This window comes from Gossypium raimondii, chromosome 13 (assembly GCF_025698545.1).
Source record: "Gossypium raimondii isolate GPD5lz chromosome 13, ASM2569854v1, whole genome shotgun sequence".
Lineage (NCBI taxonomy): Eukaryota > Viridiplantae > Streptophyta > Magnoliopsida > Malvales > Malvaceae > Gossypium > Gossypium raimondii.
Window position 1 is genome coordinate 33,484,862 of NC_068577.1, and position 72,089 is coordinate 33,556,950.

General features: G+C 33.9%; 2 protein-coding genes across 4 annotated transcripts; one reads left to right on the forward strand and one right to left on the reverse strand.

The window, feature by feature from the left end:
• Positions 1-29,416: 29,416 nt before the first annotated feature.
• Positions 29,417-30,038, reverse strand: LOC128036175 (protein MAINTENANCE OF MERISTEMS-like). The gene is made up of 3 exons (XM_052627070.1): positions 29,818-30,038; positions 29,655-29,739; positions 29,417-29,551 (listed from the first exon to the last, which is right to left on the reverse strand). The coding sequence occupies exons 1-3, from the start codon at positions 29,949-29,951 to the stop codon at positions 29,417-29,419; spliced, it is 354 nt and encodes a 117-aa protein (XP_052483030.1). The 5' UTR covers positions 29,952-30,038.
• A 13,966-nt stretch (positions 30,039-44,004) lies between these two features.
• On the forward strand, positions 44,005-51,913 carry LOC105783404 (uncharacterized). 3 transcript variants are annotated; one of them, XR_008192750.1, is made up of 4 exons: positions 44,005-44,150; positions 45,416-46,258; positions 46,441-48,216; positions 50,957-51,913. XR_008192750.1 is itself a non-coding variant. In XM_012608840.2 (3 exons), the coding sequence occupies exons 2-3, from the start codon at positions 45,416-45,418 to the stop codon at positions 47,542-47,544; spliced, it is 1,947 nt and encodes a 648-aa protein (XP_012464294.2). In that variant the 5' UTR covers positions 44,005-44,150; the 3' UTR covers positions 47,545-49,266. The 3 variants fall into 3 exon arrangements, 1 of the variants encoding a protein (XP_012464294.2); XR_008192749.1 differs by lacking the exon at positions 50,957-51,913 and adding an exon at positions 48,310-49,266; XM_012608840.2 differs by lacking the exon at positions 50,957-51,913 and having other exon boundaries at positions 46,441-49,266.
• The last annotated feature ends 20,176 nt before the right edge of the window (positions 51,914-72,089 follow it).

Consider the following 72,089-nt stretch of genomic DNA (forward strand, 5'->3'; position numbering starts at 1 on the left):
TAGCAGATCTTTTTACTAAGGCATTGCCAACTTCAACATTTGCAGACTACTACACAAGATTGGAATGCGTCAACTCAAAGATGTATTGTAATGTTTCCATCAGAGGGAGTCTAAAACAAGTTGTACTCTTTTCCTTTAACCAAGGTTTTGCCCTATTGGGTTTTCCTGGTAAAGGTTTTTAACCAGGTAACTTGTAATAGAAGATTGTGTACTCTTTTCCTTCATTAGGTTTTTTTATCCCACAGGGTTTTTCCTAATTAGGTTTTAACGAGGCACATTATCTACCAATGGACATCCAAGGGGGAGTGTTATGAATATCTTATTAAGTGGATGTCCATCATGGTAAAGATAAAGTTTTGATTTACTTTAAATTCTAGTAGTTATTAGAATTAGATCTCTACTTCTTTTATACTTCTTATGCCTATAAATAGAGATTCTGATGAAGCATTGTAATCATCCCTTTTTATCAACAAAGTACATTCTCTATTGCTTTCATATTTTCTTTGTTCTTTATTCTCTCCATCTTTCTTTATTTTATAACAAAAATCAATTTTTATAATTAATAAAAATTAAATGTGTGAGATAACATTATATATATTTACCCTAAATTTTCATACAATTATCACTTTGGTACCTAAGGAATTTTTGTATCAATTTGGTACCTAAAGTTGCCAACCGTGTATCACATTGCCCATCATTAACAATGTTAAAATTGTTTTCATTGTGTTGTGAAATATTATGTCAAAGGTAATAAAGTATGAAAGTAATAGTTCTTTATAGATGAATTTTTACTCATATTCAAATAACAAGTTATTTTATTTAATTACTAAATATTTTACTATTGGTTATTTCTCATTTTTATTTTCTTTACTTTAAAATATTATTTTATTATCTCAATTATTTTTCAAAATTAATGGAATTTTATATGAGTTACACTGATATTCATTTAATATAAAAATATATTATTTAATAAATTTAATAAAGAAACATGTAAACGTGACATGGAAACTAGTATATATAAAAGTACAAGTTTGGAGAAACATTTGAACTGATGAGAATACCCTTTATTTTTAAGCATATTACTAAATTGACATTTAAAAATATTTAGAATTTAATTTAAAATTATTAATTATAACTTAGTTATTGTTAAAGTTGTATATAAATTAAAATTTAAGTTTAGTTCTATAAATAACATGCATTGGTAGTATCTAAGAAAATCATGGATATAAAGAATGAAAGTTGTAAGTATTAATAAGTTAGAAGTATCTAAAAAAGAATGGAGTATAAAGTAAGGGTAAATTACCTATTTAATCACCCGAGTTCACTCACGTTCCTATTTTGGTCACCCATTTCAAAAATTTATTATTTTAGTCGCTCTTGATAGATAAGTTGTCAACTTTAGTTACTCTACCATTAAAATGAGTTTGATCACCAAACATAATGTTAACGTGGTGTGGTATAATAACAAAATTAGCCTTCAATGTTTATCAATTTTATTAATTTAATCCTGATTTTTTAAAAAATAACTCTTAATATTTACAAATTATACCAATTTGGCCATGATTCTAAAATTAAGAAAATTTAAATTTAAATTAAAATATATAAAAATTCAAAAATTATTAAAATTTATAAAATAATATAAAATACTCAAAAATATAAAATATATTTAAAATTGTTAAAATTTAATATATTTTCACACCTTCTTTCCCCAAAGTCTACACTTTTCTTTCTCATCTTTCTCAATCAACACCAGTTTTTTCCTCATTCCTAAAATATTTTCGGTGCTTATCATTTTGAGGTTATATAAGTTTGACTTTAATTTTTCATTGTAAAAATGGATTAATTTTTCATTTTCAATTTGAATTATTTATTCGAATTAAAATAATAACAAGGAGGATTTGTGAATTTTAGAATTTGAAAGGCAATTAATTAAATAATACTACTAAAGAGGAAATCAAATTCCATTGCAAACCACTTAAAATAAATACACACCAAGTGTTTGTTAAAATGATAAACAAATATTCTATTTTCCAAATCCAATTAATATAATAATAACACTATCTTTTTTATCCTGTAATCTAAAATCATCTCATCCCCATCATCTTTCCACTATTATTTATTGTTTTTACTTTTTACCTTTTCGCTCTGATTGTTTCCTCCGGTCATCGCCTATGCCACCTTTTTCGTCAACTTCTCATGCAATATCTTCGCATCTCTGCTTATCAGGCACAATTTGCAAAACCACAAGTAGAAAAACAAAGACACAAAATTCACACAATAAAAAATTAAAAAGGAAAAAGAAAAAGAAAAAAAAGAAAGAGCGAACCTTTCATGGCATTGCTCAAGGGTTAACGCCTATTTGTTATAATTTTTTGAGCATTTTATATTTTTATAAATTTTAATAATTTTTGAATTTTTATGGATTTTAATTTTTTTAATTTATATTTTCTAATTTTTAGAATCATGACCAGATTGGTATAATGTGTAAATATTAAAAGTTCAATTTGGTTTTTTTTTAAATTAAGATTAAATTAATAAAAGGATAAATTTATGTAATGACTTCTCTCTGTGAAAACGCTGGTTCTGAAAACAATCTAGTGGAAGAATTTATACCAAAAAAGGTTCGATTAAGAGATAAAGATGATAATACGCATAGGGGTGTGCATTCGGTTAACCGACCCGAAATAGCTATAACCGAATTAACCCACCTTCCAAAATTTTTAACCGTTAACCAAACCGAATTTTTTAAAAAAAAATTAACCTAACCGAAATTTTTTCAGTTAATTAGGTCGGTTAACCGAATTAACCGAAAATTTTATGGTTTTTATTTTTGGTTAAAAATTAACCGAATTACCCGAATTGAATCACTACATAATTAAAAATATTACGTAATTCTTTGAATCACTACATAATTAAAAACATTACATAATAGTATGAAAATTAACCAAAATAATAATAATAATAAAAATCACAAAGACCATGAGTTCTCTCTGTGAAAATACTGATTCTGAAAAATCCATCACTGAGGAGTTGATCCCTAAGAAAGTTCGGTTCAGAGAAGATGATGTTGATACTAACAATAATATGTTGATCAACTCACCCCCGAAAAAATCCATCTCGTGGAGGGATATGCTTGTAGGCCAATCCTCTAAGGATACTCTTATTGATCTGGAAGAAAACGATGATCTGGATATTTTGGATGGGGACATTCAAAAAACTTTTATGGATGGCGTACCTTCCATTTCCTTCTCGGATAGGATTCACAAAATCCTTATTCAAGGTATGGAAAACACAGTGATTTTAAAACTTCTTGGTCGTAACATTGGCTTTTCGGTTTTGCAGAATAAATTGTTCAACCTGTGGAGACCCTCAGCGCCTCTACATATGATGGATATTGAAAATGGTTACTTCTTGGTAAAATTCCAGAACAAGTTGGATTGTGAAAGGGCACTTGCTGAAGGACCTTTGATAATTTTTGGTCAATATTTGACGGTTCAGCCTTGGACGCTAGCCTTTGATCCTACACAAGCTTACCCTAGTGTTGTGATGGCATGGATTAGATTTCCTGGTTTACCTGGATATTTGTACAATCATAAAATCATCACTGAGATAGGGGAAATGGTTGGTAAAGTGGTTAAGTTGGATATGAACACAGATTACAGGACTAGGGGAATATTTGCTAGATTGGCTGTTTATGTTGACTTGGAAAAGCCATTGGTATCTCATATTCTAATCAATGGTCGTAAGCAGAATGTTGAATATGAATCTTTATCCACAATTTGTTTTCATTGTGGGAGATATGGGCATGTGGAAAACTCTTGTCCTTTTAAGAAATCTAAAATCCCTAGTGAAAAGGAGAACTCACCATCGGGAATGTCATCAGAGACTCAAAACACGACCAAGGTTAACGCGGAGAAGGATTACTGGAATTTCGGACCTTGGATGATCGTTGAGAAGAAATCAAGGTGGAAAATCAAAGATAACGTGCAAAATTCCTTGCAGAATCAACGGATTGGGAAAGATGGTTCCTGTTTTAGAACCCTTAATAATAAGGATATGCACAAAGATGATTTTGAGGGTTTTCTTCCGGATACCAGGCGTAATAAAGGGAAGGAAATTATGCATGGCAATTCGATGGAGAAAATTTCTGCTACTCCTAATAATGATCGAATATTTGGAGAAAGAAACCGTAATAATAAAAATATCTCAAAGGAGGTGGGTCTGATGGGAATTAGTGGCCATAATTTTAAAGGGAACAGCAGGATACTTTCGGAGCCCAGTAAGCCCAGCATAAGCCGAAAAGAAAAATTGTATAATTTAAAGAAGTCTGATAGCAGTTTGGGCTTAAGAACCATACCTGTTGGATAGGCCCGTGGAGGTTTGGAACGTTCTAACCCAGACTCGGCTGGCCACCATCCCCCCATTGCTGCTGGAAAAGGCAGTCGGACTTTTCCAACAGTTGAGCTACAAACAGTTCCAGGCGATGATACGGGTCTTGGTTTTGAAGGAGAAGGATCAAAAATCAGACCGATTTTGAGGAATCAAGGCGGACTGCAGTTTCTCTGGATGTTGGTAATCTTGACTCTGGTAGACATTCGACGGTTGTCTTTCATGAAAACACCCAAGCCAAGGAAATAAAAAATGCTCATCCTTCTCTTGTGCTTCCCGGTGGTTCGGGTAAATCTTTTAAAAATAAAGGTAGAGGTTTTATTAAAAAACAGAATAAACTTCTCCATGGAAGCAATGTTCACTTCAAAAATTCGGGAGTCCAGCGAATACCTTTGAAGGAATCGATGGAAGTCCTTGCGAGAGCATCTCGTCCTTTGCAAAATGTAATGTTGAGGTTGATTCTAGCTTCAAAACTGATGGGCAAAAAGAGGGGGTTAATGCTCTTGGGCAGTAAGGATATCCTTTTTATTCGTATTTGTTTTGTTATTTTGATTATTTGCTATTACGGATTTGGTGTATTTTTTTATATATTTTAGTTTTTATATTTTATTATGGTTTTAAATCTAAAACTTTTTTCATGGAATTGTCAAGGGAGCGCTAGCAGGAAATTTTTACGAGTCTTTCAGGAATACAGTGCTGAGCATAGACCTGATATTGTTTGTTTGGTGGAACCGAGAGTGAGTGGTAAAAAGGCTAATCTTATTATTGAAAATTTGGGGTTTAACTATTCACATCGGGTTGAAGCTGTTGGTTTTTCAGGTGGCATATGGGTTGGATGGAAAGAGTCTATTCAAATCCATATTGTTCGAAATCATCCTCAGTTTATTTTATTACGTGTTAATAGTTTTAATCTTAATAATTCTTTCTTTATTTCATTTGTTTATGGAAGTCCTGACAGGTCTAAACGGAAGACTCTTTGGGAAGATTTAAAATCAGCTAATCCTAACCTTAATTCTCCTTGGTTAATTATGGGGGATTTTAATGCAATTTTATCTCCTTCAGATATAAAGAGTCATGTTTCCGTTGGTAAGCGTTGTGATTTTTTTGGTAATTTTGTTGATTCCTGTGAGTTGCAGGATTTGGGATTCATTGGACCTACCTTTACTTGGCAAAGAGGCAATACTTTTGTCAGACTTGATCGGGCCTTAGCTAATGACAATTGGATGTCTGTTTTTCCATATTACTCTGTTCATCATCTCACTCGTATTAAGTCTGATCATAGGCCCCTCTTGTTATCTACTAGAACTGACTGTAGCTCCTTTCAGGGTAGACCTTTCAGGTTTTTAGCAGGATGGATGAAACATAGTGATTTCTCTAATCTTGTTAGAGAAAGGTGGAATTTCGCAGGTAATATGTTTGAATCTTTAAACAATTTTACTTTTTTTGCTAAAGAATGGAACAGGAATATCTATGGCTTTTTAGGTACTCATAAGAGAAATCTTATGAGATCGCTTAACAATATTCAAAAATCTTTGGAGCATTCTCCCTCAACATATTTAGTTTGAAAAGAATTAAAAATTCGGGACGAGTTGGAAAATGTTCTAGATCATGAAGACCTACTTTGGAGACAAAAGGCTCGTTGTGATTGGCTTCAATTGGGGGATCGTAATACAAAGTTTTTTCATAGCCGTACTTTGAGAAGAAGGAAATTCAACCGTATTTTTACCTTACGCATTGATAATGGGGAATGGTGTTCAGATCAAGACATCCTACAGGCTAAGGCGGTGGAATTCTTTGAAGGGCTTTATGGGGAGACTTCTTCTACCTTGAGAGATATTCCCACTGATGGGTTCCCTAGATTCAATTCTTTAGAAGTTAATTTTCTAGAGGCTTCTGTCACTAATGAGGAGATAAAAATGGCAATGTTTGACATGGCTCCGTTGAAAGCTCTTGGAAGTGATGGTTTCCATGCTCATTTTTTTCAAAGTCAGTGGGATATTCTTGGGAATGATGTTTGTCAATGGGTAAAAGATATTTTTGATGGACGACAGATAGATCCAGAATTGAATAATACGCTGATTGTGTTAATCCCTAAAAAAGAGAATCCTGAGGATTTTACCCATTTTAGGCCCATTAGTCTATGCTCTGTTCTTTACAAGCTGGTTATGAAAGTTATTGCCAATCGGTTTAAGGTGGTCTTTCCCAAGCTTATATCCCAAGAACAAGCTGGGTTCATAGCTGGGCGCAACATTTCTGATAACATCATTTTAGCTCAAGAGATCATACACTCTATGCGCTGTAATAGGAAAGGAAGGAAATGAATGGCTATTAAGTTAGATTTGGAGAAAGCTTATGACAGAATTAGCTGGGAATTTATTAGTGCTTCCTTGTTAGCTGCCAAAATCCCTGTCTACTTAAGGAAAGTTATCATGTCAGCTATTTCTTCATCTTCTATGCAAATTCTGTGGAATGGGGTGCCTACTCAGAAATTCAAACCTAAGAGAGGAATTCGTCAGGGTTGTCCTTTGTCGCCCTACTTATTTGTGCTTTGCATGGAATGGTTAGGTCACTTTATTAGGGCAGAAATAGAATCTGGAAAATGGGTTCCAATTCATCTTTCTCATGCAGGTCCTTCAATTTCTCATTTGTTCTTTGCGGATGATTTAGTGATCTTCTGTAAAGCTCATTTTGACCAAGCTCGATTACTGGATAACATTCTAAACCATTTCTGTGATATTTCAGGACACCGAATCAGTGTTAGGAAAAGTAACATTTTCTTTTCCAAAAATACTGAAACTGATGTTCGCAATCAAATTAACCAACTGTTTGGTTTCCAAGAAGTTCGAAATCTTGGTACATATTTAGGTGTCCCTCTTTTACATGACAGGATTACCAAAAGCACCCTGAGCTTTATAGTGGACAAAGTGAGGAAGAAACTACAGAGTTGGGATGCTAGGAAGTTGTCTATTGCAGGGAGAATTACGTTGGCACAATCGGTACTTCTCTCCATTCCTAATTACTTCATGCAATCCTTGATGATTCCGAAAGGTGTCAGCACTGACATTTAAAGGTTGGTCAGACAGTTTATTTGGGGTAGTTCTGATGGGCATCCTAAATTATCTCTAGTGGGTTGGAATTCTATTTGTCAACCGAAGACTCGGGGAGGTCTTGGATTCAGACATCTGGAAGATCAATGGATTTAATCTAGTGTCTAAAAGCAATGCACTTTGGGTTCGTGTTCTTCGTGCCAAATACGGTTGGAAAGATAATTTCCCAGATTCTATTAATAAAAGCCAATGTTCTCATTTATGGAGGGCTCTCTCTAAGACATGGTCGTTGCTTCGAGAAAAGCTTGCATGGTCTATTGGAGATGGTGCTAGTGCTCGTTGCTGGAAAGATCCTTGGATTCCAGGTATGGGCCCTTTAATCTCTTCAATTCCTTCTTATGTTAACCTTGACTTGGATTGTTGTGTTAGGGAGATGGTCAATTCTGATGGTTACTGGAACTTGGATCTGTTTCGTGTCTGGGTATCTTAAGATATTATTAATAGAATCATTAGTATTCCTCCTCCTCACCCTGACTCTGGGCCGGATAGGATTATATGGACCAAGTCAGCATCTGGAGTCTTCTCAGTTCGCAGTGCCTATTGGTATTTGAAAGAGAATTCTTGGAATTCCTAGGAGGATTATTGGAAGATAGTTTGGAAATATCCAGGTCCTCAAAGAGTAAGAGTTTTCTTTTGGCTTGCTTTCAAACAAAAACTTCTCACAAATTTGGAACGAGCTAGAAGGGGATTCAGTCATTGTGGTTCCTGTTCTATATGTGGTCACGAATTTGAGGATTTAGCTCATGTTCTCCGGGATTGCCCTCCTGCGAAAGAAGTGTGGCGACTTGTGATTCCAAATCAGCTAAAACAAAGGTTTTTCTCTGTTTCTCTTCAGGATTGGCTTATTCTTAACCTTTGTTTTCATGAAAGATTGTAGGATTATGGCCTCGTGTGGTCTTGCCTGTTTGGACTAGTTGCTTGGTGTATATGGAAGAACAGGAATCTATTTATCTTCCGACATATTTCTTGGACGGCATCGGAAGTGGTGAAAGTTTATAGCTGTTGGGGCCGTAACTACATCTCTCATGTTGGAGACAACATTAACAACAAGCAGAACTCTCCCTTAATGGTCAACCTTGATGATACTTGGGTGTTTTTACCCACTGATGGAGCTGTGACCAGAGATTCTGGTTATGCTGCAACAGGAGGCGTGGCTCGTGATCAGAATGGAAATTGGATAGTGGGATTTAACAGATTCCTAGGCGTGTGTTCTCCATTTGAAGCTGAAGTTTGGGCCATTTTGGACGGTATCCTTATTTTACTTAATAAGGGATACAAACAAATTATTATCATGACTGATAATCTTCAAGTTGCCCAGATCTTGAATGATATGGATTTGGAAGACTCAGGAATCACTGTACTCTGAAGGACTCTTCGCATCATGCATTCAGAAAGGGAGTGGAGGATTAAGCATATACCAAGAAATCAAAACTTGGTAGCGGATCGTCTTGCTAAACTCAGTTTGAGTTGGAAATCAAGCTTACAAGTTATGGATGAGGCTCCTAGGGACATTTTAGATTTACTCCAAGAGGATAAAATTAATGGTTGCTTTATGTAATTGATGTTTCATTTCACCAAGAAAAAAACATTACATAATTCTTGAAATTAACACATAGTTGAAATGTAAGTCTTTAATATTCTCCATTTATATCCATTTCTTCTCTCCAAAAAATCTCCATTTGCATTAAACCTAAAAAAAAAATGTGTAATTGGGTAGATACTTAAGAGTTAGACTTTAGTTTTATTTTTATTGGGTTGGCAATTGGGTAGACTTTAGTTTTAGTTTTATTGGGTTGGGTGATTGGGTAGACTTTAGTTTTAGTTTTATTGAGTTGGGTTGGATATTTTATTTATTAATTTTTTCAGTTAACCGAAAAAATTTAGTTAACCGACCAATTTCGAACCGAATTAACCGTTAACCAAAAAATTATAAAAAAATTAACCGACCCCCGACCGAAAAAATTTGGTTAACCGACCGATTAATCGAATTTGGTCAGTTTTACCCGAATTATGCACACCCCTAAATACACATAGTGATGTGATGATCGATTTGTCTATTAATCAACCAACCTTTTGGAAGGATAAGCTAGTAGGCCATTCTTCCAAGTCTGTCTACAAAGAATTGGACGAAAAGGAAGATTTTGATATTTTGGAAGGGGATATTCAGAAATCATTTGTGAATGGAGTTCCTTTTATCTCTTTCTCGGACAGGATTCATCAAATCCTCATTCAGGGTATGGATAATACAATAGTTTTAAAACTTTTGGGTCATAACATTGGTTTTTTGCTTTTGCATAATAAAATTCATAGTTTGTGGAAGCCTTCGGCACCTTTGCATATGATGGATATTGAAAATGGGTATTTCCTAGTCAAATTTCAGAACAAGTTAGATTGTGAGAAGGCTCTATCTGAAGGTCCTTGGACCATATTTGGTCAATACTTGACTGTACAACCTTGGACGATGGCATTTGACCCTTCCCAAGCTTATCTGAATGTGGTTATGGCATGGATCAGGTTCCCTAGTCTACTTGGATATCTGTATAAACATAAAATTTTGGCTGAGATAGGAGAAATGGTTGGAAAGGTTGTCAAGTTAGATATGAACATAGACAGTAGGATGGGAGGTTGTTTTGCTTGGTTGGCGGTCTATGTTACTTTGGAAAGGCCATTGGTTTCCCAAATTTTAATCAATGGGCGTCCACAAAGAGTGGAGTACGAATCTCTATAGACAATTTGCTTTCACTATGAGAGGTATGGTCATGTGAAGGATAATTGCTCCTTTAGGAGTGCTAGAATCAACGTGGAAAAGGAAACAGCTTCACCTGAAATGATACCGGAGAATCACAACTTGGGCGAGGATGGAAAAGTAGAGAAAGACGAAAATTACAGGTCGTAGATGACCGTAGAAAGGAAACCAAGGCAAAAATTCAGGGATAATGTGCAGCACTCTTATGGAAATTAGGAGAGGGAGAAGGAAGGTTCTCATTTTAGGGCCCTAAATAATAGGAATTTGAATCAAGAATTAACTAGAAGAGATATAGCAGATGATAGACACAATAAAAGGAAAGAAATTCTCATTGAAAATCAACAAAGTAAGGAAAGTTTCTATTACTATAACGGTCGGTTGGAAATGGATTCAAAGAATAAAGGAAAGTCTAGAGAGTTAGGCCCTAAAAATGGACTAGATTCGATTATTAAAGGATCTGATAAAGCTGGGCCGAGTGTGGGTCTAGCTTGGTTAATAAAAGTCGGGTAGGGAGTCTTATTCCAACTAAAGAAAGACCTAATAGTTTGGGCCTTGGTGGCTCTTCATCTGCTTAGGCTCGATCCTTGTTGGACCAATAAGGGTAAGGAAAGGTGGCCTAAAATCTGCTTGCTGGCACAACCAACAGCACTGGAAACCTGACAACAGCAGGAGATTCGTATGGCCAAGAAATTGGGGGTTCGCTCCTTAACAATGATAGGCCTTCGGTGAACCTTTTTGCACCTATTTCATCTATGGAATGACGCTCAACTGACGAACTGGTGGTGGAGCAGAGGAGCCTCGACTCCGACAAACACTCGGTGTTGGTCTTTCCAGAAAATTTAAAAAATGACAATACCTCTCCTTCTTTAAAGACTGATTTGATCTTGAATCTGGTGGTGTTTTCCGGTCAAGGAAGAGGTGTAAAATCTAGAGGCAGGTTATCACGAAAAAGTTAAATAAAGTGCATTCTAGTAGCAGCAACCGTTTCAAAACCAATGGTAGCCAACGTGTGTTGCTAAAAGATTCTATGGTTCAATTGGTTGAAACTATTTCAACTTTAACCAAGTACAAACCTGGTTTAGAAGGACCTTCCAGAGGTGAAGCGCAACAGAAGGGAGGTGAACTCCCTAGACAGTAAAGATGGGATTCTCTTCTATCTTCTGTTTATGTTCTTATATTATACTTAGTGTTTGATCTATTTTATTTTTTTAAGATTTTTATTTTATATTATTTTATAATTGACATGAATTCAAATTTGAAAATATTTACTTGGAACTGTCAAGGGTGTGCTAGTAGGAATTTTATTTGAGTTTTTCGAGAATACAATTTGGAGCACCATCCTGACATCGTTTGCTTATTAGAACCAAGAGTAAGTGGTAAATAAACAAATTATATTATTGATCAATTGGGTTTTAATGTTTCTCATCGGGTTGAGGCTATTGGATTTTCAAGTGGTATCTGGGTGGGTTGGAAAGATTCTGTACGGATTCAAATCCTTCAAAATCACCCTCAATTTATTCTTCTTCGTGTTAATGACCATGTTCCCAATAACTCATTTCTTATTTCCTTTGTTTATGGCAGTCCAGACAGGTCAAAACGGAAGCTCCTTTGGGATGGATTAATATCTGCAATGCCTCTTAAATCGATCCATTGGTTATTAATGGGAGATTTTAATGCCATATTATCACTAGAGGATAAGCGAAGCCCTTTTACCATGGGTAAGAAAAGTGATTTATTTGGTAATTTGGTTGATTCTTGTGAATTACAGAATTTGGGATATTGCGGTCCTTCTTTCACTTGGCAGAGAGGTGGTACTTTTGTCAGATTAGATTGAGCTTTAGCTAATGATGTATGGATGTCATCTTTTCCACAGTGTTTAGTCTCCCATCTCCCACGCATTAAATCTGACCATCGACCTCTTCTACTATCTACAAGACCGAACGTGAACTTGGTTAAATGAAGACCTTTCAAATTTTTAGCAAGATGGATGAAGCATAATAATTTTCCCACCTTTGTCAAAGAAGAGTGGAACTTTGCGGGCAATATAGTGGTTTCTTTGAATAATTTTACCTCATATATCAAAGATTGGACCAAGAACGTCTATGGTTTTTTGGGTTCCCGTAAGCGACACCTCATGAGATCGCTCAATTCATTTAGCTAAGTAAGAAATAGAAGTTCGGAATGAGTTGGAAAACGTGCTTAACCATGAAGATTTACTTTGTAGACAAAAAGCTCGGTGCCGTTGGCTTCAATTGAGGGATAGAAATACTAAATTTTTTTATAGTCACACAATTAAGAGAAGGAATTTTAACCATATTATAGCACTACGTATTGGAAATGGGGAGTGGTGCTCTAATCAGGAAATTTTGCAAATAGAAGCAATAGCCTTCTTTGAGAAACTTTATGGTGAAGTGCCTTAGGCCTTGGGGGACTTTCCCAATATTAGTTTTCCATGTCTAAACCCCTCAGAGATTGCTTTCTTAGAGGAGTTAATCACAAATGAATAGATTAAAAGGGCTTTATTTGACATGGCGCCTTTAAAAGCTCCCGGAAGTGATGGCTATCATGCTCATTTCTTCCAAAACCAGTGGGATATTCTTGGTAATGATATTTGCAATTGGGTTAAGGGAGTTTTTGCTGGGCAACCAATTGAGCAGGATTTTAATAATACTCTGATTATTTTAATCCCCAAAAAGGATTGTCTCGATAATTTCAGTTAGTTTCGTCCTATCAGTTTATGTTCTATTCTATATAAATTGTTGATGAAAGTGATTGCTAAACGATTTAAGTTGGTTTTCCCCAACCTTATTTCCCAAGAACAAGCTGGATTCATAGCTAGTCAGAACATATCCGATAATATCATTTTAGCACAAGAAGTCATACATTTTATGCGCTACAAGCGAAATGGGAAAAATTGGATGGCTATTAAGTTGGATTTGGAGAAAGCATATGAAAAAGTTAGTTAGGACTTTATATGTGCTTCTTTAACGGCTATTGGGATACCTGAATTCCTATAGAAAGTGATAATGCCAGCTAGAGGAATCCGCCAAGGGTGTCCTTTATCGCCTTATCTTTTTGTGTTGTGCATGGATTGGTTGGGGCATATTATTCGGTCGGATATTGATATTGGTAGGTGGGAACCTATTTAGCTTTCAAGAACAGGTCCAACAATCTCCCATCTGTTTTTTGCCGATGACTTGGTAATCTTTTGCAAAGCTTAATTTGATCAAGCGCGTTTATTGAAGAACATTCTAAATCGGTTTTGCGAGATTTAGGGTCACAGAATTAGTACTAGAAAAAGTAATATTTACTTTTCTAAAGGTATTAATAATGATGTTCGCAACCAGATTGTTCAAATATTCGGCTTTCAGGAGGTTCAAAATCTTGGCACTTATTGCTTCACAATTGGGATGTGAGGATGTTGTCCATAGCGGGAAAAATCACCTTGGCCCAATCAATACTACTTTCTATTCCTACTTACTTTATGCAGTCGATGTTGATACCTAAAGGAGTCTGTGCAGAAATTAGAAGATTGGTCAGATGGTTTATTTAGGGTTGTGCTGATGGTCACCCAAAAATGTTGTTAGTGGGTTGGGACTCTATATGCCAACCACAGTCTCGAGGTGGGATGGGGTTTCAGCACTTGAGTGATCAAAACATGTCTTTTCTTATGAAGATTGGATTCAATTTAGTCTCGAAGAGTAATGCCTTATGGGTTCACATCCTTCAATCTAAGTATGGATGGAAAGAGTAGATCCCAGAGACTATTAATAGGAGTCAGTGCTCACATTTATGGCGGTCTCTTTCTAAGATATGGTCGTTACTACGTGAAAACTTAGCTTGGGCTATTAGAGATGGCGCAAGTTTTCGTTGTTGGAATGATTCTTGGATCCCAAGTATGGGCCATTTACTCTAAAAAAATTCCATCTTCTACTACCTTGATTTGGATTGTTTTGTTAAGGAGTTGGTCAACTCTGATGGAAGCTAGAACTTGGATTTTTTTTCGTGTCTGGCTGTCTGAAGATGTGATTTATAGAATTATTAGTATCCCTCCTCCTCATCCAAACTCAGAAGCGGACAAGGTGATATGAGCTCGATCGATGCCAGATGCCTTTTCAGTTTGTAGTGCTTTCTGGACTTTAAAAGAAGACACTTGGAGTTTTCAAGAGGAGAATTAAAAGACTATTTGGAAAATATCAGGGTCCACAGAGAATGAGATTTTTTCTTTGGCTTGCTTTTAAGCAGAGTCTTCTTACTAATTCAGAGCATACAATGAGAGGGATTGGTCAAAGGAATTCTTGCACTATGTGTGAACATGAGTTTGATTGTCTGGCAGCGAAGGATGTATAGATGCATGTGCTTCCAAACCATTTAAAGCAAAGGTTCTTTTCTGACTCATTCCAAGTTTGGCTTTCATCTAACCTTTTTTGCAATGTGAGATTGTAGGATAGTGGAGTCACTTGGTCGTGCCTCTTTGGATTAATTGCTTGGCATATCTGGAAGAATAGGAATCTCTTTATCTTTCAGAATATTTCTTGGCCGGCAACTGAAGTGGCGAAAGTCTCTATTAGCTGGGCTCGCCAATTTGAATCATACTTTAGTGGATACAAAAGCAATGTTTCCAACTTGAACCCTGTTAATATTTTTGATAATACATGGGTACTTTAGTCCACTGATGATGCTGTGGCGAGAGAAACTGGTTATGCTGCAATAAGATGGAAATTGGATTGTGGAATTCAGTCACTATTTAGGTGTCTGTTCACCGTTTGAGGTCAAAGTTTGGGGTATCCTAGATGGGATCCTTATTTTACTTAATAAAGGATACAGAAGAACCATAATTCACACTGATAACCTTGAAGTAGTCCAAGCCTTGACTGATTTGGGATTGGAGGATCCAGGGATTACTGTGCTTAGAAGGACTTAACATATTATGAAGTCTGAAAGACAATGGAAGATCAATCACATACCAAGAGAGCAGAACTAGGTGGCAGATCGACTTGCTAAACTTAGCTTGAATTGGAAATCAACCTTATAGGTCTTTGATGAAGCACCCAATGAAATCTTAGAATTTTTACAAAAAGATAAAGTTAATGGTACTTTTATGTAATTGATGTAATTCATCTTTTCTTTTCACCAACAAAAAAATTTAACAAAAGGGTAAACATTGAGGGCTAATTTTGTTATTATACCACGCCATGTCAATATTTTGTTTGGTGATCAAACCCATTTTAACGGTAGTGTGACTAAAATTAACAACTTATTTAACGAGTGTGACTAAAATTGACAACTCATATAACAGCAATGACTAAAATAACAAATTTTTTGTAATGTTCTTTGAAGCGAATCATATTCGAACGATAATGTCAACGGAGAGATATGTAAGATCATTTTAATTAATGATTAGATAATATAATATAATTTTTTTGATAAGTTGTTTGTATTGAACGAAGCAAACAATCTTTTATACTTTCTTCTTTAGATTTTATTTATTTATTATTTTTAAAGTTGTAAACAAATGAGAGGAAGATTAGAAAGAAAAATTAAAAAGGATTCATAGTATAATATTTCAATAATTTTTATTCATTATTATTTAATGTGTTTATCAATTTAACGTAAATATTTTTCCTGTTTATCATAAATCATCATTATAATTGTTGCATTTTGTTTTTTTTACTTTAAATTTAATGTTATAATTTACTTTCTAATATAGTTCTAAAATTCTATATTATTTTCAAAAGTTTTATATATCAATTCAATGTTTAACTGATCTTTTAGATCAATATTGATTTTACATTGGAATTGGATTATTTCAAAGAACTAAATTTCAAGTAATGATGTTGAATGATGGTGTGATAAAATTCAAAGATAAATTATTTTGAAATAGCACATATTGTTATTTTTTACTTCGTATTATAATTTTGAACTTTCTATAAGATTCAATATTTTATTTTTTTACTAGGTATTTTATTTTATTGTTAATTTAGAATAATGATTTCAATTTTTTATTTATTTAAATATTATTTGTATTATATATGTTATATATTTATTCATTTTAATTTATAAAAAAATTGTGTATAATTTCGTGCAAGGAGGGATGGCAAGGCTAGGGGCCTAAAATGAAAAAATATATCATTTTGATTCCTTAAATTTTATAAAATTATATATTAGTAAATGGTAAAATTGCACTTCAATCCTAAAAATGATAAATTTTAATTTAATCCTTCAAAATTATAAAGATATAAGCTAATACAAAATTTAAAATTACATTTTAACTCTCATAAAATTATGTAACTCAATTTCGATCCCAAAAAATAATTTTTCACTTCACCCCTACATGCAAGGCATGTGAGAAAGAAAACTAGTTAGAAAATAAATGTTAATTAAAAAAGATGTATTAAGAAATTAAAGTGAAATAAATTATTAATGTGTTGGGTTGAACCCAAATTATGCAACAAACATGAACGAGAAACGAAAAAAATTGGACACAAATATTTAAGTGGAAAAACCCCTCCGAAAAGGATAAAAAAATCATGGACAAAGAAAAACTTGACTAAAACAGAAAGAATCGAAAGGGAAGTACAAGATGGAGGAAAAAAAACAAACCCCAAGCCCGAAATACAAATTTTTCTTGAAATTCCCACAAACTTTCTCTTAATTATGTTATTCAATCAATCTCTCTAAGATTGCTAAAATCCCTATTTATAGGCTAAAATTTGTGACTAATCTGATTAGAAATATCCTTGTAACCACCCCAACCCAGCCTAGACGTTAGGCCCGAATTTGGGAGATTACATTGGTAACCGAGATGGCCCAGTAAGCTATCGAAGTTTATAAAACTGTCATTTTAAAATATTTGTTTATTTCAGAAGAAAACTTAAACTATTTTCATAAAAGCTCGCGAGTTATCCAAAAACTGATTTAGATTAGCAATGTAACTATGTCTACTTCTCTTTAAAAAATAAACTTAGTTAAATTCCTATTTTTTCGTTACTTAAAATCTTAAATTAAATCTAGCAGCGGAAAAGTGATAATAGCTTGTATCTTTAATAAAAACCAAGTTCATACATAATTAATTAATATTTATATTTTGATGTCCTAAAATCGAATCAAATGAAATGCATGTTATATAAAACCAAAATCCAAGTCCTATGTCACAGTTTAATAATAAAGTAATGCAGTATTTGAATAACAATATCAAATAATAATCCTAAAGTACTTTAATAAAAATAAAACATTTCGAGCTGAGACCCTCCGAATGTCGTGCCCATGTCCTAACTTGGTGGATTATCTATAGAGATGGAAATAAAAAGGGTGTGAGCTATGATGCTCAGTGTGAGTTCCACCACAAAATAAATCATTGCAAACAACATATATCATATACTAAATAATAATAAGGCGTAAAAGTAATCATCATCAAATAATAATTCAAAGTATCGTTATTTCGGATCAATTCAAAACAATATCATTTCAGAATTCTCAATTTTGTACGTACATGCTGATGAGTGCAATGCAGTTTCAATTTAACAGAAAAGGTCCTACCCAACTCTATTACACTCTATAATAGGAGTTCCCTAGAACTTCTCTACCTTTACACCACGGTGTAGATGAACCACTAAACATTACAAATGAACTGCTAGTACGGTGTGGATAGACCACAAATTGGTACCGATAAAAGTTACTAAAACGATGTGGATAAACCACTATTCGGTGTAAATAAAAGTTGCTAATAGGATGTGGATTAACCACTAAACAGTGCAGACAAGCTACTAACACATCCTCCGTTCATATCATCCCACCCCATGCAATGCAACATGACATGTTGTAACAGATTAATACGATAGTAATAACATGCTTATAACAAGTATAAACAATAGCAATTATCATACTTATAACAGATCATTACAGTAACAATAAACTCGCTTAACATGAGTTCGGTTTAACAGTAACGGTAGGCATGTATGTCATGCAACCAGTAATCACAGTGGTATAGAAAATGTAAACAGATCATCAGAATTACAATATAGTAAACATGTAATAATTTCATATCATGCATATACAGTAATAATTCAATCAATTAGATAATGTATTCCAACATTATTCATATTATCAAGGACTCAATTTAATGAAATAAAGCACTAAAAATAGTTCAGGGATTATTCAAGGACTAAACTGATCAATTCATAAAATTCTACGCAAAACTGTAAACAGAGGTCACACGGTCGTGTGGCCAGGCTATGTGGGGTGCTATAGGCCATGTGGAAGGGTTACATGACTGTGTAACAGGTTGTGGTCGTGTGACAAATGCAAAAATAACTTACAAAGGAGACAAGGTCGTGTGGTAGGCCGTGTGGAAGGGTCTAAGCCATGTGGTTCACGAACTACACTAAGGTTTCTAGGGCACATGGTCGTGTGAGGGGTTGGTCCGATACGAGAAAGAAAATAATCAATAGTTCAAGGATGGAAACATACTACAATTATGAGAGAAAAGAGGTGGAAAAGGAAAGAGGAAGAAATAAATAGAGGATGAAGAGAAATTTTACTAGAATTGTGAAAAAGATTGTTATTCTAATCCAAATAGGAGTAGGAAGGACTAAATAGCTAGGGTTTGTAAATCTGTAGGGGTAAAAAGGTAATTTCCCCAAATTTTGGGTGAAATTAAAAGAAAAATGGGAGGGGAAAAGTGTGGTTCAAACTTGGGTATCCAAAGGGGAGAGTGGCGTGTTAACCATTAGGTTGCTGCCTATATCTTATTCAATTTTTACTCCAAATAATATTTGTTTTAATGTGATTTTATTCATAGGTTGCTAAAAATTAAAAAAAAGGGGGGGGAGGAACTAAGCTTGAACCTAAGGCCTTTAGGATAGGCCCTAAACACTTAACCATTTAGCCCATATTTTATTGTCTATTCATTACGATTAATCCCCTATATTTTAGGGCGTGACAATCCTAGAATTATTAGAGTTTTACTGGGAAAAAATAGCAGAGTTTAACTAGTAGAAGAAACCTAGTTGAGTGGGAAACAAGACCGCCACGTCGTGACATTGCTATCAACTCGTTGAAACGTCACTTGTCACATCGTTAGGACAAGTTCTTCTTGTCGGGATGTTGTGTATCGTGTCGTTAAGACGTATGCTCTTCATTGTCAGGATGTCGACTCTGTTTCGAACGAAATATGAGGCACACTTCATATAATGTAATAAGTTTTTCTCCATATTTTATAGAGAAAGGATTGAGATTAGTTTTGTTATCCAAAAATACGAATTTGGACATAAATTTTTTTTTGAAGGGAGCCTCAATCTCGGCTCAACCATGAAGAGGTGTAGGTAGCCCCCACTCTTTATTTATTTTTCTTGACATGTTTAACGCATATATGGAGATAGAGTTAAAATGTCGAAAAAAGATTGAATATACGTGTTGAATATAAAGATTTTGATTTGTTGTTGCTTGTTTATTGGTATGTTGTACTTTTCGTATTTTCTGAGTGACCCATCGACCCCACCATTGGGCTTTGTTTGTTGATAATTTGAAGATGATTGATAAAAGAATTGGACAAGACTGTAAGACATTGGGCATTATTTGGTGTTAATTGACAAAATCTAGCCCTTAAAACTAAGATTCATTACTCTCAACTCTGGCCCTGACTTGCACTTCCATACACTGATGACTCCATTCCTCTTAGCTTCTTTATTAGGCCTATCAATGAACCCAAAAGAAAATAGAATGGCCCAACTTTGGGTTCATAAAATAACTCAAATATGTAGTTTTTTTTAACAAATTTAATTTGATTATTAAAATAATAAGTAAAATGGTGTAAAAAGAAAAAAAATTTGGAACTTAAAGAATATAATTGTGTAAGAAGGGAATTTTTAAAAGAAAATAGTTGTAATACTTGTGGTAATGAATTCTTTTATTTATTAAGTACTTGTAGTAAAAGAATTAAATAGAATTTTGTATAGTTGTTAATATTAATAAAATTGTGGTTTTCATAATTAAAATTATGTATTTATTAAAAATAAAACGTGAATATAAAAAAGATAATATTTATTTTAGAATTCAAAGACAATAATAATTAATATAATATTAATTACCATAAATTCAAATTTAAATTTAAATAAATTGTTTAATACAATTAAATGTAATATCAAAATAATTAATATAATCAAAAAGGAAACATTTTAGACCTCAAAGAATTAATTTAGAACTCAATATCTTCGTATTGGCTTGTGTTCCTTCTTATATATACAGTAAAATCCTATAAAATAATATCAAAGTTATTATTTTATCGAGGTTATTAGTTTATCAATAAGTGAATAATTTATTAATTTATCGATGAATTAATATTTATTAATTTAGAGAATATTTCATACTTTATGCATGGGTTTTTTATCAAAATTCAATATGCATGTAGGTGCAGTGAATCAAAGTTAAATTGGTTTGTGTAACAAAAAAAAAGTTAATTAATTGGTTCATGTAACCAAAAATAACAAAGAGTTAATGTTTCAAAATCCAATACATATATATTCATTGGATAGATTAAAAATTTTATTATAAATAAACACATGTACGTATCAAAATATCGTAATTCATATAATCTTTTCCTCTATGGCTTTCCATTTGAAAGGTGTAAAAAAGTCTACATTGACAGATGAGATGAGAAAAGCATTATGTAAGTACAAAAATGAGCATCCCTCTTCAAGTAAAAAAGATTTGCAACAGTGGGTTCAACAAACATTTGATCTCTCTGTTAGCCAATCAACAATATCAAATACTTTTAAAAGGTCATTTGACTATTTGTCAAAAGAGATAAAGAATAGCAATGTTAAAAGGCACAAATTAGCCAAATATCCTGAATTAGAGAAAGTATTGTATGAGTGGTTTCTCCAATATCAAGAGAAAGTAAACATGACTGGAGAAATTATTTAAACTAAAGCAAAAGAGTTTCTGTAGAAAATGCATGGTGATGCAAATTCCGAATTCAACTTCTCAATTGGTTGGCTAGAACAGTTCAAGACAAGACATGAAATTAAGCCTTATAGAAGATTTGTTGAAAGCGGTTTAGTTGTTATGGAGAATATTAAAGATGTTTTACCTCAAACAAGAGCTAAATTGGAAATTTTTTATTGGAAGGATATCTATAATATGGATGAAACAGGCTTATTTTATTGTTTGCAGACAGATCATTAATTGGCTACAAAGCAATTATAAGGACGAAAAAAGGAGAATGAAAGACTTATTGTTGTGGTTTGTTGCAATGGGGATGGTTCAGATAAAGTACCTATTTGGGTTATTGGTAAGTTTGCTAATCTTAGATGCTTTAAACATATGAATATTGACAATCTTAATTATCATTATCGAGCCAACAAAAAAGCATGGATGACTGGATTACTTTTTCAAGATTTTGTTTGCTGGTTTGATGCTAAAATGACTGGTAGAAAGGTGCTGCTTATAGTAGACAATTGCTCAGCCCATCCCAAGGTTATTGAAGGCTTGAGAAACATTGAATTATTCTTTTTGCCTCCAAGTTCAACATAAAAAATTCAACTACGCGATGCTGGAATTATTAGAGTAGTTAAGATTTATTATCGGCGTCGCTTTTATTCTAGCATCTTGGAAAGTTACGAGAAAGGAGAAATAAATCCTGAAAAGATTAATATATTAGATGCAATCCATTTTATTAATGTTGCCTGGAATATTGATGTGAAGCCTACAACTATTGTAAATTGTTTCCAACATTGCAAAATTCGATCCGAGGAGGATATGCCTCTCGAACAAGAAATTGGTGATATTGAAGGCATTCATAGATTAAAATAAGTAATTTCTGATTTACACTATAGAAATGTCATGGATGTTAAGCAGATTTTGAATTATCCAAGTGAAAATGAATCTTTGATGGAATCACCTACGGATGAAGAAATTATTCAAGGAGTAATGGATGTGCTAGCTGATGAGGAGCAAGATCCAGATAACAGTAGTGTTTTGTCACATGTTTCTCCAAAAGAGGTTTTTCTAGTTGTGGATACCTTGAAGAATTATTTAATACAACACAAGAAGAATATACCACATTTGGTTTATGCCCTTCTAAAAGTTAAAAGATGAAATTGTATTTGATTCACATGTAAAGAAGAAGTAGTTAACTATAGATGCATATTTTAGCAAAGAATAAAATTGAAAAAATAAGAGTTTTCTAGAAAGCACTTTAGTTTTTATCTGCATATAAAATTTTCAATATATTTAATGAATTATTATTTTATATTTTCATTGGGCCCTTAAGGATTTTTCTAAAATTTATTATCTTATGCATTTAGCGAGATTATTATTTTATCCCTTGGCTCAAGTCGGGACCCAAAAAATTATTATTTAACCGAGATTATTAATTTATTGAATATTCATTTATTGAGGTTTTCTGTATATATTTGATGTGAGTGAAAAATTGTGTAATAACATTGATATATATAAAATATCAAAATAAAACTTTGGTTGGAGTAGTAAAAAAGATATTATAGATGTTAGCGGTATAGGTTCAAATTTTAACATTTGTAATTTTTATTAGTTTCTTTGAAAAAAAAGATAAAAGTACGCTCATAATAATATGACTTATTTAAAATATGTAAGGATATCTTAGTAATTTTATTGATTAAGTTGGTGTCTAGTGACTCGTAAACCAACCCAATCACACACTTAAAGAATTTATAATATATGTATACATATAAACACGAGTTTAGAGAAATTTTGAATTGATTAGAATATCCTTTATTTTTCATTTTATTATTAAATTGACATTAAAATAATAAATTATTAATATAATATTAATTATTATATGATAATAATAAGAGTAATATTAATTAACTATTAAAACATTGAATCTAATTAGATAAATTAAAATAATAAATCCTTTAGATAAATGATATATAGATATTACGTATACTATTAATTATTATATGATCATAACAAAAACTATTATTAATATAAAATAACAATAATTATAATTATTATATTAATAATTTTTATTATTAGTGTTACGCATATTACCATTTAATTAGATTTCGAATCTATATTAAATTATATTTATTTATAATTATTATTAATTAAATAGTGTTACCAATAAATAGATGAATTAGGGAGGCAATTTTATTCAAGTAACATTTAGAGACAAAATTAATTTTAGTATTATTTGATAAGTTTTCTTTCAATCACAAAAAGAAAAAGTTTAATTTTCATCATAATTTGATATGTTTAATTTAAATATTATTATTATTATTATTATTATTATTATTTTGATATATTGATATTAGCATTTCTTTTTCTTGTGAAGTTGAATGAAAGAACAAAAGCCAAAATAAAATAATAGAAATTAAACAAGGTTGACAAATAAGAATCCAGAGGATGATTCTAAATAGACTTATATTGATTTACTATATTGATTGCAACAAAATTTTTCGGGATTTGATTTTGAGATGATGGAGATTGAGAACCTTAAATGTTTTTGTAATATTATTTTTGTTTTTATTGTTTGAGAAAGTTGAATATTTTAGTTTGTCCTAATTTAATTTATTTTTAGGAAGCTGAATTTTTTAAATTTATTTCGCATAAATTTTTAGTATTATTTGATAGGTTTTGTTTTCATCATGAAAAAATAAATTTTCATTAATATTGAATATGTTTAATGTTTACTATATTATTATTATTTTAATATTATATTATATTTAATAATACTTTTATTATTTAATACATTAGCAATAGTTTTCATTATCAAAATATAACTTTCTTTTGAAATATTAAAATAAAAATCTATGAACAAAAGTAAAATATAGAGTCAAAAAGCTTAAAATTGGCATTTAGTTTTTATTTATTTTAATATTAAAAATTCTTATATTTATGAATTATGAACCTTTTGATTTTAATTACTGTTAAATTCTAAATTACAAGATAATTCATAGTTAACAACTCAAAAGATAAATATTATTATAGCATTTTTATTTTTGATATTATAAATTCTAACTTATCAAAATATAAAAATAAATAAGGATCCTAAATGTATCTTATTTATTTATTTTTTAATTAAATGTTTTACATTACTGTTTATTTTATTAATGTGTATGCAACAATTTTTTAAGGTAAAATCTATTATATTATTAAATTAACGGCTAATTTACCAAAAAAAGCCACTTTTTTAAAAAAATTACCAAAATGGGCCAGTTTTTTAATTATTTACCGGAATGGGCCATTTTTCCCGAAATCGCGTCCACGTCAGCGCGATGTCAGGGTATGTGACGAGACATCAGCGTCACGTCGGTAGCGACTTCTTGGCGTGGAGGAAATCGCGTCCTTGAAGCGATTTCCCTCACGTCGGCAGTCGCTACCGACGTGACGCTGGCGTCCCGTCATCGCACTCGACATCGCTACCGACGTGACGCGATTTTGATCTTGATTTACGTTTGGGTTTTATGGCTTTTAGGGTTTAGGGTGCGGGCTTTTTAGGGTTAGGGTGTCGAAAATTTTTTTCGAGTTGGCGTATCTGGTCAAATAGTGGAAATCGCTTCTACCGGGATGCTATTTGAGAAAAATTGTGAAATAGTGGCCTCGTGGGCGCGATTTCGCTCTGATGGTCATGTAAGAAATAATTTTTTTTTGACTTTTACTGAGCAAATAGTATAAAATCGCTGATACCAGGATGCTATATGAGAAGAAATTGTGAAATCGCGCCGTCGTGGACGCGATATCGCTACAGTTGGTCATGTAGAAAATAATTTTTTTTGACGTTTCTGAGCAAATAGTGTCAAATCGCGCCCTCGTGGACGCGATTTTGCTACAGTAGCAAGTTTGGGCTGATGCTATAAATTAGACAGAAAATGTTCTTAGAATGCATAACTCACAGCAGAAACATTTTAGAGAGGCTAAGAAAGTTAGAGTTTCAAAATGAGTGAACGTATTAGTGCTGTTATTTACTACGATGGTGAGGTTTGCCACACCGAGAATGGTGTTGTTTTTGTCGGAGAATACGGTGCATTGTCATTTAGCCAAAACATAGATTTGACAGAACTCAAGTAAAAGAATTAGGCGTAAAATCTTCGGAACCACGCCAATGAAAGTTCTGTCAATGACGTATCGATTTTGTTCTTCTGTTGATCCGGTGACATATGACTCATTCGACATAAAAGGTGCTCGTAGCTTGGAGGCAATGGTGCAGACTCATCTTGCTAGCGGAGCAACTTATATTGAGTTATATGTACAATTTACGTCGCCAACTGATGTACTTCCGTCCGGTGTTCGAGATGTATACACGACCCCTGGCCGACACTCGGTTAGCGTGTTACAAAATATGGAACAGCCCATGTTCGGTAGCGGTGTCGAATGCACATCCCCCCCAAGACACTCTGTTGGTGGATGGGACATGTACGTCGGTGGCTCGACGTTTGACGCTGGAAATACGAGCTGGGGAACTGTATCAAGTTCTACTGGATGGCAATCTACATCCAATTGGGGACTTTATCAAATGCCCAGAAGAAGGGATGACGTACTACCTACGACATCAACTGGTGAGGGGACGTCGTACGCTGCAGATGATTGTGGGTTAGAAGGTGACTCCGATGTGGATCCACCTCGAGAGCCCGGGCCGGATGGTACAGAGGTGGGATTATTTTCTGAACCAAAGCCTATTCCAACAGAAGGTGAAGATGGTGATATGAGTGCAGATGATGAAGAAAATCCACGATTCAGAGCATACTCACCTCCAGCCCACATGCATAATGTCGATCTGTCAGCAGATGAAGCATTAGAGTTTCCAGATCTACCACATCGGGTGCGCGATCGTACAAGTTCGGGGGTAGATCTCGGAGAACTTGAAGTTGGTAATCAGTTTACCAATAAGGATAGTTTTATTGGTGCTTTGAAACAGCATAGCATCAAAAACGGCGTTAATTACCACGTCGTTAAATCAAAATCTGATAAGTTTGAGGCGAAGTGTGCGGTGCAAGGCGGCACATGTTCATGGAAAATCGTCGCCTCGTTAAGGAAGAGGACGAGGTTGTGGGAGATCAAAAGTACAAAGGTCCACATACATGTCTGCAGTACGATGATTGAATGTGCGAATAATATTTTATTTTCCAATGTTGCATTACTTAATGTACTCCTCCCTCTGTAGGTGTTTGAAGATCATCCGAAAATGGATTCACTATGTTGGCTAGCTTGATCGCCTACGATAAAAGCGAGATCCTCGGACTTCTGTGCCGGTGATAATTGCCAATATCCGTAGCCAAATGGGGTACACGCCCTCTTACCGCAAGGCTTGGATAGCTAAGCAAAAGGCATTGGAGAAGATACATAGTGGGTGGGACGCCTCATATAATGAAATATGGCAATGGTGTCAGGTGCTAGAGAGATACGTCACAGGTGCCATTACAGACCTTGAAACAGAACATGCGTACTACAACGACCGATTGCTACGTGGATGCCAAGTGTTCAAACGCCTATTTTGGACTTTTAAGCAATGCCGAGACGTATTTCCGTACTGCAAGCCGTTGGTACAAATTGACGGTACCTTCATGTTCGGTAGGTACACTCATCGGCTATTAGTTGCAGTGGCACAGGACGGCGGTTGGAGAATTCTTCCAATTGCATATGCAATAACACCGGGGGAGTCGTCTGATGACTGAGATTTCTTTCTCTCTAGGTTAAGGAGGCATGTGTGCCCCCAACTTGATATCTGTGTTATTTCAGATCGGGGTGCCGGTATACTAGCTGCATTTGATCGAGATGGAAGCTTGTGGCAGCGTACACACCATAGATATTGCCTGAGACACGTTGCTTCGAACTACTACAGGCAATATCCATCTAAGACCGAACGACGACAAGTGACCAACATGGGTATTTACTGTATAACTGTATTATTTCGTTTGTCAAATTGAATTAGTTTTATTAGTAGAAGGGGTATAAAATATTCGCTATGTTCTTATATTGGTAGGGTATGAAATGAATAAAGATCGTTTTCACGAGATGTTGGCAATCTTGCGATCCCAAAATGAAGAAGGGGCGGACTACCTGTGCAACATACGTTTCGAACAGTGGGCACAAGCATACGACGGAGGCCTACGATATGGCCATATGACGTCGAACTGGCGAATGCATAAATTACATTCTTAAAGGAACGCGCCATCTACCGATACTTGGCGGTTGTGCGAGAGACATATTTCCGTTTACGGCGCTATTTCCAAAACGAAAGCGAAACTTATGCGGGCGGATGCGGGGTGGGCATGTATGGTGCGATAAGATAGTTCAAGAAATTAACAAAGCGGCGAGGGCAAATATCATGCACGTGTGTCACGATCGAGACAATCTATGGTTTCGCGTGACGGAGTTCGACATACCGCACCAAGGCGTTGTTGGCGGGCAATATCGTGTACACTTGCGAAAGCAGGACTTGTGGATGGGAAGTTCGATGCACCGTTATCCATGCGCTCATGTTATTGGAGCTGTCGAAACTCCGTCTGGATCCGCTGAGTTATGTGGACGAAGTGTACAAATTAGAAAACATGTACAACGATAGAGACACGTTTTCCACCGGTCCCGAGATGAACGTGGCGGCCACCTGTATCTCATTGCTCCTTTTAAGTCATTACGGATAGAGAATTGCGTCATGGTCAGAAGGGTCGACCTTTCTCCACTAGAATACGGAACAATATGGATATCCAGAAAGCGACCGATCAACGAAGTTGTGCGGATGGTGTAGGAACCCGAGCCATACAAGTCGATCATGCCCTAATCGCAATAGTTGAATGTAATTATAGAAGAAATTACCTTTTATTCAATTATTAATTGATAATTGTATTAATTGTTGGTAAAATTATCAAATTACTACAATTTCTTAAATGTTACTACCGGTCAAAACATTTTACGAAATCTAACATTATGTAAAACTACAATTTCGAAATGGTTAGTAAGATTGTCAAATCTATTGAGTTATGTTGGTAAAATTATTACATTAATTCAAATAGGTTAGGGTTGAGGTTTTAATTAAATTAGGTTAGCTTAGGGATTTCAATTAAGTTAGGTTAGGGTTTTAATTAAATTAAGTTAGGTTATGGTTTTAATTAAATTAGGTTAGGGTTAGGGTTTTAATTAAATTAAATTAGGTTAGGGTTTTAATTAAATTAAGTTAGGTTAGGGTTTTTAATTAAATTAAGTTAGGTTAGGGTTTTTAATTAATTTAGGTTAGGGTTAGGGTTTTTAATCAAATAATGTCAAAATAACTCGGAAAAATTTCTATGTGTATTACATCGTCATAAACTTCTATTTCATTACATCAAAGGATAATTTTTAATACGGTAATCAATGTCTATGACCGGGGGATTCGGTTCCACATGGCGGCCGTCGTGATTCTGCCGGATTCCTCCTTCCTCTAGCTTCCGGCGGTTGTTCTTCCTCGGTGGTGATTGTTGTTCTTCGGTTCGGCATCGCTTGTCGGACTTGGGACGATGATCCACCTTCAAAGAATAGTGTATGTGGAGGTGTTTGCATCATGAGCATGACGGAGTTTGAAAGCCATGCGTTCTTGGCGATTGGTAAAATGAGAGCTCCCGATGGCCTCCTTGGGACCCTCCTGCGCCGATGGCCTACTTATCGGTGGTCCGCTTCGGCATTCTGAAATGGAGCTGATCCGGCATTTGGCTCCAACCTGCCATAGGATTCGGAAAAGGATACATGTACGGGTTAGGGTACATATAAGGGCTAGGAAACATACCTGGCATCATAGGGAAACGTGAATGCGTGGGTATCATCTGTTGAATTGCTGCGTCAGGTGACTGCGTCGGTGCTCTCGTTGGGGACGGTGATTGCATGGCCGCTGATGATGAACAGGGTGAATGTCTGGGCCTCGTTGGGGGGCTGGCCTCGTGGTCTTGTCCCCTTGGATTTAGAGGCCCGCGCCTCTCCTCCGGCGTAAGTAAATACGGCTTCCCATTGGCCCTAAACCATGGCATGTATTCTGGAACGCACGCTAACTCGGGAACGATGATTGGTTCCCGAGTAGGTAGATATTCATTACGATTTTCCCACATTTCCATGTACACTGACCAGTATCTAGGCCAATCCGTACCTAACAACCGAAGGTCGATTTTGTGGTGCTCGTCAAACTCCTCGTGGTCCGAGGATCGGTTGTCTACATCAAACGTCGTAGGACTCATGCATGTCGGTGGGGCTCCACGGTTGCATAGTTGATCAACACCACTTTCACGTGCCAAGCGTTCGGATTTTGTAAAAACTCTTCCGGGATTACTGCCCGGACTGCCGGATCCTCGTATGGTGTCCATTGAAACTACATGAACATGATAGAAATATTACATATATACATAATACTAAATACTAAATATCAATCCACTAGCGAATGGATGGAAATATCTATTTGCAATAATACTTACTTCTGCTTCCGACCGTTGCTCCAATAGAAGCCGTATATCTTCAAGTTCAGTCGGTAATCCACGATAACTTCCCGGATGGTTCCACCTAATTAAATAAATTTTTAGCATACTTTTATTCTTACAAAATCTACATAACAATTTCAAAATGTAATATAAAATTTACCTCGTTACGAGTGGGAATGTATATGGGTGGTTCACTCGAGGACGTAGAAATGGAAAGCGAAACCGTGCCCATGATTGCAGTAGTGACAGGCAACCTCCGATTTTTGCTCTCCTCGGTTTGGTCGCCCCGCACATCTTCCGATATAATGTTGCCAAGACGGCAGACCCCCAACTAAATTCACCGGCTGCTCTAAAATCAACGAGTTTTAGCAGCCACCTTAGATGTACAGCTGCGTGACGTGTCGACCATGAGATAGCCTCCAATTATTTGAAGAATGTATGCTCGAGCATATCGATTCTTTCAATTTCGGTTGAATTTTGATTGAGACAGGGAAGGTGGCACGTAACCACCCATCTCCACCTTACCTCCATTCATTTTATCCGAACGGCGCCCAAAAGCTCGTAGCACACCGCCTCCCAATTGCTAGATTAGGCGGACCGATCCTTGGTGCCTGATCACCAGCAATCCCAAATGCAGATGGACATCTTCTAGAGTGATAGTGCACTCTCCATATGGAAGATGAAATGTGTGCGTCTCGGTCTCCACCTCTCGATCAACGACTTGATCGGTTTGGCTCCAACTTGCATCCCGCCTACCATCGCCACGTGCCAAAATCCCGCTTCCATAAGTAGTTCTCTACTAACGGTGATGGAGGAGCATGCATATTCGAATATTGCATGTCAATACCCGATCTTCACCTTTTATAACAAAAATAAATTAATAAATATCTAAAATACATAAATAAAATATCTTAAATAAAATTTAAAATTTAAATTTAATACTTACCATGTTCATTTGCTCCACCGATATGTGATTCCTATCAAAACGAATCAATGATCCGGTCATTGTTGAAAATATTAAAAATTTTAAAATTATTTTTAAAAAATAAAAATTTTAAAATTTTCTTAAAAAATGAAATTTAATGGGAAAAAATTTAATATGGATTTGGAGATTTTTGAAGGAAATTGAGAGGATTTTGGAAGGAATTTGAGAGTTTGAGAGAATTTTGGAAGAAAATTGAGAGAATTTTGAAGGAATTGAGAGAATTTTGAAGGAAATTGATATTGAATTTATTTGTGAAAATAAAAGGGAGGGTGGGGGTTTATATAGTAAAAAAAATTTACCATTGGGGGCAACGGTCAATTTTTGACCGTTGAGCACTTTATTCACTTGGCGACCACATCGCGTCACGTCGGAGCGACTGGCGGCGTGGAGGAAATCGCGTCCTTGAGGCGATTTCCCTCCACGTCAGCAGGTCGCGCTGACGTGGACGCGATGTCCTGTCACGTACCCTGACATCGGGCTGAAGTGGACGCGATTTTGGGAAAAATGGCCCATTCCGGTAAATAATTAAAAAATCGGTCCATTTCGGTAATTTTTTAAAAAAAGTGGCTTTTTTGGTAAATTAGCCTAAATTAACTTCTTCTTTATATTTTTTTATAATTGGAGAGGAGAATAAGGTTACTTAATATTGAATCTAAACTCTTATGCCTATAACATAATGCTTTTGCTATTAGGTCAGGAGGTTGTTCACAATTAATATTTTCTTTGATTATTATTAAAAAATACAATTAAGATAATAATTTATTTTTATTATTAAGCTTTTGGTAGAAAATTTGAAATTAAACTTTGTATTTATGTTAAATCATACTTTCACTTTAAATCAAGTAATTTATTTTGAGTTAATAGAAACTTTTGAGCTAGCGAAATATTTTTATTATTCATCATATTACTAAATTAATATTAAATAATATTTTATTTTTATTATTAAAATTTTAATATAATATAATATTTTATTAAAATTAAAATCAAATTTTTTATCCATGTTTTTAGGAAAAAAAAGGAACTTCATTAATGAGAAAGTTACAAAAACAAGAAGCAGAAAGAGGATATGAACTACTAAACCCAAGCCAACAGTCCCACCTCTTACTCCTAAACCTATCATTCACAATCTTCAATTATACTAACGTTAGGCACGAGACAAAAAATTCTCATTAAACGAAGTAATGGGAAGAGTATCTCATTCCGTGCTGTCTGCATATAACAAGGCCATTTGCACTAATGAATGGGTTACCTTATTGGAACACCAGCAAATCCACAAAAAGACATACTGAAAATGATTTTTCATAAGCAAATAATCTTATAGCAATACACCTAATTGATATGCATCAGATAATGGGTAAGACAAAGCAGATACAAGAAGCAAACAGTTCGACTTAATGAGTACATTATCAAGAGACAACGCTTTTAACCATGAAAGTGCCTCCCGAATAGCATAAGCTTCAGCAATGCAAGGACAAAAGCGAGCATACTCAAACCCCAGCAAACACTTCAGCACACGACCTGTAAAATCCCGTACTATAGCCGCATAATTCAATTATTGGTTTACAGTGATTTATATAATTCAATTTTGAGTTATATTTTCATTGGTATTTTAATAACATAAAACTACGACTTACCACTATAAATTAGATATTTTCATTTGGTTATTAGCCAAAAAAATTATTCAAAAATTTTGAATTTTACTATTATTTTGTTTTACATTATAACTATGGTTTGATTTTTTTTATTGTTGTAATGTTTTAATTATCAAAGCAATTAATATATTTATTTCTTTTAAATAATTAGTTTATTTTAACTAGAATTTAAATATTATTATTTTCATTAACTACAATAATAAAATTACATTATTTAATAAATTTAAAATAAATATATAGCATCACATGCCGTGTACATGATATAATAATTAATATTATAGAAAAGCCGAAATATTAATAGTTTAGTTGATATATTTTAAAAATCAATTGCTAAAATTAGCTTAAAATAATCACTCCTCTTTATTCAATCTCAAGTTTCTCTATAGATTACAGCATTTAAAATTACTCGTAAGCCTTTAACTAAAATAAACAAAAATACTTGTAATGAAGAAATATTGTTTATAATAGATTTTATATTAGATTTTATCACGAATGTGGTCCAACGAAGATATTTTATATTTATAAAATAGATTAATAAATGATTATTAGTTGAGTGTTCAGGGTTTTCTATAAGAAATTGTTGTTCTTGTGTTTGGTTTCTAAATAATGTTTTTTAATTATTTTATTTGAATATTATATAAAAATATGAAAAAGATGAAAATACTCAAATAATGGTCCTTTAAAATAAGGATATTTTAGTAATTGTACAATTGAATTAGTGTCGAGTTAAATTGTGACATCAATCAGGCGACTGTAGATACCTATATATAAAATTTTGGACCTTTCTACGGATGACATGCGGCTCTCTCACCAATTTCTCTCTCTTTGTTTTTTCATTTTACCCAAATGGTTAAATTTTACCTTTGGTCCCTCTAATATTATATACCTATATAAAAGAACCTTTTGTTGGCTCTCTTACGATGCTCTTTCAAATGTTTAAATTTCACCTTTGGTCTCTTTAATATGCTTAAATTTGATATTCTATATACTTTAATTTTTAAAATAATTTAATCTTTATATTTTTATAATGTTATTAATTAGTCCAAATAGTTAATGTCATTGACTTTTTAGTTAAAACATTATGTCGTTATATATAGTTTGAATACCTTAAGAGTCGTCCGACACGTGGCTTCCCATTTCTTTTAGGTTTACATCGATGCTTACCTTTTCTTTTTTTTTCTTTTTCAATTTTTAAAAAATGGTTAAATTTTAGTTTTAACCCTTATATTATGCCTAAATTTGATATTTAACCACCACACTTTAATTTCTAATGTAATTTGGTCCCTATAGTTTTATAATGTTATTAATTAGTCCAAATAGTTAATATCATTAAATTTTCGATTAAAACATTACGTGGTTATATATAATTTGATTCCCTAAGGGCCTTCTGGAGGGTTGTAGTTTTTATTTCTTTTAGGTTTGCCTTGCTTTTTTTTTTTTTTTGATATTATAAGACAATGATCAAACTTCACTTTAGCCCTTATACTATGCTAAAACTTGGAATTTAATCTATATACATTATTTTTACGTAATTTGATCCTTCTACTTCTATAATGTCATTAGTTAGCCTAAATATTTAATATTGTTAACTATTTCAATTAAAATGCTAACGTTAATTTTTCTTAAAAACACTATTCTAACAAAAATTATTTTATCACGACAAGTTCGAATGAATGTTTTAAGAAAAAAATCTATATAAGCATTTTCAATGTTATTTTTATTGTTACATGACTATCAAGTGATTTATTTTAATTTCAAAGTGTCATACCAATGAATTTAATAGAAGATTTTTAATAGGGGTAACAATTGGACCTAAATTTTTAAATCCAAATAGTAAAGGGTCTTGTAACCTCCCTAACCCGACCTCAACGTTAAACCTGAATTCGAAAGATAACATTAGCCACCAAAATGGCTGAGTAAGTTATTGGGGTTTTGAAAACAACAATTTTAAAACGTTTGTTTATCTTAGAAGAAAAACTTAGCCTATTTTCAGAAAAACATCACTATAATATTTTAGAATTCACAGTTTTATATGCACATGCTTATGAATGACAATGCAATTTCAGTTCATCAAAAAAGGCCCTACCCCACCGTTACACACCACATTATGAGTTTCCTAGAACTTATTTAGCCTTTTAACTCCGGTTGTGGATTAACCACCACTGATTTGTAGATAAACTACCATAAGTTGTGGGTACACAACATAATTGCAAACAAAAGTTGCCACTAGGTTTGTAAAAATTGTGGGTAAACCACCAGTATTTTTAGATAAAATTTTTTGCAGGCAAGCTGCCACTTGGTTTGTGATCAAACCACATATTTGCAGTTACTACCACTTGTTGTGGGTGCACAACATATTTACAGATTAAACAAACTTCCACTTGGTTCATGTATGAACCACACTTATTAAACTGTCGCTCTTCCTCCGTATATATCATCCCACTCCATGCAATGCAGTATGACATGCTCTGTAATAGAATAAACCGAAACTAGCAGTAATCATGCTTAACATGTATCACTAGCAATTAACATTATTTAATTGGTGTTCGATAAGGTGGTAACAATATTAACACTAACAGTTTATCTGTTTCACAAAGAAAATAGCATGTAATATATGTTTCACATACGGTATAGCCATAAAACTTTAATCATTAAATTACAAATTCCACAATCGCATGATATCAAGGACTCAATTGCGTGAATAAAACTCTAAAAACAATTCAGGGCATATACAAGGACTAAACTGAACATATCATAAATTCATGGGCAAAACTGTAAAATAGGGGACACACAACCATGTGGTCAGGTCGTGTGGAAGGGGTACACGACCGTGTGGCTGGGCTGTGTGACAGGCTGTGGCCATGTGGAAAATGCAAAATATAATTTACAGAGGAGACACGGCCGTGTGGAAGGCTCTTGGTCATGTGGTTCACAAACAAGCTTAGGGTTTCCAGGGCAAATGGCTGTGTGGGGGGTGTGTGGTCCACACGCCTGTGTGAGAGACCATGTAGCTCTATTCCTACATGCGTTCACCACCAATTTGCTTGGGAAAAGACACACACCTTTCACCGGGAATCTGATCGACATTCCTCATGCCTGATTCGATTCACCTAAATTAGGTCCTTTACATAAGAATTAATGGTTGATATTAAGATTTGATAAGATTGTCGAAAGATTTGTCAAGAACTGAAAAATACTTCTTAAAAGTGATTTTGAGAAGTACTTTTGAAATGTTTGGCTTAAGATTTGAGTATTTAGCATTGCTGTCAAAAAGTGTTTTTGAGAAATAAAATGTCCATTTTAAACATGGTATTATCAAGTAACAAATATTTATTTAAATATTATTCAAATTAGTTAATATTATTATATTTTATTAAGAATATAAAAATAATTTATTATAACTTGTTGTTAATATTTTAATATATGAAATACAAATTTTAAATATTTTAAGCAATAAATATTAATTATTTATAAAATTTAATTAGAATATATAAACTATATTTTAAATATTTAAATATAACCATTAAATATTTGTAATTAGATATTAACATATTTGTATTATTTTAAAAAATAATTTTTTTAATTAATAATTTAAAACATTTGTAATTAAGCACCAAGAGAAAAAAGGGAAAAATACCATGTTGTTTGAGGGGTGAAAAAGTAATTAAGCACCAAAAGTGCTTTTAGTAGAAGAAAAGCTAAAAATTTTAGCTTCTGCTTTTAAAAAAAAGCCAAAAAAATTCAGTCAAAAGCAGTTTATTTAGTACAACTTTTTTTCCAAAAGTGTTTTTTTAAGCAATACTAAACAAGGCCTTAGTCACACAACCTGTTATTTCTCCTTTTAAACCAACCATCATGCTTTTGTTGCACAACTCTGACTATTATTCTCCTTAAACTTCCTATAACTTTTTTCGAAGATCCTATTCACTACCACAAATTGTCCTTCGATAACTTCATTAACGGTTTCATCTACCCTGAATTCCCATATTACGAGTAACATATGAATAGGTGGATTCTATGTCTACTAGAGCAAAATACATGCGATGGCATCGGACGCTTCTTTATCCTCATAACCTCTAATGACATAAATAATGGCAGGCTCTCTAGCCTCAGTTCGATTCACACCAGTTGCTATGGTATTTGTAACCATATTTTGACCTCGTCCTCTGGGAGGTAACTGATTCGACCTTTGGTTTTGGGCCTAATTTTGAGTTGGAGCTTGATCCAATTTGACTCAATATGGACAATCCTGAACCATATGCTCTACCGACCCACATTTCAAATACGCACCTAATTTCCTTCAGCACTCGCTCGAGTGGTATTTACCACAATATGTACAGTTGGAAGTCTTACCCCTAGAATTAGTTGCAGCATCCCTTTGTTGTGGTATACCCTCTCTAGCTCATTTTAAGGGACGAGAATCCGAATTATTGGAACAAGAATCTCTCTTAATCGGTACCTTATTCTTCTCCTGTTTTTCACGTTCAACCTGTTTGATCTCTTCTAAAATTTTGGCTTTCTCCACTAGGGTCTCAAACACCCGTTCCTATTGTGAAGCAACGTGTATTTTAAGGTCAAAACACATCCCATTTTTGAACCTCACACACTTATCCTGCTTCGTGGCGACCATTCCTTGGGCATAACGACCGAGCCTTAAAAATTCACCTCATATTCCGCTATAGTCTTATCCCTTACTTTAACTCGATAAACTCGATAAACTCGAGTCTACGGACTTTCACATACCTAGTGTCTACATATTTGTTTTGGAAGGCCTCTTGGAAGTACTCCCAATTTATACGCTCAGCCTTCGTACCCCTTACAATAAACTTGTACCAACGGTAAGCCTCTTTCCTAAGCAAGGACACAATGCCCTTCAATTTTTACTCTATAGTACAATCTAAGTCCTCTAGAATTCTTTCTTTCGACTCTATCCAATACTCAGCCACAGTGGGAATTATTCCAGTAATACCTTTCAATGTCTCAGCCCCATTCGATCGGAGCCTTCCTGCAACAAATCCATAGTTTCTCAATCCAGATTGGGTTCCAACAACCTTTTGTGAAACACTCAACATCGCCTGAGTCACTGCATTATCGCTGTTTTCATAGCCTCCGCCACCATTAGCGATAAAGTTCTCAACATAATCCTCCTCAAGGATTGGGTTTTCTCCTCGGACAGTGGGTGGCTCAATAGGTACAACCCTACGCGACCTATCCATACCCCTCTACCTTGAGTGTTCATTGTGATCTTACAGATATTTTAATATCTAAAGTATATCTACAGTTTTCAAACAAAAATGTTCAAGCATCAACTATTTCTCCTTAGTGTTCAGAATCTAATGTTTGTAATTTATCTAAAGTTTCAAGAGTAATCAATAACTAAGGTAGGACCAACATTGGAGTCCCAGATTTAATTTCCTATAGAAAATCAATTTTTCAAAAACTTGTGGCATAATTTTTCCCAGAATACCCATTTTCAATGCATATAGACTCACTCAAATTTCCACGATCTGAGTTTAAAAAACCTAGGCTTTGATACCATTAATGTAACCTCCCCAATTCGGCCTAGACGTTAGACCCGAATTTGGAATATTTCATTAGCCACCAAAATGGCCCAATAAGCTATCAGAGTTTTGAAAAACAATCATTTTAAAAGTTGTTTATCTTAAAAGAAAAATTGAGTCTATTTTTAGAAAAACTCATGAGTTAACAAAAAACTGATTATGTAAAACATTTTCCTTGTAACAGTAACTACTTTAATTTATTTATTCTTCTAAAATTTATTTATAATCTAGCAGCGGAAAAGTGATATTCAACTTAGTTTTAATTAAGAAAATCAAAATTATTTTGTGCATATTTAATTTGTAATCCATGTTCAATATCCTAAATTGAATCAAATATCATGCATGCTAAATAAACCCTAATCTTAAGTCTCATACCATAGTTTAAACAAAGAAATACAATTCTAGAATAATAATAATTATAAAACTAAGTCTAAAATACTTTTATATAATAAAAACGGTTTCAAGCCCTTTGAATGTTGCGTTTGTATCCTAACTTGGTGGGTTGTCTATAAAAATAAAAAATAAGGAGGTGAGCTTAAGAAGCTCAATGTGTGTCCAATCACAAGAAAAATCAGCATGAGACAGTAAACATAGCATACAAGATAACAATTCTTAAGGTAAACACATTTGTATAGCAATTCACAATTTCACAGTAATGGTTTATCATAATAACACATCACTATAATATTTTAGAATTCACAATTTTATATGCACATATTTATGCATGACAATCCAATTTTAGTTTATCAGAAAAGGTCATGCCCCACAGCTACACACCACACTATGAGTTCCCTAGAACTCATCCAGCCTTTTAACTTCGGGTTGTGAATTAACCACCGCTGATTTACAGATAAACTGCCACTAGTTGTATTTACACAACATAATTGTAGATAAAAGTTGTCACTAGGTTTGTAAAAATTATGGGCAAATCACCAGTATTTTTAGATAAAAACATTCGTAGACTAGCTGCCACTTGGTTCGTGATCGAACCACATATTTGCAGTTACAACCACTTGTTGTGGGTGCACAACATACTTGTAGATTAAACAAATTGTCATGTGGTTCATGTATGAACCACACTATTTGAGGATTAATAAATTGCCACTCTTTCTCCGTACATATCATCTCACCCCATGCAATGCAATATGGCATGTTTTATAATAGAATAAATCAACACTAGCAATAATCATGCTTAACATGTATTCAGTTCATCAGCAATTAACATGCTTTAACAGGTATTCGATAGGGTGGTGACAATATTAACACTAACAGTTTATCTGTGCCATAATGACAGTAGCATATAATATATGTTTCACATACAGTATAGTCATAACACTTTAATCATTAAATCACAAATTCCTCAATAGCATAATATTAGGGACTCAATTGAGAAAATAAAACTTTAAAAACAATTCATGGCATATATAAAGACTAAAATGAACATATCATAAATTTATGGGAAAAACTGTAAAATAGGGAACACACGACCGTGTGAGAGGCTATAGGCTGTGTGAAAAATATAAAAATTAACACATGGGAGACACAGTCGTGTAAAAGGGGCTTGGGCATGTGGTTCACGAACTAACCTGGGGTTTTCAAGGCACATGGCCGTGTGAAGGGCCGTGTGGTCTACACGCTTGTGTGGGAGATCGTGTGTCCCTATTTCTACACACGTTCACCATCGATTCGCTTGAGAAAAGACACACACCTTTCACCGAGAGTCTGATCGATGTTCCTTACACCCGATTCTGATTTGATTCACCTAAATCAAGTCCTTCAGATAATCTGTACACTAATTAATGGTTGGTTTCAAGATTGTCGAAAGATTTGTCAAGAACCGAAAAATATTGTTTAAATCGAACGAAAGATTTACGTTGGATAATAATATTACAAAAATTTGGGATCTAAATATCAAAAATGAGATGTACTTACCGATTCTTGGCAAGAATAGGGATGCTATCAATAGCAATTTCAAACCCGATAGAAAAGATGATTGAATGGAGAATTATTTGATTCGGGAAAGCAAAATATTTATCAACAATTAGGATGAAAATATGGTGTCAAGAAAAGAGAAATAAAATAAAAAAGAGAATAAATAAAGAATGGAGAACAAATTCTATTAGGATTTGAAAAGAAAAGCAAGATGGAATTTTAATTCTATTAGAATTTTGGGAAAGGGGCAAGTTATGAATTCTAATTGGGGAAGAATTGGGTCAATTCCTAGGGTTTGTAAACACTAGGGATATCACTTGTAATTTCCTTAAAGTTGGTCGAATTTCAAAAAAAATATGGAAAGGAAGGGCATGAATGGAACTTAGAAACACATGGCAGGAAGGCTAGCTCTTAACTATTTAGGCTATTACTCATTTCTTGTGTAGTTTTTAATCCAAATAGTATATATTTTGTGTTTGCTGAAATCTAAAAATTAAAAAGGAAGGAGGGGACTTAAACTTAGGTAAGCAAAGGGGAACAAGCATGTTTAACCATTAGTCCTATTCATTTTTTTTGTCTATCTAATACAATTAACCTCCTATATTTTCGGGCGTGATAGGTCTAAATTTCTTAAAAATAAAAATAGGATTAGAGTATATTTTAGCCTTCAAATTTTACTTCATAAATTAGCACAAATAAATAATCAACCCAACGCAAAGTGTGAGAATCAAACTTGTGCATATTAATAAGATATTTCAAGGCTAAATCTCGAGCTTAACAAGTTGCTTCATACTGGTTGTCTAGTTTGAGTTGACTCTGACTCATTTTTTCTTTAGAATTTTTGTTGGTTAGAGCTATTTATGGGTCGAGTTATCTGTTTAAGTTCAACAATTCATCTGGAATTTTGGAGGGTATGGACAAAAATATTAGGCTCGAAAAATAGGTTTGGGCAAAAAAATTAAGCTCATTTAAAATATGGGTCGAGCTTAAGCTTAAACATTCGAAACCCGAGTTTGGCTTGACCTATTTTCTAAGTTGTAATATATTATATCATGGATGGTTATTTGAACTAGACCAGCCGATCAAATCGATTGGATCGGGACTCAACTGAGGTACCGATCCAAAGAGAGGCATCATACTAGTTGATCACCAAATCGGTTGAATCGGGCTAAAAACTAATTGAACTAATTTTTTATGAATTTTTAATTATTTATTTAATCAAACTGTACAAACCAATCGAACTGTCAAATCAGTAACTTGACCAGTCCAATTCTGAAAACCTTAATATTATGTAATTTATAGTGTACAAAAAATAAATTTATAATAATATATAATATTATAATGTAAATATTAAAAAATATTAAAATGTTTAAATATAAAATTTAATAAATAAAAATATAAAAATATTAAATATAAATTTAAAATATAAAATTTTTAAAAAATTAAAAATAATATATGAAGTTTGATTCATTTGGTCACTTTAAGATAAGCAACATCGCTAAAGACGATCCATCCATTTGATGGCTGAATTTTGGAAGGGGAAGTCAAATTTATTTGATATTATTTATTAATATTATTCTTTTTAGAAGAATTTATTAATATTGTTAATTTCCCCATAGAACCAAATTTATTCTTTCGTACGCACAAAAGGTCGTGGAATCGAGTTAATGGTCGTTACCACAATTTCAATACCCAAATGCCTATATCGTTAACTTTTTAAAAAAATGCAATTGAAATTATTTTTCATTGGAAAAAGGATAATCAACAAGAAAATATTTATATTAAATAAAGTAACTTTGAGGTTATATCTAATTAAATTTTTATTTAATTTTATTTATAAAATATAAGATAATTATTTGATATGCTTTTGGTAGAGTTTTTTAATTCAATAAGTATCCTATCAATAAATTATATCATTAGTCACTAAACCATACGTAAGTTTTTATTTTGTGTTTCAAATTTTTTGTCATCCGACACTGTTAAGTGGTTAACAGTAGTACTTTTTAGTTGGTATAATAACAATTATAATACTCAACTTTTATTCTTTTGTCAATTTAACCTTTATTCTATATAAAATGATAAAAATTGAAATTCTTTTTAAAAATTTAAGAAATTTTAAAATAAAAATTATATAAAAGTAGATAAAAATGATATAAAGAGATAAAGTTAGAGAAAATAAGGAAAATTGTTTTAAACATTCCAAATTTCCTATCGTAATATCTGTATAGAAATATTTAATACATAGAAAAAATAGAAACATCAAGTAAAATGGTTAGTTCTCTGTTTTCTTTACCTCTTCCTTTTTTTTTGTTTTCTTTTTTAATAATTAGAGGAGAGAAACGGGGTTACTTGGGATTAAACCCAAACTCTCATCCCTACAATTTAATGTTCTTGTCACTAGATCAAGAGGTTGTTGGCACCTCTTTTGTTTCTTGACATAGCTTTATTATAAGAGAAGACAAATTTTAGAAAATAATTTTTTTTTACAACTTGAATTTTGAAAATAATTTAAAAATTGTGATATATTCTGTATTTTTAGCTAAAAAGGCATTAGAGTCAATTTTACAAACCTTGAAAATATCAATTTTGGATGTTCTTCAAATATAGCAATGAACTTGACTTGAAAATATTACTAATTTGGTTTTGAGAAATATTACACTGTATATATACTTTTTAGGAAACTCTACACATGGAGGCTTTAATATTATTTTATGATTTCAACAATGATGATTTATTTTTGAAACATATTATTTTTCACGTTATAAATTTTAAAATATACTATAAAAATATTTTAATAAATATAATAAACATGTGCATGTATATACGGTTTTTTATACACGTGTATACAAATTAAATAAATGAGATATGTGACAATTTTGAAATATAGTCCTAAATTTGTGATTTTACCGATTGGGTTGAGTTTTAGATTAAAATTTAAATAACGTTTTTTTAATTTATACAATATATTGAATAAAAACAATTTTATAATTTAGTTAGCTCCATTAATTACATTAATTTAAGTAGTTAAGTTATGTTAAAAGCTCAAATTTCTATAGGAATAGCCTAATCAATTAGAAGTTTGAGAATATATACACCTACTTCTTAATAACCTCTCTTATTTTTATTCATTCCACATAATAATTTATTTGATCTTTTAATTTTGTATAAAAAAATATTTTAATATTCCATTCGGTTTTTCCTTTTAAATTATTGAACTTATATTGTTTGTCAAATCATCTCGAACATGGAAGAAAAAATTAACGGTTGCTAATTTTGTTGACGTGACATTCACGTGTGTGTCACGTTAATAATTAATTAATTTTAAAATTTAAAAATATTAAAAATATTTTTATTAATTTTTAATTTTAGAAAATTAATTAATTACTAATGTAACATCCATGTAACAATTCACATAAGTTTAAATGTTAGAAGAGAAAATTTAAATGAAACCAAAAATATTTTTTAATTGAAAGATCAAATAAACCATTACTTCTTCTTCAAAACTATTTAACTATATTTCTTTTTGTGTTTGGAAAATTTTAAGTTCTTAAAATTTGAATAACGCCTATTTGTTTATATAAATTAATTGAGTTAAATCCAAATTTAAATAGGATACATTTATAAAACATCATAATATCGAATTATTAGGAAAAAACAAATTCAACCCACTTTTCTAGAAAATAGCTTAAAATTTATATTTTATTTATTTATTTTAGTATACTAATTTATTTGGCCCTCTAACTTTATAAAAAAAGTGATTTTAACCTTCCATTTAATTTTTTTATCTTTTAACCCTTAAACTTGTGTTTTTTGTTAAACCACCCAAAATAGATGAAAATTAACGTTTGTCAATTTTACTGATGTGACATGCACGTGAATTACCATGTGATGACATGTTAACATTTAATTAATTTTTAAAATTTTAAAAATAAAAATAAAAATATAATTTTTAAAATTTAAAAATTAATTAAATGCTAATATCTCATCTACGTGACAATCCACATGTATGTCACATTAGAAAAGTTAGTCCATTTTAAGGTAATTTGATAAGAAATATAAGTTTAATGGTTCAAAGAGATGAAAAATTAAATATAGGGCTAAAATAAATTTTTATAAAGTTGGAAGGTTAAAAAGTTATTATGCCTTTACTTTTTAAAATACAATTTATTTATTATATATATGTATGTATATTTTCACTGCTAATAAAAGCTTTGCAAGGACAAAGGACACTTTTCTTTACCTCGTTCACCCTCTCTCCTTTATATATACCAACACACACTATACAAACAAATACTCTCTGGATTTCTTCTCTTTTCTCCACTCCATGTGAAACAAAACAAAGCCTAATATCTCTTTGACCCAGGTATCATCTTCCACTCTTCAATCACTCTTTATATATGCAGTTCTTGAGATTTTAGTGTCAAAACTCAAAGACCAAGTGCTGCTTCTTTTTGTGTAGTTTTCCTGTTTATGTTGGTGTTATTTTTCGATGGATATAAATGTTTTGATTGGAAATAGCTACGAATCAATGCAAAACATAACTACCCATTTCCTTAGCTTCCTTCTTTCACATTTAATTTTAACGTTTCATAACTTTTCTTCTTCACTGGGGAAGGTTAAGTTTATCATTTTAAATCTCCCTTCCTTTTTCTCGTTTACTCTCTCTTTTTGGTTCTTAAATTTCGTTTCTTTTTTCCTTTGTTCTTGTTATTTGTTCCTTTAACTACCTGTTTTGTCAACAAGTTAATGTTTTTAGATATAGGGTCATATCAGAATTTTACTTATGATTGTTGGGTTCTTGTATTTACCTTGGATGTTATCGTGTTTTTTTTTTTTACTGTGATATTTTATGTTAGTTCAGATTTTCTTTTTCACTATGTAAATGTTTTCTTTGGTATGACTTGTTGTTTTAGTTGCTTTCCTGTTTCTGAATCAGCTCTGAATGGTGATCTTTTTGTATAAAAAGAAGATCTGGGGTTGTTGATCCTGTTATTAGCTGTTGTTCTTTGATGTTATCAACAGTTTTTATGTGTTTCTCTAATGTGGGATTCTTCAGGTTTTTGTTTGTGTTTCCCTATATCTGCATTTGGTTTGGTGATTGATTAATGCATGTTCATGTTGCAATATAGGAATGGAGGAAAAGAATGGGATTTCTCTTTCTATAGTGTATAATTAATGGTATTTGGATTGGCTGTTTCTCTTTGAGCATGATCTTTGCTGTACTATGTTGAGCGTTTCCTCCAAGATAAAATCTTTAAGCTGCTTGAATCCCTAACGGTTTCCTTTTTCTTTGTTGTTGGCAGAGTGCAAAATGATTCATCAGCTATGAATCCCTTTGTTTGAACTGTTTCTCAAATAATGTCTCTTGGATGACCATCCTTTAATGCTTTGATTAAATTCACTAATTTAACTTTCTTCAACAGGCATTCATTCGTTTTGCAACCTGAATACTGGTCTGTGTTGCCATTTTCTGTGTCTCACAGTTTAAATTTCTCACTGGCTTGTAATCTGTAACGAGTGTACTTGAGCACATAATATGTTCATGGAATATTTTCCCATGTCATATTTTTAGCTGTTTTCTATCAAGTATGTTTCACCCTTATTTCCTAACTAGTATTCTTTTCGCAGATGGAAACCGTTAAGTTGGACCCTAGCTGCAACCTCCCTGAAGAAACATCTCCCAAGCTGTTGCTTCCCCCTGATTCTCCTGATGTAATTGATATATTTGGGGATCCACAATTAAGTCCAAGAGTTGGAAACAAATACCAGGTGGAAATTCCTCCCATGATAACAGGAACTGAGCATCTTTGGCTTTTGATGGACCCTGTTGACTCAGAAGGCATTCCCTATCTTGCCCATTCCTTTTTATTAGGCTTACCTCTCCCTGTCATGTGGACACATGAAGATATCGGTTTTGAGGATGAAGACAAAGGTGGTTTAAGTAAGCCTTATCGTGGAACTAAGGTGGACGAGCCTGTTAAATCTCGGAAGTGCAGAGAGGGCCAGAATTCCAAGAGGAAGGAAAATTCCGAACCAAGTGCTGAAGAGTCCAGTGCTAGGTTGGACAATGAAAAAGAACCAAATTCGGACAACCTTGAATGTGGAATGACAAGTAAAATTAACAAGCTTCGACTGTTAGAAGGTAAAAGCTCTTGTCTAGTTCCTGGTGCAGCAGGTGATTCCTGGAGCAATGCAGACATGGATGGTTTTCTTCTTGGTTTATATATATTTGGGAAGGATTTTGCGCAAATAAAACGGTTCATCGAGAACAAGGGCATGGGGGATATATTGTCATTTTACTATGGGGCATTTTATAGGTCTGACGGATATCGCAGATGGTCAGATGGCCAAAAGAGAAGTCGTCGAAAAAATGTATATGGACGGAAAATCTTTACTGGTTGGAGACAACAGGAATTACTGTCTCGTTTGCTTACCCATGTCCCAGATGAATCACAAAGTAATTTGCTTGAGGTAAACCTGATTTATCGCTTGGAGGAGAAGCTCACAAGTGAATTACAAAACAATCTTTTATCTATATGTGGCGCTTAATGTGTTTTGCTGTTTATTTATGTGGGACATTGTTTTTCCTATGTTAGCTTTTCAATATGTTTTACTAGGAATATAAGCTTCTCTAACTCATCGTCTATTGGCAGGTATCTAAGTCATTTTTGGAAGGTAAAACTTCGCTTGAAAATTATATCTGCCACTTGAAGACTAGTGTTGGCATATCTACACTTGTAGAAGCTGTAGGTATCGGTAAAGGGAAGACAGACCTTACAGGCCTGGCCATGGAACCTCCAAGGACAACTCAAGTTTCTGCTGAAATACCATCTGGGAAGGCTTGCTCATCTCTTACATCTGGAGACATCATCAGATATTTAACTGGAGGCTTTCGACTGAGCAAAGCTCGATGCAATGATATCTTTTGGGAAGCTGTTTGGCCACGTTTGCTTGCACGAGGGTGGCACTCTGAGCAACCTAAGAATCAATGCTCTGTTGGTTCCAAACATTATCTAGTTTTCCTTATGCCTGGAGTGAAGAAGTTCTCGAGAAGAAAACTTGTTAAAGGGAATCACTACTTTGATTCTGTTAGTGATGTTTTGAGCAAAGTTGCATCTGAACCAACACTTATCGAGCTTGATTCTGAAGGAAATTGTATGAGCAGATGCAATGAAGAAAATGTGTGCATTCCAGGGGAGTTATCGGATCAAGATGATCCTGCCTATCATAAGCCTCATTATCTCAAGCCCCGAGTCTCTATTTACAGTTCAAATCATATGAAGTTCACAGTTGTTGATTCCAGTTTGGTCCATGGAGGAAAAGCATCCAAGATGAGAGAATTGAGATATTCACCAATTGATTTGATGTTTACTTCAAAACCAATTCACAAGGATACTCGAGACTCACGGCAGGTAAATGCTAATCATATGCTCTCAAAAGGTGACAAGTGTGGTACTAATGCTCACCATTGTGAGGGCATAATCACTAGCTCTACTGCACACCACATTAAATTTACCATTGTGGATACCAGTTTGCTCCATGGAGGGAAATCATCTGGGGTGAGAGAACTCAGATATTTACCAGTTCAGTTTGAAATTTCTTCTAAAATTAATAATTTTTCGGGAGGAAATGAAGAAAAATCAAGTGATGGTTCTTCGGATGAGGGTGAGCGAAAAAATGCTGACAGACTATCAAATCATGGTCCAATTGCTGCTGATAAAAACCTAGTAGTAAGCCAATTGCTGCTGCTAATGTAATGAAAGGTGAAGGTAAATATGGAAATGACATTTCAAATCAAAATCTGAAGAACTCGTGCCATGCAGACCAGAGTTTGTTGATTCACCAAGACAAGAAGACCGATACATCAGAAGATGCCAGGTCAAAGAGGATAATAAAGCACCATTTCAGTCGAAGAGCTAAATCAGTTCCTTCTATTAGTTTGGTTCCTCGAAAACGAAGGAAATTAACTTCTTGTACTAATAAAGAGGCAAGCTGCCTTTCCGAGAATTTAGCTGCTATATCAATTAATTTAGCTTCTCCAATGAAACGGCAAAGATTAGCAGCTTGTGTTAAGATGGAGGGAACTGATCTTGCTGAGAATATCTGTAGCAATCCAATTAATTTAGTTTCTCCCATAAAGAGACAGAGACTAAATGCTTGTACTAAGACAGAGGAAAGAAACCCTACTGAGCAGTTTTCTGCTGGAATTAGTGAACAAACAGGGGTATGTCGTGCCTTAGATTCTCAAGATGAAGGCAGCAATAATGTTCTCCACGTGAGTCATTTTCAGGAGAAAGTACCGTTTCTTAGCTCTTCAGCTAAAGGGAATCCAGAATTCACAGCGACTTCTCAGGGGAGTAATGAGAAGCTTCCATCCTTGTCATCAATTGGTTCAAACCAACCTCCATTTTCACCTGACGCTCGGAATGGTGAGCCAGGAACCTTGGAAGCTGATGGTGGCCAGATCATCATTGTGAATAATTATGCTGATTTGTTGAAAACTACTACTAATGTTTGTGCAGAAGAGCAGCAAGCTGTTGTGAATCCCCGGAGGCAAAGCAAAAGAAGCAGACCATTGACCACTAGAGTGTTGGAATCTCTTGAGAGTGGGTTCTTCAACGTGAAGAAGATGCCAAAAGTGAGAGACGTGCAAGCACAAGCAATCCAATTTTCAAGTCCTTCCCGAAAGGCACGTAGTAGAGTCAAACCAACATCAAAGCATGTGAATCTTACTGTTAAAACTGCAGATGCAAAGGAAGGAAAAGACCAAGATGGTGCATTTATCTGTTCTAAAGATGTTATGACCCAACCTCCTCAAGTGGCTCGCTAGTATTTTGCAGTCTTCATGGTTGGACAACATCACATGAAGCTCTTATCAACGACAAACTGATGTATTCATTTATGGATATTCTTCCAGTCCATCTCTGATGGATGCCTCAAACATCGTTGATATAGGAGGGGTTGACCAGTGATCCAATTTCCTTTATTCTTCCATGTCTCTCCCTCAGAACACTGAAACATCAGCTTTTGTTTTATTATCATCATTAGAAGCCATTTCTAGACATTCGGTTGCATTGGTAAACCGATAAGAGTCAAGGAGGAGGTAACACTAAACAAAGCATGCACCAGTACGAGTTGGGGAAGATTTTCTGAAACTTCTGTTCATCTCATGCACTACCCATTTACATCATTGAAGACTCCTTTAACAGCTTGTGAATGTAGCATTCCATGGTATTTTTCTCCTCCCCTCATGAATTATCAAAGCTGTTTCAAGTGTGCATCTTTAATCAAAATCATGGTTTATTTTAGTTTATTAGCTTCCTGCAACTAGAATTAACACCGGTCAATATGATTTGTATGTGTTTGATCAAAGTTTCTTTCTAGTGTTTAGCTTTCCAACAGCTTTATGCTTGAATTAGCACTGATCAATATGAATGTGCATGTTTTACTTGAATCAATAATCATAATCCACATTTTTTAATTCTAATTTAATTCAGTTGATTATGTAAATTATTCTTATAAAGTGACCCTGACATCCTATTGGTTTAAAATTTAGATAAATTAAAAATGATTTTTTTCCTTTTCGTACTAACAATTCTTTCTGTTTTTATTGAAGAGATATTTATTTTTCTACTTAAAGTAAGGTAAATAATATTGATTCTGTGTTTGATTCGAATTTATTCGAGGCTACATTCGAAGTAGCCTACATTCGAAATTGGCTCGATTTTCAAAATTTTAATTTTTTTTGCTGTACAAAAATACAATTTTTGTTACACCTCTTGCCCAATCGATTTCAGGTTCGAGCTACAGGATGTCACATTCGTTGTCGAGCAATTATTGTCAAATATTTAGCAAACAAATCATTTAAACATCCAATCATAACATAAATACGTTAACATCATGATATACAATCTTTTTCGAGTCTCAATTGAGCTTACGAAAGCTCTTTTGTTGGCCCAAGCATGAAATAGGACTAATTTGCAAAGTTTTTAAAATTTTATATCAAGTATCGATACCATTACCTAGTGACTGTCTCCGATGTGCGAATGTCGGAGTGTAAATTATCGCAAAAATAAAAGATAAGAATTAAGTGTGGTTTCGCAAGCTCACCATTGTGAGGGCATAATCACTAGCTCTACTGCACACCACATTAAATTTACCATTGTGGATACCAGTTTGCTCCATGGAGGGAAATCATCTGGGGTGAGAGAACTCAGATATTTACCAGTTCAGTTTGAAATTTCTTCTAAAATTAATAATTTTTCGGGAGGAAATGAAGAAAAATCAAGTGATGGTTCTTCGGATGAGGGTGAGCGAAAAAATGCTGACAGACTATCAAATCATGGTCCAATTGCTGCTGATAAAAAACCTAGTAGTAAGCCAATTGCTGCTGCTAATGTAATGAAAGGTGAAGGTAAATATGGAAATGACATTTCAAATCAAAATCTGAAGAACTCGTGCCATGCAGACCAGAGTTTGTTGATTCACCAAGACAAGAAGACCGATACATCAGAAGATGCCAGGTCAAAGAGGATAATAAAGCACCATTTCAGTCGAAGAGCTAAATCAGTTCCTTCTATTAGTTTGGTTCCCTCGGAAAAACGAAGGAAATTAACTTCTTGTACTAATAAAGAGGCAAGCTGCCTTTCCGAGAATTTAGCTGCTATATCAATTAATTTAGCTTCTCCAATGAAACGGCAAAGATTAGCAGCTTGTGTTAAGATGGAGGGAACTGATCTTGCTGAGAATATCTGTAGCAATCCAATTAATTTAGTTTCTCCCATAAAGAGACAGAGACTAAATGCTTGTACTAAGACAGAGGAAAGAAACCCTACTGAGCAGTTTTCTGCTGGAATTAGTGAACAAACAGGGGTATGTCGTGCCTTAGATTCTCAAGATGAAGGCAGCAATAATGTTCTCCACGTGAGTCATTTTCAGGAGAAAGTACCGTTTCTTAGCTCTTCAGCTAAAGGGAATCCAGAATTCACAGCGACTTCTCAGGGAGTAATGAGAAGCTTCCATCCTTGTCATCAATTGGTTCAAACCAACCTCCATTTTCACCTGACGCTCGGAATGGTGAGCCAGGAACCTTGGAAGCTGATGGTGGCCAGATCATCATTGTGAATAATTATGCTGATTTGTTGAAAACTACTACTAATGTTTGTGCAGAAGAGCAGCAAGCTGTTGTGAATCCCCGGAGGCAAAGCAAAAGAAGCAGACCATTGACCACTAGAGTGTTGGAATCTCTTGAGAGTGGGTTCTTCAACGTGAAGAAGATGCCAAAAGTGAGAGACGTGCAAGCACAAGCAATCCAATTTTCAAGTCCTTCCCGAAAGGCACGTAGTAGAGTCAAACCAACATCAAAGCATGTGAATCTTACTGTTAAAACTGCAGATGCAAAGGAAGGAAAAGACCAAGATGGTGCATTTATCTGTTCTAAAGATGTTATGACCCAACCTCCTCAAGTGGCTCGCTAGTATTTTGCAGTCTTCATGGTTGGACAACATCACATGAAGCTCTTATCAACGACAAACTGATGTATTCATTTATGGATATTCTTCCAGTCCATCTCTGATGGATGCCTCAAACATCGTTGATATAGGAGGGGTTGACCAGTGATCCAATTTCCTTTATTCTTCCATGTCTCTCCCTCAGAACACTGAAACATCAGCTTTTGTTTTATTATCATCATTAGAAGCCATTTCTAGACATTCGGTTGCATTGGTAAACCGATAAGAGTCAAGGAGGAGGTAACACTAAACAAAGCATGCACCAGTACGAGTTGGGGAAGATTTTCTGAAACTTCTGTTCATCTCATGCACTACCCATTTACATCATTGAAGACTCCTTTAACAGCTTGTGAATGTAGCATTCCATGGTATTTTTCTCCTCCCCTCATGAATTATCAAAGCTGTTTCAAGTGTGCATCTTTAATCAAAATCATGGTTTATTTTAGTTTATTAGCTTCCTGCAACTAGAATTAACACCGGTCAATATGATTTGTATGTGTTTGATCAAAGTTTCTTTCTAGTGTTTAGCTTTCCAACAGCTTTATGCTTGAATTAGCACTGATCAATATGAATGTGCATGTTTTACTTGAATCAATAATCATAATCCACATTTTTTAATTCTAATTTAATTCAGTTGATTATGTAAATTATTCTTATAAAGTGACCCTGACATCCTATTGGTTTAAAATTTAGATAAATTAAAAATGATTTTTTCCTTTTCGTACTAACAATTCTTTCTGTTTTATTGAAGAGATATTTATTTTCTACTTAAAGTAAGGTAAATAATATTGATTCTGTGTTTGATTCGAATTTATTCGAGGCTACATTCGAAGTAGCCTACATTCGAAATTGGCTCGATTTTCAAAATTTTAATTTTTTTTGCTGTACAAAAATACAATTTTTGTTACACCTCTTGCCCAATCGATTTCAGGTTCGAGCTACAGGATGTCACATTCGTTGTCAGAGCAATTATTGTCAAATATTTAGCAAACAAATCATTTAAACATCCAATCATAACATAAATACGTTAACATCATGATATACAATCTTTTTCGAGTCTCAATTGAGCTTACGAAAGCTCTTTTGTTGGCCCAAGCATGAAATAGGACTAATTTGCAAAGTTTTTAAAATTTTATATCAAGTATCGATACCATTACCTAGTGACTGTCTCCCGATGTGCGAATGTCGGGAGTGTAAATTACTGCAAAAATAAAAGATAAGAATTAAGTGTGGTTTCTGCAAGCTAATAAGTCAAATTGTAATATACTTAATTTACAACGAAACACTTGGTAAGTATTCCAAGGATTGTACCCAAGTGATTGCAAATTGGACAAAATTACTATTAAATTAATTATTGAAAATAAATACTACTCTAATCAAGTCAAGAATTAGTAGTGCGAAATCTAAAAATAAAATCAATTAAATTAAACTAACAACTACCTTAGGTTAAGTTATCAAATTTTCCTATTCCTAATTTCGACTATGCGAGCTCCTTAGACTAGAATCAATTGAAACCCTAATTATTAACTAAGTCGATAATTACCCTTAATTTAAATATTTACCATCCTTAGTTAAGAATACCTTTTCGGTCTCATCTTCACTAAGGATTACCACTTAAGATACCCTCTCGGTCTCACCTAGGCTTAATTTAAGTATTTACCATCCTTAGTTAATAATACCTTTTCGATCTCATCTTCACTAAGGATTACCACTTAAGATACCCTTTCGGTCTCACCTAGGCAAACAAATACCTTTTCGGTCTCACCTGTTTAGATATTCTACTAGTGTCATCAATCCTAATATACTCTGTTTTCTTGAATAAATACTTAATTTTAAATAATTATTTACTCCATCAATTAATTAACGAAACAACCAAATCATGCGAGATAAGTATGAAGCACAAAATAAATTCCAATATTTATACAAACACTCAATTAATAAAATTAATGAAAGAACTATAAATAGAAGAATAAGGAAAAGAAAATGCTCATGAATTTATTGATGAAACAGCCCGGTCTCGGAACAATCTTCACTCACAATTGTCTAACTTCGAAATAAAATCTTTCGATTAAGCGAACATAATAAAACTAAACTAAAACTGCAAACTAAATCAAAAGTATGGAAAAACTGTATGGAAAGCTCCCTAATCTCCTATCTTTAGCAACTATAAATAGATTACATGTATTATGACCTAATTAGGTCCAATAAGGGTTGAATAACAAGTTAATTAAGGTTGTGCGGACAAAAACACCTTTGTAGGAATTTTGGGCTTCGTCGAACTGGTGTCTCGATACTAGGTATGAATGTCGCAACACTAAACATCGAATAAGACTTCTGTTGGCTCGAAGTTGGGTGTTGTGACACTGAAGTCATCCCTTGTGCTCTTTGGTCTGAAACGGTGTTCTACATGCTCAATTAACCTATTAGTCTTCCCTTAGGCTTGGATTGGCCTAACGGGTCATAAAACACATAAAAACACTTATTTTATTGAACTTAAACATAAAATACTAAAATGGAAAACTACTAAAAAGATAATCAAATTACTCGAAAACAAACTTATTAAGTGTAAAAAAGAACCTAATTTTCCACAACAAATTGTGGCAAATTACCCGAAAACAAGCTTATTACCTGAAAACAAATTGTGGCAAATTACTAAAACGAAAAACTACTAGAAAGATAATCGAATTACCTGAAAACAAGCTTATTAAGTGCTAGAAAGAACCTAGTTTTCCACAACAAATTGTGGCAGATCACCTAGTACATATACCGATTTGAGCTTCGGTGTTTAGAAAAATTAATTTAAAACCAATTGTATTGATACTGGCTATAAAATATCGGTACCTTACTCAAGGTATCGACACCTTACCCCTTGTATCAATACCATTTTAAGGTTTGATGTTTTAAAAATTAAAGAAAAATTGCTAGAGAATCGATACCTTTGCTTAGGTATTGATAGCTCAGACGTAAAGTCTGCATTTTGGTACCTATTTCATGCCAACTTAACTAATAGCACATTTGGTGCATATATATCAAACCTTACCTACATAAAACATACCAAATGCATGCTAAAACATGACATTTAACTAATTCCAATTATCCAATCCAATATGGCATAATTTGACACCAAATCCAACCAATTCAAATTAGTTAAACTCAACCTAATCAATCATACCCTTTAACCTTCCATATCATCATATGCCATACCAATTTATCATGAAAATTTGTCGTTCAAATACCACAATTATAGTTTATTACGTTACCAAACATAACCTAATCACATTACCGAAAACATACCATTTCATGTAGGCATTAACTTCACCAAAACCAAACATTAAAGGTTTCAAGCTATACCAACAATCAAGAATAAAAAAATATATAACACCTATATACATGCCACAAAACTGAGTTTTGAAACGATTAAAATACTATTGACCCAATAACGAGATAGTGTGAGCTTCTCGAAAATCCGCTTGACACGTTTCGCAAGATGTGAATCTATAGGGAAAGGAAAAATAACAGGGTAAGCATATCGAATGCTTGGTAAGTTCATAGGCATTTGATGGTCACAAAACTAACTATAAATATAACAAAGACAAGCACACCTATCGAACAATAGTACAGCTATGGTGAGTAGGGAATATCGTACCCACGAGGACTAAAAGTACTAGTAATAACCGTCTTCTTATTATTTAGCCGGCAAATTGAAGTGATTGTTTTTAATCTAGATTTACTAATCTAATTTAACTAAGAACGCAACAAAAAATGAAATAGGAAAATAATCGAAGATAACCAATGAGATAGACAATACCCAGGAAAGAATCTACCTAGACTTCACCTATTATTATGAATCTGAATTAAACGATTTATTCACTTGTGTCTTGATCTGTAGAAATCCCTAAATTATGTTAATATATCTTTCGAGAGTAAGAATAACATTAATTGAAATCTCTTTCTAATTAAAACCCTTATTGTCGCATTAACTCGATCTATAGATTCCCCTATTAGATTTGACTCTAATCCGGTAGATTTATGTCGTCCTATTTCTAGGATTGCATGCAACTTCACTCAATTATGCTAGATCTACTCTTAAACAGACTCTTGATCCACTTTAATAAACACATTAAATATGAATTAATATCCCAAAAATATTAAAATAAGAAATAAACATACATAATTGAGAACAAGAATCAAGTATTTATCATGTAAATCAGAACTCAAATAATAAGATTCATCATATGTTTCATCCTCCCTAGGTATCTAGGGAATTTAGTTCATAATCCTGAATAGAAACATCTCAAAGTTAGGATAACCACAAGACATAAAGAAACTCAATAAAACTTCGAAAGAAATTAAGCGGAGATCTTCGATCTTGAGGGAGATCCGCTTCCGAGTTGATTCTGATGGCGTTCTTCTAGTGTTTTCTTCAATATTTTCTGAATGCTCCCTTAAGTATTCTTCTAATTGATATTTATAGACTTTAGAATGCTCAAAAAGCCTAAAAATTGGGGTTTTCCACGTATTTGGGAAGTAGGGTATGAAATCAACATGGGCTTGCACATGGGCATGTGGCCAACCCGTGTGGATATGCCCAGGCCATGTAGATCCTGAAAATAGCTCTATTTGTCTGATTTTGGCTCATTTTTTGCTCATTGCGCTCCAAATGCTCTCTCAAGTATAGAAACATGAATTTAAAGGATTAGGAGCATCAAATTCACTAATTTACATAATTAATCATCCAAAAATGCATTAAAAATGAGATTAAAATATATTACTTTTATAGCTTATCAGCATTAAACAACAACTTACCTCAATTTATAATTTAATACGATAAACTACTAGCTTTTCAATTTTGCCTAACATGGAAACCACATATCAACAAGGCGAGTTCAACATTTATCATATTATATAGTAATTCAAACTTATAACATTTCAATTCACTTATTCCATCAACATCTAATTAGTTCACTATTATATCCATATCATTCCACTTATTTATCAACAATACATCCCATTTCAATTTAATGTTAATCACTATTTTGTTTCATTTTTCAAATTCTGAGTCAAGTTCATTGATTCGTCACATTTCCATATCAGCCTTCTGGGCTCGTATAATAGGTTCACATGATCTTTCACAGGCTATTGATATTCATATATCGCAGTATGTATTTGTATCATCAAATCACAATATCAATTCAATTCAAATATTAATTGTCCAATTTGCATTTTATACCCCTATTAACTTAACACAAACTCAAATGGATACACGAATCCAACCAACACACCAATTTGGCACTTAGTGCGTCACATCTAATTTCCTTTAAACCTAAAAATTAGTAATTTAAGGGTTAAATTGAAAAGAGGCCATAAACTGGCGGTCTCTACTGAAAGACTAGGAAAAGATAGTAACTGACATTGGACAGGGTTGAGAACCAAGCCTAGTTCGATTAGATTAGAACCAGCCAATCTCTCAGTGGGAGACACAATGATTGTCAATGGGTGAATTTTACACGGTTGAAGACCGTGCAAGAAGGGTTATAAATAGCTTAGAGGTGACATCCAGTAGAGGATTCATATAAATTCATTTTCATTTTCTTCCCTTCATTCATCTTCGTTGTTGCTCTAAAGACAAGACGATTATGAGAAGCTATGCATGGAGCAAAAACTAGGAGGTCTAAGTTAAAAAATAAATAAAGAATCCAATAAGCTGGTAAGGTTCTAAATCCTTCAGTGTATGTAAGATTTAGGAACTAAAGTTAAGGGTTTCAAGAACCATTTTAGGAATTTTCCATGTTTCTAGGAAACTAAGGTTTTGGTTAAAAAAATATACTGAGTTTAACCCATGATTTGGTTGACATGCTTAGCTGCCAGGAGAATGAAAGCTCTGGAGTTTGGAGAAGTTAAGTTGGTGAGGTAAAAAGAGTATCAGGAGAGTTTCTGCACTCCAACCCTAGAAAGGCTAAGTACGTTTAAGAGCATATAAACATATGAGTGTCCTCCATTCTAATTTAGTGTGCATGCATTAACTACGATTCCATGGTATTACATATGTGAAATGCATGTAATGCATGTAAGGGAAACATTCCTAGGATTAGGCGAAGTTAGGAAGGGAAAATGGGTGATTCTGTTAGATATCACCATACGATTTTGCTGTGTACACCCGTGAGGTACGAAGCTCCAGACCTTGTGGAGGAGACACTGCAGTGTTCGGGCATCAATGTTAGGAATAGTGAAATGGAGGAATGGATGGAATGCAAAAGAGAAGTAAATAGAAAGATCATGGTGAGGCCATGGTTCGGATCGGAGGTTATATGCCTAAAATGAGTAAGACCATAGTTGAAAGATGTTATGACATCATGATAAAAATGAGTAAGACCATAGCTGAAAGATGCTATGGCATCATATGAAAGCATGCCAGAACGATAAATAGGACTAAGAACATAGTTGAAAGACGCCATGACATCATTTGGTAGTCCATCGTGACAGTAAATGTGAGGTTATATTGTGTAAGACCATAGCTGAAAGACGCTACGACATCATAGATAATCCAACGAGACACTAAACACAGGATAGTCTGCCAGGACAGTAAACATGAGAATTACGAGGTGTAAGACCAGAGCTTGGCTATGGCAACCAATGGAGTCTATTGAGACATTAAACACGGAATAGTCCGGTGGGACAGTAAACATGGGTGGTCAATTAGAATGGAAATAGTGGGAACTTCTACAAACAAGGAAAATAAGTTAGAAGGAAAATAGAAGTATGTGCATGCATTAGTTAACCAGCAGGTCGAAGGAATTCGCCAATAAAAGGGAAATACAAAGTGGGAAAAAAATTCATCTAAATTTTAAGCCAATTTCACAATTTCACCAAGTTATACTACTTTCAATTTTATTCAGTTTAGTCCTCTTTCTCGATAATCATCCACAAACATACCAATACGGTTCGATAAGCCATAATCAACTATCAATTCATTAAATAACTCAACTTATCAGTCAATTTATCATTTCTTTATGATTTAGTCCATATCTGACATTTTGTAACAAATTGCAAACAATTTAAATTACTTTCAAACATACACAAATTCATAATTCAAATACCTAATAATTTAAATATAGTCATACCATATGAACTTACCTATTCAAAATAGCAAAAACCAAATCTTCAAGAACTAATCAACAATTTTACCTTTTCCCTATTATCCTCGATTTTGTTCAATTCTCGATCTATAAAACAATTAAATTCAATTAAATTTATCAATTCTAACCCTATTATTTCATCCTATTATAAGTATATATGAGCTTAATTTTATTATTCAAATGCCCCTTAAGTTTTTCATTTTATTCAATCTAGTCTCTAAAACTAAAATTGCCATAACTTTCAAATTTGAGCTTTGATTTTGAAATCGATATCAATTACATCATTCTAAAACCCTCTACTATCCATAACTATAGAAATTTCATACCAATTTTGAATTATTTACTTTTTAGTTCCTATTTTCGAATGTAATAATTTTCACTTTATAAATTAGTCCCTTTTCATATCTAAGCTTAAAATCTAACCATTTAAGACCAATTTCATCATGAACTCATTAAAGCTTAAAATTTTTTCAAATTACATCAAGAAAGAGACTAATTTAAATATATCAAGTTGTTGCTCAAAGGTGAGAACCCTGAAGAGCGAAAAATTCCCCTTGGATATGGTGCTTTGATGTTTGAACAAGATGAACTAGATGTTTCATCTTTTTTTTTCTTTTAATTTATCTTATATAGTTAATTAATTAATTAATTAATTAATTAAAATTAACTTTACAATTTTAATTAACTAATACTAACCTTAATTAACTAATTTGGTGGATGCTAGTTTTCCACCATCACCATTTGACTTTTTAATTATGGTCCAATTGCTTAATTGGTCTTTCAATTAATTAAAATTCATAGTGATTAAATTTTACAAATTTTATGATTTAGTCCTTGTACCTTAATTAACTACCCACTTGACAAAATTAATGGAAAACCCTTAATTAAAGAATAATATTTATAGAATCAAACATAAAAATGGGGTTTCAAACTATATTTTCTGACATCACTAATTTTTGGGTCATTACAGTTTTTGAACCAACCTATTTTTTCCAACATAAACATGCAAATGAAATTAAATTTATTTTGAAATCAGTTATATAGGAAACATCCATTAAAATAGTTTCCCTAAAACTATCCATTAAAATAGTTTCCCTAGTTCGTAATGAAAGATTCTTATCTTTAAGATCTTTTGTTTCCTTGGACCTCTGTAAAGAAACAAATATATGATTAGTATCTCCAGAATTAATGACCAAGTGGTCTACTGAATCTTCCACCAAAAAAGTTTTAATCACTAACATTTCCATACATTTACCATCTATGCTAGATAGTCCTTCTACTCTTTGCAAATAACATTGGGGTGCCCTTTCTTACTGTAAAAGAAAATTTTAGACTAAGACAAGTCTTTAGGCTTCCTATTCTTCTTCCTACCCATTTTTGGTAGACCAAAGGACTTAGCCTTGTTTCCCTCAGCTTGCTTTCTCTTGCCTTTACTGGAACAAGCAAATACTATTCTTTAATGATCCAAATTTCAGTGTATCGAAAAATGTAGTTTCAAAACTTCATTTTCATCAAACAAGTTTGTATGGATGAAAAAGAAAGATTGAAGAATTTAGTATGAAAATATATTGAAATTCAGTTAAGTAATTTAATCGAGAAATTAGTTAATTAAAGCTTAGAGACTAAATTGTAAAAGTCCAATCTCTTTTTAATTTTAATTTAGGAAATGTTTGGGGACCTAAATAGAAATTATCCAAAGGTCTTAAATGTTTATTATATCAATGTTTTTCATATATAAAGTGGGATGTGATGATGATTCCATTAATTACAAAATATAATTTAATTAAACTAATATATGTGTTAATAGTTAACTAATTAAGCTTAATTAAATTAAGTAAATTAATATTCATAATATATATACATAGTTAGTGGAGGAAAGATGAATACTTATCATCTTCCTTGTCGTCCACATTAGAAGAAAGCAAAGAAAACTTCCATGGTTGATAGCTTGCATTCGACCATTAAAATCAAGTAAGTCCTTAAGCTATATTTTTTTATAGATTTATGATCATGAGAGCTTGATTTAGCTAGCCCATGTTTCAATTTGGTCAATTTTTAAGGTTTTAGCAAGTTTCCATTAAAGAGAAATTGATGAATTAGGCTTAAATTTGATAGTTATTGTAACACTCTAGATTTTGGGGTTAGAAGTTTTGAGCTTTGTGGTTAGGGTCAGTGAGTAGGTGGAGCTACTGTGTTTAGTTGTGAGTTTTGATGTAAGAATGGGCCTGCTGGTTTGGTGGTTAGTTGTGTGTTAGTGTATCTCTAAGTCACGTGTTCGAGTTCTTGTGGGTGCATTTTAGAGAAATATTTTTATTTTGTTAAATAGTAGACTTGTTTTAAGTTTACAAAGAATTATTAGTTTTTTTTTATTTTTTTATTTTGTTACTAATTTCTTTCTTTTTTTTCACGTTCTCCCTCTCCCTCTCCTTGGTTTGCTTTTCTTTTTCTTTTTCTTTTTCTTCTACTGGGAAACGATTTCAGTTGCAAATTTCAGAGAGCTTCACTCCTTTGTCGTCGAGTCGGCGTCTAGACATCATTGATCCCAAATTAGGTGTGGGTTTCGAACCTTTTAATCTTTCGTTAACGAATTGTGGTTTGTTTCTGTGAAATTGGAAATCGTTGTGTGCTTGTGGAATCGACCAATTGAAAGGGGCGATTGTCGTAGAATAACTTACAATTGGGTGTGATTTTGATATATTTCTGAGTAATTAAGGATTGGGGAACGTTTCGGCAACAAAGGCACATTCGGTAGCCTTTTTCGGTGTGGTTTCGTGACCACACGAATGGCCACACGGGGGTGTGCCCCTACGCGGGCAGTTCACACGGTCATGTACAATTAGGAATTAGGTTTTCTGGGCAAAATTTGGTGCAACACGGCCTGGCCATATGACAGTGTGGCTGTTTTAGGGATTTTAGTCGATCCCCACAAGGCCATGTCCCTTAGGCACACGGGATTGTGCTTTTGAAAATTAGGGTTTCAATGATTTAGTGCCACACGGCTTGGCCACACAGCCGTGTGGCTAATTTGAGGATTTAAGGATCCCAAACGGGCATGTGTTTTGGACACATGGCTGAGTCTGGTGGGCACACGAGCTTGTGAGATCCTCACACGACCGTGTCTGCCCTGCACCCTATTTTAGCACTAATGGATAGAGAGTTACATGGCCTGTCCACACAGCCATGTCCCTGGCTCACACGAGCATGTGCCTCAGCCACATGGTCGTGTGCCTTCTCCCACACGGGTGTGTTGACCCCCACACGGCTTAGGTTTTTCCACACGGCCAGAGCACACGACTGTGTGGCCCTAAGCCACCAATTCTAGTTCTGTATGTTTTTGATCCAGAAATGTGTCCGTGTGTTCCGACCCTTGACTAGGCCTTAGTGAGAGTAGTTAAGACTCTGATCTGGGCTTCGACTTATATGTTATTTGTGACTGTTGTGAGAGATATCTGATTCTAAACCAGGTTAGCTAGGTGTGTGCACGTTTGTTTCTATCTGACTGTCTATCGATTTGTTCATTATTTCTGTCAGGTTGTAAGCGTTCATGCACTTACATAAAATTATTTTTGGGTTGGTTTTGAAGAGAAGGAAGATTGATTCTGATCTGATCTGGTAGTTTATCTGCAACTTATCGATACAATGATTTACCGCATTATACCGCATGTATGTTAGCTTTGCTGCGTACTATTATCTGATCTGGCAGTTTAAACTACAACATGTTTGTACAGTAGTTTACCGCATTATACTGTACTGCATATACGGCAGCCTTGCTACGTATTATTATCTGAGTGGCTTAGTCCACATACATGATGTGGAGGGTTGGATGAGCCTTTCGAGGTCGTATGTGGTGTGTTTGGTTGGATGAGCTTAAACAACTTTTTTGGGGTGTGATTGGGGGACGAAGAGGTCTTTTGGCTGGACGGGTGGGTTATTAATACTTGACTGCATTCATATGCACCCGGAGTTACACATTTTAAATAATTGGTTTAAGTACTGTTTTGAAAACTGTGGTATGAGCTTTCGTGTTAAATTCATGTAAGCGTTATTGGGACTGAGGTTTTTGTAATAGCCGGGTTTTATATCTGAGAGTTTTTACGTAACTTAAATACTGCAATTTTTTTTCAGTTTGTTAAACTAAAATTTTTCTACAATCACTTCGGTGATCAATGTGACCTCCGAAACTCGGCCAAAACTTCTGGGCCGATTTTGGGGCGTTATAGTTACTAAGCTTAGATCATGATAAGGACTAAATTGTAAAGTTAAATAAAGTTGTTAGATAAATTTTTAAAATTAGGGACTAAATTAAATAAATTTAAAATTTATAATAAATTTATGCCGTGAATAGAAAGTATAGGGTCTCTATGAAAATATGTGAAATCAAATTTTGATCCGATGCTAGATATCAAAAAATATGCATATCCCAAGTAGTAGGGACTAAATTGGATAAAATGTAAAATGAGATTGGATATGTATTTAAATGTGAATTGGTTGAAAGTTGATATTGTTTTATTTATTGATTATCAAGTGTAGCCAAAGCTAATGTCGGGCCATCGAGAGGGAAAGAAAAGGCGAGAATCGTTGACAGTAACAATAATTTCAACTTGTACTTTTATTATTCGAGATCATTATATATACACATTTACATGTTCATTGTATGAATAACTATTCGGAATACAGTTCACCGAAATATTTCTATTGAAACTCAAACTTAAAGAAAGTGCAAGTAACCTGATCTATTGGCACATGTCGGATGACTGTAAACCACCACTCGTATGCCCAAATATCAACCACCACTCGTATGCCCAAATATCAATCATATTAGCATACAAATATTAGATCAAATAAATGATAGAATAAATGAACACCGCTTACCCAGTCCGGTCGCCAGGCCTAAGCTACAGGAGGTTACCACATGAAATCCATATATCATTCACATACTTTTAACATGCATGACGAACCCTGAAGTGAACTAGTAGGTGGCGGATCGCTCCGACGGATCGATAAACTACGCATTGAATTTCATATGGCTAAAAGGCGGATTATTCCACAGACACAACTGTTGCAAAAAGTGAGGTGGACACATAATTTAGGATATCTTTTGCAGATACGAAAAAATGACAGACTGTTCCACAGATACCCCATACTACGATAGGTCCCGCGAAACTTAAAACGCAAACCATAATAGAATTGAACATTTTTATTATCATACGTCATGAAAATTCAAAATAATCACCTTTAAAGTGTAACAAGTTTGTTTACAAATACCAAACAACTATATTCATGCCACTTAAATCGACTTAAATAAGTCAGGAGTTTACCACAACTTTGGACGGATAGTGTGAATTTCTTGTCGATCCGATCAACAAACTTTGAACGTTCAAAATCTACAAGATTAAAGCATTTTAGAATTAAGTATTAATAATACCTAGTAAGCTCATACAAATTTGATAATTAACTTACTTCACATAATAATTATATGATAATTTAACACACAAACACAATTTACCTATCAGCCAACACAATTCGTCATCAAGGCAAATGCGTATACTTCATCACAAACAGTATATTGAGTATGCAACATGATTCAATAGCACTTCATGCCAAATTCATTCCCATACCTTTCAGTGGTGGAGACTCCAATTATAGTAGTCAACTATTTCATTTTTTTCCCATTTCTTAAATTTCCAATTTCAGATTACACATGTTTTATATTACCCAATGAATATCGTAAAAGAACTCAAAATAAATGCATGTTTCACATCAAAGGCTCATCCGAGCTAATCACATACAGAGGTATCAAGTTACCCGTCTGGGCTAAACCTTTACTGACACAATAAATTTGAAATATACTAGAACTTTGAAATTTGATTAAATTCTTTTTAGTACTAAGCTTTTATAGTCATTCGTTGTTATTAACACATATAATGATTTATAAATTCCAACTCAAGTCTTTACTACAACTACACTATATTAGTCCCTGAGGCATGGCCTCTAAGGGTGCCCCTCAATATACATGAAACAACTACTGCACCCATAATTCGTATCTGGCGGTGTTTGGCTTGGTCCCTCCACTTGATCCTCGAGTCTTTATCTACCCTGCATAGAAGAAGTAAATTTTATAAGTTCAAAAGAATTTAATGAGATTGTAACATCCCAACATTGGGCCTAGAAGTTTTAGTTTGGCGAGCTGGTGTATGCCAGTAGGTGTCGCATGTGAATATGATATGCAAATTGTATAAGTATACATGTTGAATCAAGTAATAAAGTGGCAAGTGAGATTGTCTCCACAGGGATTGGATTAGGTATAGAAATGGTCAAGTTATGATAATGATTAATTTTATGGCAAAGCCGAGTTAAGTACGCAGTGATAAATTAAAATTATAAAGATGAGTGTGGAATATATAATGACTAATATTGGAAAATGCTACGGCAAAGCAAGAGTAAAAATGCAATGGAAATTAAGAGAATAATAGTGTGAATAAAATGTGAGCGAATAGGTAAATAACTAAGAATGTTATGGCAAAGATACTGCGACAATGGATTGAAGGTCTACGATATTGATTTGGAAGGTTAGGATTACTAAGAATCTGCCCTTACTTTCATTGATGCCTCAGCAAAACCATACTTAATCTATTGCTCAAAAGAGACCTAAAGTGACTTGCTTCTTTTGAAAGTAAGGTCTCAAGTTACCTCGCCTCTGTCTTTAAGCCTTATCACGGTACCCTATACTAATTTGTCTTAATTCCATATGAACGTTGCTCTATGTCTAGAGTCTACTACAAGTATTTGTCGAGTACTTTCTCATATCATTCGATTATGATCCAACTAATTCAACCTTTTCAGAATTAGATTTAGTTTTATGGGCATTCTGCACATTCATCTATGTCTAGAGAATATACGCATACATTTAGGAATTAAAAAAATAGAATGAAACAGCAGATTAAGTCAAATATATGATTCATCTATTAAAGAAAATATAAGTTTTCATCATGCAATCCCAACCCTATGGGATTTAGCTCATAGGTCGGCATTTAAAATTCAAGTTTGAAGTAACAGCCAACATCATTTTGATCAAATTAATTCACGGGGAATAGAATAAGAAATAATGGAAGAACTTAGGAAGATGATTGTCGCGAAATCAATCCTTAATCTAGCAGCATAGTGTCCTGTGATGGTTGAGAGGGACTACCTTCGGTCTCCCCTTTTCGTCTCTACTTAGCTACTACCTTCAATTATAGCCTCTGGATCTCCACATTTAGGGCTTCCTCCTTCAGCTTTTTATAGACTTTTTTTCTTCCTAGAATAGCTCCAACAGCCTACTATATGTTCTCCTCTTTTTTAGGCAGATTTTTCTGGTACAAGTAGAGTTGGGCTGAAATTGGTCTGCGATGAGTGTTGACTCCGTCATCTTCCTAAGTTGTTACAACATACAAGATGGCAAACTGTCCAACCTTTTACCTCGGTAAACCTTCACTCCTTTATTTCTTTCTTCATATCCTACACCTGCAAAACCACCAAACGCAACCCTTTCACACGCAATTAAAATTATCTAGCATGTAAACATAGTCTAAGCTCCTAATACAGATGATAAAAATACTAATAAAATGTCCTAAAATGCCACTAAATGTACCCAAGTACAAGAAATTAGCTAGGTCTAAAGGCATAAAATATAAATATTTTCGAGAGTTATCACACCCCAAACCTAAGTTATTGCTTGTCTTTAAGCAAAATATCATGAATGCATGTATGAAGTAGCATTGCCAGTGCATGTCCCCATCTTATGCTGTTAATCTATTCGAAGAGCAATATATACATCCGTTCTCAGACATCTTCTCTCATTATTAAAAACATGTTCAAGTTTCAAAGGTATGATTCAAAAAAGGTAGTGCAGAAAATTGCTCCCTAAAATTTTTTTTTTTAATCGTGTATTGTTCTGGCCATAGCGAATATCTCTTAGCTTACTCAGTTCGCTTGTTACCTAAACTCAAGTCACTCTTGCGCTAAGCATACTTGTATAAACTTACTTTTTTTTAAGTTAAATATATTAGTATATTAGAGGATTTAGCATGTCACAAAATTCTTTGACTTGATAATCACAATGGAGCATACACCGAATTACCAAGTACTCAATTATGTCACATTTAAATAGCAATCACTCTTGAAGCTAAGGCTTTCGACGTAGAAGATGAATGGAGCAAACAACTACCTCCTTAGCTACTCAACTCGTTACTACAACGGAGTGTCCCTAATTTATTTTCTTTCTATTACACACTCTTACTTAAACACACCTTTCTAGTCAACAATAGGATGGAGTAAACAAAGTGGTGCTAACTTACTCGGAAATTCTAAGCATTGGAGTGCCTACTTCCCTTTATTTATTAATGCCAAGGCAAAATGACTGAATTTGGTTTTAAAAGTCCCTAAGTTCATTAGAAAATACTTACTATAACTCGAAAAAAACTGAGTATAGAACATCTCATTTTTAGAAATTAATTTTCAAGCAACCAATCCTAAGCTAAATTCACCTAATCCACTATCACATGTTCTAGGTGTATAGAAAAATCTAAGCTCATCATCAAACATCATGAGTATAGATTGTACTCATAGGCAAACCGTACGTAATAGTTATATTGCTATGGCAAAGCAGATTCAACTAAACTAAAATAATTATACTAAAATGATCATACATATAAAATTCAAACTAAATGCACAACACACCACCAAACCTAAGGGATGCATTGTCCTCAACACACCACTTAGATGGCTTAGACTAGCATGTAGATACTTCATTCTGCCCGACGAGTGGATTTTTGGGCACTAGCCTTGTACACTACTTCCTCTTTTTGGAGGTTGTTTCCTCTCATTCTTTGTCATTTTTTGTGAGTTCATCGATCAAACGTTCAACGTCACGGTCTTGTCCAGTTACAGGAGCTGGTGGCGACGGTGGAGTAGGTTCCTTACCCTTAGTGGTGGGGGCAATATCATCCTTTTCTTCTTATTCCTTCTCAACATTTAGGGATGTCGTCTTCTCGGGCTCTTTAGCAATAGTTTGAGTGGGTGCCTTTGTAGCAGGTTGATTGGGTGCTTCAGCAACAACTTGAGTGGATGCATTGGCAGCATCAACAAATGGGAGCAAGGTGGCTAGGAAGATAGGAAATTCTGGCATTGGCCTCGTAAATTATTTTATAGGGATTTTCTTATAGCCAAATCCCTACTCCTTACATAAGCCCAATATTCAACTTGTTGCTACTAGGCCTATTCCAACTCCTCAGCCAGATGAAACTGCTGGATTTCAAAAAGGGACATCCTCTACTCTAGCTACTTTAAGGAGTGCACTATTTGCTATTCAAGGGAGCTATGAGAAACTGGAGGTACTGTTGTGGGAGTATGCACAGCAGAGGAGGTAGTGGTATGATTGTGCTGAGTTTCCCTAGTAGCATTAGTGCCTTGGATCTTGGAAAAGATGGTCTCTGTCAGCCTACCCTTCTTAAGGGTGATATCCTTCTTCACATTGAAAGGGACTTGGGCAGTTCAACATAGGACAATAATGAGTGAGGAGAAGTTTAAGCTGCTCGCATTCTTCTCAGCACACTGATGTACTTCTTGAAAAATGATCCTCCCCACATTAATCTTTCTCCCTTTTATAATGAAGTGCAGGAAAAACATTCTTTCCTTCGAAACAGTGGTATTGTGCGTAGACGACATAAAAGTCAACTTCTTAGAAAATGATACCAAAATTTCCCATTGGGCTTCAACAAAGCCCTCTCGACAGTATAACATTCCTGGCTGGAAACAGTCCATCATGTTCCCTCAATACATAAATCCTCCAATACTTGGTTTAAACCCTCAGCAATAATACTTTTAGCAAGTGGCGTGTGTTTGTCCTGTATACCTACAAGACCAAACTACACATTAATATGGTCTTCATCAAAAGGAACGGAAGTACCTCTTACATGGATAAAAGGGGAATCTGGTGAGTTAACATATGCATAAAACTCTTGAACAATTTTCCCTAAAACATCTTCGGGGTGCAAATAAAATATGTTCCACCCATTTTTTTCTACTATTAAAGACATAGATTCATTGTATCCCATATGTGGTTCATCTTTAAACAAGAAACCTTACTCAAAATAGAAATGACTCTTTGCAATATCATTGTTATATCTCATGGTTGTGGCAGCATTAAAGAATCTCTTTGGCTGAGCAGCACCAATATTTGATGATTAAATAGTTTTGGAAGCAGTTTTGATGCAAGCCATTGGAGAAAACTGGAAGAAATCTTTGAGTAGTGGAAGAAAAGTTATGAGAGGTTTGAAGAGAAAAAAATGATAAAAATGAAAACTTTAAGAGAACTTTAAGAGACGTGAGCTGTTGAGAAGAGAAAAATAAAGGGATAGTGATGATAGTTTAACAAAATTGAAACATGCTCGGGAAGTTGTGTGACGTGGATGAGGAAAGAAGAAAATGAAGAGGATTTTTTAGGGGTAAATGTGAAGTGCCCTAATCCCAAATAGTCTAAATTCCCATCTATGGGCTCACCCAATAACAGAATTGGCCCAACTAGAAAAATCTCTTTCCCCTTAGACTTATCTGTCTAGTCAACCTCACGTTGTCCGCTACCTAGTTCATCGCAATGCTATGACAAACTCCTCTTAGTATCGTAACTGCTCAGTTTTTTTTTCTGCCTCTGAAAATCATAAAAAAAATTTCAAAAAAATAAGAACAGAAATAAAAACAATATTAAAAAAGTACTAAAAATAAAATTAAAGTGATGCAATCAAAGAAAAGAAAGATAAAAAAACTTGTTATCTCAAACATCTCGGAGAGCAATGGAGTGCTTGTCTCAACCCATATGGGCACCCTATTAGTGTTTTAAGCGTTTCCCATTAACTTTAAATGTGACCCCCATTTTCAAATCTTTGATACTAATAGCTCCGTGAGGATACACTTGGGCTACTTCAGAAGGACCAGACCAACGAGACTTTAATTTACCTAGGAACAATTTGAGCTTAGAGTTAAATAACAACACCTGTTGTCTTGGTTCAAATTGTCGCGACATGATTCTTTTATCATGCCATTGCTTGATCTTTTTCTTTTAAAACTTAGCATTCTTATATGCTTGGTGCCAGGAACTCCTTTATTTCATTCAATTCTAACAACATTTTGTGCCCAGCTGCGACCGAATCTATGTTCAGCTTCTTAATAGCCCAAAATGCTTTGTGCTCAAGTTCCACAGAAAGGTGACATGAATTTCCATAGACAAGCTTAAAAGGTGACATCCCCAATGGAGTTTTTTATGTAATATGATACGCCCACAAAGCTTCATCCAATCTAGTAGAGCAGTCCTTACGAGTAGGATTCACCATTTCTTCTAATTTTTTTTAATTTCCCTGTTAGAAATTTCAGCTTGTCCATTTGTTTGGGGTGATACGTTGTGGAAATCGTATGTTTCACCCCATATCGATGCAAAACATTGGCTATCAACTTGCAGTCAAGATGAGACCCCTCATCGCTAATAATGGCTCTAGGTGTACCAAATCTTGTAAAAATGCTCTTGTGTAAAAAATTCATCACTAACTTTGTATCATCAGTAGGAAGAGCAACAACCTTGACCTACTTAGAGACATATTCTACTGCTAACAGAATGTACACCTTGCCCACTGACGGTGGAAATGGACCCATAAAGCCTTTTCCCCATACATGAAGCAACTCAATCTCCAGTATACTTTGCACTGACATTTCGTGTCTCCTAGATAGATTCCATATTCTGTGACAACGGTCGCATGACTGATAGAATTCATGAGCATCCTTGAACAGACTTGGCCAATAAAATCCTGATTGAAGTACTTTGGCGGTAGTTCTCATCCCTCTAAAATGTCTTCCTTACGGAGCTGAATGACAATTCTAGAGAATGCTATGTATTCCATCATCAGGAACACAATTCCTAATTATCTGATCAGCACAATGTTTAAACAAGAAAGGTTCTTCCCAATGATAGTGCTTGGCATTATGAAGAAATTTTCGTCTTCTCTGACTATTGAGATCGAGTGGCAACACACCACTCACTATATAGGTCAATATGTCAGCATACCAAGGTAATGTTGTGGCAGCTAACAACTGTTCGTCTGGAAATTCTTCTTTAATAAGTGTACCATGACTACCTTCACTTCCAGATTTTATCCTCAACAAGTGATCAGCCACTTGATTTTCAGTCCCTTTTTGATCTCTAATTTCTAAGTCAAACTCATGTAGCAACAATATCCACCTAATCAACCTCAGCTTAGCATCTTTTTTGCTCGTTAGAAACTTAATAGCTGAGTGGTCTGTGTAGACTATGATCTTTATACCAACTAGATACGAACAATATTTATTGAATGTGAACACCACAACCAATAACTCCTTTTCTGTGGTGGTATAATTAAGTTGTGCTTCTGATAATGTTTTACTAGCATAATGTATTGTCCGCAGTATTTTGTCTTTCCTTTGCCCCAGCATGTTCCCTATAGCATAATTACTGGCCTTACACATGAGTTCAAAAGGTAGTATACATTCCGGAGCCACTACAATTGGTGTTGCTATGAGTTTATTCTTTAACTCTTCAAAGGCTGCCAAACACTATTCATGAAAATAAAAAATTCTATTTTGGTCCAACAAAGTGCACAAGGGTTTAGATATCTTTGAAAAATTCTTAATGAATCTTCTATAAAAACCCGTATAACCAAAGAAAATTTTAACACCCTTGACACTGGAGGGAGGTGGCAGTTTTTCTATCACTTCAATTTTTGCTCTGTCTACTTCAATTCCTCTCTATGATATCCTATGCCCCAGGACAACTCCTTCATGAACCATGAAGTGACATTTCTCCCAATTTAAAACAAGATTTTTTTTCACATCGGAATAGAGCCAATTCCAAATTTTTCAAAAAATCTTCAAAATCATTCCCGAACATAAAAAAAAATCATCCATGAAGACTTCAAGAAAATTGTCCGCCATGTTAGAGAATATGACCATCATACAACATTGAAAAGTTGTCGGGGCATCACATAACCCGAATGACATCTATCTAAACGCGAAAGTACCCTATGGACATGTAAATTTTTTATTCTTTTGGTCATTGGGAGCTATGGAGATCTAATTATATCTTGAATAACCATCCAAAAAATAGTAGAAAGCTTTCCCAACTAACCTATCCGACATCTGATAAATGAATGGTAGGGAAAATAGTCTTTCATCGTACCTTGTTAAGCTTGCGGTAATCCATACATACTCTCCATCTTGTGACTATATAAATTGGTATGAGCTCATTATTTTCACTACTTACTAGAAACACGAAAATATACACATTTTTTCATGCCCTTTTTAACTCAAATTCATGCAAATTCATAGTAATTATTGTCAAAAAATATATAATAATTATAAAATAATTAAATTGTACTTAAATTATTAACATGTTGAATTTTAATTATTTTATAATAAATTTTGATCATTTTTGACAGATTCCCACAAAGGGCGAAAATTGGCTCGGCAGATACTGCACAAAACTGAGAAGCAATTTTTGAAGCATCGAGGCAAATTAATTTTTTAGCCGAAGAGAGTCCAAATTATGAATATTAATTCATAATATAATTAATTTTAATTTTAACCCAAATTATTTTG

What these genes read in the sequence shown, in the direction of transcription:
- LOC128036175 (XM_052627070.1), bottom strand. Translation starts at nt 29,951, where the DNA reads ATGTGCGGGGCGACCAAACCGAGGAGAGCAAAAATCGGAGGTTGCCTG. An exon ending in ACATTCCCACTCGTAACGAG is followed by an intron (nt 29,740 to 29,817) that starts GTAAATTTTATA and finishes TTATTTAATTAG; the next exon opens with GTGGAACCATCCGGGAAGTT. An exon ending in AGCAACGGTCGGAAGCAGAA is followed by an intron (nt 29,552 to 29,654) that starts GTAAGTATTATT and finishes ATGTTCATGTAG; the next exon opens with TTTCAATGGACACCATACGA.
- LOC105783404 (XM_012608840.2), top strand. Translation starts at nt 45,416, where the DNA reads ATGGAAACCGTTAAGTTGGACCCTAGCTGCAACCTCCCTGAAGAAACA. An exon ending in CACAAAGTAATTTGCTTGAG is followed by an intron (nt 46,259 to 46,440) that starts GTAAACCTGATT and finishes GTCTATTGGCAG; the next exon opens with GTATCTAAGTCATTTTTGGA.